The sequence below is a fragment of the Crocodylus porosus genome, unplaced genomic scaffold (assembly GCF_001723895.1).
Source record: "Crocodylus porosus isolate Cpor-Errol unplaced genomic scaffold, CroPor_comp1, whole genome shotgun sequence".
Lineage (NCBI taxonomy): Eukaryota > Metazoa > Chordata > Crocodylia > Crocodylidae > Crocodylus > Crocodylus porosus.
The window spans coordinates 47,288,750-47,354,098 of record NW_017728931.1 but is presented as its reverse complement, the minus strand read 5'-3'; the positions used below and the strand labels follow the sequence as shown (position 1 = coordinate 47,354,098).

Genomic DNA, 65,349 nt, shown 5'->3' with positions numbered 1-65,349 from the left:
AAGTCGTCTACTTGTGCCAACTCGGCGAACCTCGAGGGCGGCTATAAAGCTACCTCCAATCCCGCCCCACAAGCCGCGTGCTCGCGCAGCTCCGCAAAGCCCGCGGCTCCCCTAAGCGGTGCTGGAGCCGCTAGCCCGGCGTTCTGCCACAACTTCCACTGAAGTCATGGAATGACTGTGCCATTACCATCACCCAACACAAGCATAAGTATATATATATAGTAGAACTCAGTCTTGGTAAATACATATACAGACTGCCAATTTGAACATCCTCTAACAACCCATCTAGGGACCGCGTTTAGACTTTAAGCAAGAGAAAAAAAGCAAGCACTAGGGACTATAAACTATTGTAAAATCCCAAGAAAATCTTTCTTTGTTAATAAATACTGTTGTCATCTTCATCTGTGCTTTACAACAGTCTTCTGATATGACTGCCCCAATACCAAATGAGATCACTGATATGGATAGGTAGGCAGTTCCTACAGTGTGAGAACACACAAATGATTCCAGTCTAAACAGTGGGGAATAACCACACAGCAATGCCTTTATATGGAAGGAAGGTTTCATCTTCATTCCTTGATTTAATCCTAATGTTTCTGCATGTGCAACAGACTGGGACCAGGCTGGGAATGCAGGGCTCATGAGAAGCCCTCTGTCTTGAAGGAGGAGGTAGCCATAGCACTTATCTGAATTTCTGAGATGGCTTGAGCAATCAGTGGCCTAGAGCAATAACACCTGTTATATTTTTTGTTACATGTTAATAAATGCCAGTTTGTTATAGATTAGACCAGTTGTTTCTCAAGGCAACGATCATCCTATTAACTGTATGTTCATATGTCACTCATCACAGTTGGTGTTGTTCCTGACTCAGACTTCCAGGCCCTGCCATACTGTACATAATAACTCAGAAGTGAAACTCCTGGCGGGAAAAAAGTTTTAACAATCTATGAGATGTACTTTGATACTTGTTAGTAGTAGACAGGGTTGACAGGGGATGGGGGACAGGATAGTACCATGGGGAAGAGGACACGTCAAACCCATTCCAGAGGGAGGACTGAACTATCATTTTAATTACAGCCCATGAGACAGAGCTATAAAGTCAGGGCCTTGTAGGTTTGCAAATGCACCAAAAACCTACCACTGGGAGTTTGGAGCTGACTGGGGCAAGGCTACAAGACAGCTCTTATGTACCAGTACAGATTTTATGGCCAGAAAAGTGCTGAACACTTATAATCATTGACTAAATAGACATGAGTCCTGCTTTGAGTATGGGGTTGGACTAGATGACCTCCTGGTGTCCTTTCCAACCCTAATTTTCTATGATTCTCTGGGGGTGGCCAGTAAAACTCAGGATCAGGCTCTTCATAAACTTCAGTTATGGTCACCCAGTAGGGATGACCCAGTAGCATCACCCAGTAGGGGGAAAAAAAGTTATGCACAACATAGTTGGGGATGCTACAGTTCTTTCCTACCTACCTATCTCAGTGGCATATATCAAAAGATTCAGTAGCCCTCTTTTGTAGTGAAGTCCCTGCTCCCTATTGACTGACTTTAATATTACCATCTGTCCGTACCCATTATTAGACTCTCCTTGTTCTCACCTCTTTGCCTTTCTGTACCGTTTTTGGTCACTATCCTGAGGTATGCCACTACCTGAAGTAGTACAGTAAGGAGCTCAGACTCTTAGAGCCTGCCAGTACCTCAAAGTGATACTCTTCTCTGAGTTTCATCTCTTCCCTGCCTCAGCACAGGCAGTCTCCCTTAAGGAGAGTAACCAGCAGATGCTTCTGCAGTCTCTCTGCTGCAACTCTTTCTTAACAGTATATATATGCTTCTGAAGACAGCATTGCATCCCAGCACATTCAGGAGGTTTTCTTTTCATACCTGAAAAGCTAGGCGCTGCACTAAAACCTTAGTTGCACAGGATTGTATCTTGTCTAGGGAGTCAAATTAACATATAGCACAGGCCACAGCTTGAGAGATCCAGTAGCGAGGTAGGAAGAACCATCAAAAATGGGAAAAAAGCTACAGGAACAAAGAGACCTGCCTGGGTGATCTCAAATGTCGGGGCCTACCAGCATGCAGCAGATTTCATATGAAGCGCAATCTTGCCATGTAAAGTGAAAGGGAAAACATAAGTGAGGAGCTGTGATATTGCAGTAGTAGGAAGTCCAACCTGCGATCCTCGTGAGAATGTTTAATTTTTCTTTTTGGGGGGGGAGGCGGGGGGGGAGATTGTTTGTTTTAAACAAATGGTGCTGCAGCTGGAAATCAGGTCTTCTCAGTCTCTTTCGCTGCCACTGGAAACAGCGTCCAGTGGTATCTGAAGACTGCACAATTCTGTTGCATGTTGAAAAATAAACTTCCAAGTAGGAAAATAAGTAGTTGTGTTGTTCCAGCTAGCCAGAACCAGAGCACAGAAGCCCAGTGCCAAGCAGCTTATAACGAAGTCTCTTGCGTCAATATTGTTTGTTACAATAGCCTCCCTGGTCCTCCCAAAACAATCATTTTAGAGTTGGTCGAATGCACTCAGAGAAGTCTTGATTCTACTCGTTTTCCTTAGTCAAAACTGCTTGGCATTTGGTGCAGGAAGTCCTGCTGTAGCACTTACTGGTCTTCAAACTCAAGTTGCTGCGGTTCTATGGAAATAAACTAAGGCAATTGCTGCTACTGCCATATGAAAGCAGGTCTCAGCTAATGCCAAGCTACCTTCAGATAGTCACTAATGAAGCTAGCAACCTGTTGCTCCTGAGGGACAGACAGTGTATTCTCTAGGTGTCTGTTAAACACCGAATAATGGAAACTGGAAAAAAGTAGCTCCTGAAAGAAATCTCCTCTTGGAACCTAGAGCAAAAGGGTGGAGTTGGGTCCTGTAGTGGACAGAAATTCTATCATATTTCTGCATGTGGCACTTAGGTATTATTAGTGCATTATAGAGGCAGAAATGTGTTTTCCCTTTGGGTATTGTCTTTTTTTCAAATCTGGCAAGTAATGGCTGGGTACCCTTGTTGCCAGGTGGCTTGCACTCCATTTGTTCTGGTGCAGAACAAGGGGGTAGCCAGTTTCACAATTCAGAATTGCACAGATGGGCATAACCATCACTTTGGTAAGGGCTGCTCAGCTTATAAAATTAATTTAGGGCTTGGTGTCCTTAGTCCCCCTTAAAGAGAAAGGGCAGGGCCTTCTGTCCCTGAAGAGAGGAAGAGAGAGAAACAAACTTTTCAGGACTGTCAGTATTTTCATCTTTTAAGAGCCACAACACTGAGAAGAAGTCCTCAGGTAGCTTATCTCTGAGATTCTGTTATTTTCTCCATTCTAGCCAAAATCTTTCAGGGAAGGGAGGCACGTGTACAAACTAGGTGCTCATCTGCTGTTCAGGTAGTGCATAAAAGTTTCAGCCTAAACTTCTTTACCTTATGTAACCAATGTCAAACTGAAGGAAACTCAAGGCCCTTTAGCTTTTTAACAAGCCACACTTGGAGAAGCAGTTGCTAGAATCGTTCCGCTACGTTTTTTCTGAAGATGGACATGTGAGATAGTAGTATGCATGCAGTTAAGTTCTATGAATGATCTCTTGAGCAAAATGCTGAAAACACATTGGACTAGGACAAATGGTAGGTATTATCATTCACAAACAGACACTAAAAGACAAATCAGCAAGAGAGAGAGAACAGGTAGGGAAAAGGGCAAAATACAAACTCCTACAAACTTTACTACACAAGCAGGTCCAGGGAAGTGATCAGTCCCCTCTATGCAGCACTGGTCAGGCCATAGCTGTAGTAAGGCATCCAGTTCTGGGCGCTGCACTTCAGGAGGGATGTGGACAGCATGGAGAGGGTCCAGAGGAGGGCCACTCACATGATCAGGGGGCAGCAGGGCAGGCCTTACAAAGATAGACTAAAGGTCTTGAATCTGTTCAGCTTCCACAAGAGAAGACTGAGAGGGGAACTGGTGGCTGTCTATAAACAGGGGGGCCAGCGGAAAATAGGTGAGGCTCTGTTACCCTGGGTACCACCTGGGATAACAAGGAACAACAGCTACAAATTGAGTGAGAGAAGATTCAGGCTTGATATCAGGAGGCATTACTTTATGGTTAGGGCTGCCAGGCTCTGGAATGGGCTCCCAAAGGAGGTAGTGCTCTCCCCTACCTTGGGGGTCTTCAAGGAGATTGGATAGATATCTGGCTGGGATATTATGATCCCAGCACTCGTTCCTGCCCAGGGAGGGGGTTGGACTTGATGATCTGTTCAGGTCCCTTCCAACCCTAGAAACTATGAAACTATTTACAATTATTTACTTTTAAAAACAAAGCTACAGCATTGAAGAGGCAATGGCTGAGAATGACACTTTCCTCTCCAACTGCCATGGCCGAAGGTCAACTTAAGAGAAAATGCTCTATTTCTTGAGCTGACTTCCCTTCAATGGACACATCTATTATTTTTCAATCAGTGGGCCCCAATTCATGAAAGTACATCACTGTACCCTTCAGTCCATAGCTATTACAGCAAGAACTAAGCAAGTGCTTGAGTGCTGTTCTGAATAGGGATGTTTTCCTCAACTAAGACCAGTTAATCTTACTGGACTTATATTTATGTGGCTCTGATCCAGGAAAACTGCAAGGTGCAACTTATTTCTTAAGGTAGACTTAGCAGTAATCACTGACTGACAGAACAGCAACATTTTAAACAGACTGCTTAACCACAAAGATGGATGGTAAGAAACAATTTAGCGAAGGTCATATTTAGAAAAAGTGGCTGTATAAATCAGTGAGTTTTTCACTAGGTCCCTCATGATTTCCAAGATTTAGTTATTAGGCATAAAGGATGGTCTTTCATTCTTCTAACTTTCTTGAAATTGCATGTCAGGGAAGGGATGTAGGTAAAACAGTACAAACCCAAGAGGAGGGTAAAACGTATGGACACTGGAAAAGAAAAGAAGACTCCAATAGATTTCAATACATATGTTTACATTTTTACTTTGTTTTGCATTGCAGGCTCTCAATATCCCACTGAAATACAGTTAGCTTTAAATTAATAAACAGGTCATTTGTTCCTATATAAATAGCTGTCATAAAAATGCAGAGATTACATCACAGGATCCATCATTTAAATCTGTCAATAACAAAACTATTAGAGTGAGAGTACTGGTTTCTGTGAGGGTAGAGTGTTTACATAAAAGGTCTCATGTCTAAGGAAAGCTGCTGATTAAAGGAGATATTGGTAGGGATGCAGGTGATGCTTCAGTCAGATTCTGAACTCTCTGGCTCATTGATCTGGTACTGACTGACTGTCTCCGCCAAAGGAGCCATTGAGCCATCGGGTCGTACTCCCATTGGTTTTATAAACTCATCTCTGCAAGAGATTAAAAAAATCTTTATTAGCATAAGTACACATATAACAATCCACACTGCTATAATACACACACATGCAATCACACACAGCTATGTCCTTTTATAAAGAGAGTCTTTAAGAGGAAATTTGTACTGAAGCTCTCCATTTGAACAAGAAAGGGGAACAAAAAATTACCCAAGATGGGATGGGGGAAAAGGGGGAAAATAAAGACATTTATGTAGGCCAAACCTACAAAGCCAAATGAAAGCTACATGAGAAGTCAATGCTTAAACAATGAATCTGCTCCTTGTTTGAAATATACACACTAGCTTTTTTCCCTAAGAATTCTTTAAGAAATGGTCAATACAGTTTCACCTGCCATTCTAGGCAACCCAAATAATTAAAATAAATTATTTGATACATATTCATCTCATTCAGGGAAACAAATCAGTCAGAACACATCCTGCCAACCCAGACTCTAGTGGTACTTAAGTACTTGTTGAATCATTTCGAGTCAGCTGGCTTTTTTTTTAAACTATTGCTTTTGTTTGTGGTCATTTAATTACAGGATTGACAGCCATTTTAATCTCTTCAAAGCTCCAAAGGCCTTTCCACTGCTAATCCAATTATATCTACTCCACAAGCTACAGACCCATCGAAAAGATGATTAATTATTGATTAAGTCAATCAAAAAGTATTAGCAAAGATTTATTTAATCCTTACTTTTCATCACCTCATTTATTATATGTGGATTATGGCAAAGGCTGTGAGGTCAGAAAAGAACATTTTGGGTTTTCTTTACGGGGGGAAAATATTTTTCATTTTCAAGAGGTGCTTTTAAGCAGTGTGCAGGCCTGACCCTAATTTGCCACGTTTGAGAGGGAAAATGTTATGAAATTTGCCCCTTGTGCTCACAGAGAGTCATAAACTGGACCAGGAGAACATAGATACAGCAAAAAAAAAAAAAAGATATATTTCACTAACTCTCTGCCAGATCCAGATTATCTCCTTAGTCAGGGAGAAACAGAAGTACACTAGACATAGAAAACAAACCTCACTTTCTGCTGATAGCTGCTATGATAGCAGCTGCAAAAGCAATACCTGACTTCCACGGTATGAATGGTGAGCTAGATGTACAGGTCAGCAATGGTTAAACACCAGTCTCAAAAGAAAAATCAGGAACTGTTTCATTCTTGTGAGACAGATGAGAACAGTAATATTCAGGGAATAAAGGCTTCCAAGTATCACAGGAAAAAGCAGTATTTTCTATGCAGTGTGGTTTAGGAGACCCCAAACCTGATAAAGTCAGTGCATTTTGTTAAGTAGGACTAAGATGGATGGGGAGAGCTTGGTACTCATGTAAAGGCTGCAACCCCTGAATGCTGATGAGGATAGCCCCTATGCGTCTTCCTTGTAGTCCATTATCCAGGGTGATTTAGTATGAGATTTGAATTGCTTCTCTTGAAGGGGAGGGACTTGGCCACGTGTTCTTCTTCAGTACTGACTCCTCCTCCTTTTCTCATGCTGGTAATACAGTTTCTAAGATTTTCTCTTCGCCAAGTGACAGTGAATTTTATTCAGAAAGTTCTCTTGAGACCACATGTACCTAGAAGAACCCTGGAGGCTGGGAGTGTTGGAGAACGGCATGAAAAGAACTTTCAAAACCTAATTCTGTAGCGCAGGGGTGGCCAACCCGTGGCGCCGGAGCCACATGCAGCTCTTCAGAAGTTAATATGCATCTCCTTGAATCTTTGCACAAGCCCACGGTGACCAGCTTCCATAGCCGTTGCATCACATCACGTGATGTAACTGCTTGCAGCGAGCACATTACTCAGTTTGGACTCAGAAGTTTGGATTCCAGAGCTGCAGGTTGGCCACCCCGGTGTAGACCCAAACTACAATGAGGATCCACAAAGCTAGTGTCTTGAGATGACCCACACTGTTCTTGCTGAGATGGAAGCTCCCCACAAAGCAAGTGGTGAAACGTTTTGGAATCTTTTCAAAACCTGAAGGTCTTTGCTCTGAAAGGATGTAATAAAGAAGTTAGAAGCCTCACGGTTTAGAAGCCTAACGCTCAATAGTAGGCGACAAAATTCTCTGACCCCCTAATTCAGTTAGTCTTAAAAGCTGCATTTCAGCTACATAACTGTCTCTCACTCATGTTTAAATCTCCAGCCCTTGTAGAAAACTTGGTCATTGGACAGCCAACAGTCATGGATGCAGAACAGAATCACGGTGATTTATATTTTTTTAAACCAACGTGTGGAATGTGAACTGCCGAAACAAGACTGGGAACAAAGACTGGAACCCAGAATCCAAGCCCCCTTCACCATCCCACTCCCTGGGGAGCTCCCACTGCAATGGGTTAGTCAGATTCCCTCTTGTTGCTTCTCCTTCTGGCATCATACATCTTGTGCTCTTTTCTATCTAGTGACTTGGCTTCAACAGGTAAGGGTAAAGAGTGACTTGCATGCAACCTATGCTACAGCCTAGTGGTTAGAGCACTGTGCACATCCAGTTCTGCACTTCATACTGACATTCATGCTGATGGTGTCACTCAGGCATTGGGAGTGCTCTGTAAATGCCTAAAAGATCAGGGATTTGGACAGAGTATTGGTGAATTTCAGTGGTGCTTAGGTGGAAATCAAGCACTACATACTAGCTAGGTATGGATTACTTCTGAGCGCATGCACAAGCCTCAGCTGAGATGTCCAAGAACTTTTCAGCCCAAAATAGAGGTCCCTAATGATTCTACGCACCTACACAGTTTCCTGGCTGCCAAGAGGACTGATTAGGACCATACACTTTGTGAACTGGGCACCTAAATTCCACTGAAGCACCTCTGGGAAGGATGTACATCTAATCCCAGGTATATGAGCACTGTGAAAATTTAGAAGCAATCCTGAGACATACTGAAAAAACACCAAATAAATAAAACCAGGGGTGAACAAGGAAGAAGAAAAGGAGACAAAAAATGAACAGATCTGACCACCATAGGAGGACGTTAACAGAGATGGAGTCCCACAGAGACGGTACAACTAAACTCCATGAAAGTTATGTCACCAGTTTCAGTCAAGACCACAATTCACCCTTTGCCTCTAAAAGAAGTTCCTACTCCTATTCTTGTCCATACAGGCCCATGGAATGAAAAACTAAGAGCAATTAAACCAACCACAGCAACTGCTGAGGTGATGTAAAGGGCAAGGATGGTTGCTCACATATCTCAGGCCAATTGTAGTTTACTGAAGGTTCTATGCAGCAAACAGAAGTTTGGACTGCATATATTTTAGCCATCAACAGCTTCCAAGACAATCCATGAGGAGAGACAATTGAAAATGAATCTCAGAGCCATCTTAGAGGCAGAGCTTGGCAACTAAAACTGTTTATTCATATACCAGCACCTAATTCTCCCCAGGCTTAAAGATCTTACAGACGGGCATAGTCTGGAAATCTTCAAAACTCATCACGTCATCATCACCTTCCAATTTAGGCAGAAAGAAAAACCCTTCCTACAAAGCCTGAATAGATTATTTCTTTGTTAAGCAGTCTAAATGCCCTCAAAAAGTAACAACATCTGGAAGTGCCTCCAAATTTTCAGGATTGGAGATCCCCTATTTGAACTCTTTTTTTCCAATTGACATTCGGAATTCATTTTAAGATTGCAGAAGGAGGAGGAAGGAACTGGACATGCAGATCAAACACATCAGATGCTGGCTGCATAGATACAGTGTCCTAAGTCATTTCTGAGAACTAGGGGAAAGTCAAACAGCAAGAATGAATAAGCATGGAACACATCAAAGAAATACCATGATTTCTTTTCTCACCATAACTCCTTATAAAACTCAGTGCCACTCTGCAAAACTCATGTTGCAGGCCATTAGTTGGTCAAGCCAATTGTTTGACTCATCCTTCTAAACAAAATGTAACAGAAGGAAAGTAAATCTGGTTTCCTAGCTCATTGATACAATTTATGTTTTATTTTCCATGAGGATATTCAGAATTATCAAGTGTAATTTCACAAGACCATTTTAGTCTGTGATACGTCAAAAATAAGGTCAGCAATTTTCTTTTAGATCTGAATTTTCTATAATTTCTATGTATGGAATAGAAATAGAGGTTCATATACTTGATATTAACTTATTCTTACTAAAGTAAACCATTTGCAGAGTACAGAATAGCATTATAAATACAAATCAAAGTGCGACACAAGCAACATGTACTTCTCTCTAAAGGTTAAAATACACTCAAGAGTTTTGTACTGACAGCAATTACAACATGAGAAACTGACTTGCCCCCTCAAATGTACCATATACATGTATATGGTAATGGTGATCTCCTGTATTCCTCAACACTGTACATCAGTGTTTTGAACTACCACATATTCTGTCCTGCCCTCTCAAGTGCCACTATGATGCCTATCCCCAGAGGCAACCCTAGCACGGGCTAGGCAACCCCCTGGTTGCCATCTTGGAACCAGAAGTCCCGCCCTCTAACCCCAACCTTTGGTATCCGGACTGGCCTTGCTGGTGAGTCCTGCCAGCTTCCCCTGGGTCCTACTGCCTCGGCTCCTGTCATCTTTGACAGGCAGCCAGGAGCAGATAAATGTTAATTTTTAAATTTTTTAGGGGCCCCTGGGCTGGATAGTAAGGTTTGGTGGACTATATTTGGCCTGCGAGCTGTATTTCGCCCGCCCCTGCCTTACTGGCATAAACTGTCATAGCTCCACTCACTGTTGTGAGTTACTGGTTTAGCACTGGTTCCTTAAAGACCTCAACAAAGTTCTGGCATTTCAACACCAGCTGGTGACCTCTCTTGTTTAAAGGTGCAAGCTGGTATGTGGTACCCAGGTAGACACGGCCAAACCTACATGTAAGAAACCAACTTTTACATGTACGCTAGGCCCAGCTATACAATGTAAACTCTGTTGTCACGGTACAGGAAAGAGGTATTACTTCCCCCGCCACTAAGGGGAGGTGCATTGTGAGTTTTGCTGCATCTAGTAAATATATTTAAATGCAAATATATAAACATGCATATTTATGCATATTTAAACTGATTTTATAAAAATCCTCGCATGACCCTTACTATGATCAAATACCCTTTTCAGCGACACATGTTTTTCTATTACAAACAAGGCATTCTATTCAAGTATACTTATTAGAAAATGCACCATAATTAAGCAGTTGGTAAAATGCATTCTTTTCCACCACTTGCAGATCTCCCAAGAGTCCCTTCAAATTTACCTATACAAGTTCGAGCTTCCTGCTTGCCATTTAGCTTGATAACGACTCAAAAATCATTCCCTTGTTTTCAAGGGTCCTTCTTTCTTGTCTGCTCTGTGTACTGCAGGGCAGTATTGACACATGGAATTAATGACAGTGTCTGTAATGAAACAACCGTCATGCAAACACCAGTCTGCTCCTTTGATAAAATGGCATGTTGGGGACCTATTCACCTCCTTATAATTAAGCACTACATAATAGTTCCGATCCTTTCATGTAACATTATTTTGTTCTATGATTAGAAAAGAAGAAAAAAAAAATCTGTGTAGCGTTGCCTTCTTCATTCATGCCATGATTAATTCTGCGTTTTTAATGAGTGTGGTTGCTATTTAGGCAGGTTCTGTTACTTACTTGTTTTGTTGACTTCTGTTCAATGTACAACAAAACCCAAGCTGTGGTAATTGGGGACCATTTCATAAGCAAAAGGATTCCTGCTATTAATACAAGGTTGGCTTGGAAAAAGCACTCTGACATTTTAAATTAGTCAATTAATATATAATTCCGCCCATCATTTATAATGGTAGAAAAACCCTTCATATATTTATCAGACATTTTAATTAATATGGAATGTTTGTAATAACATTGGATACAAACAGACAGAAAAAGTGCACAAAAGTGATTTAATGTAGCTAAATTGAGCATTTTGAAAATGTGAAAGGTTGTGTTAAATCTTTTTGAAACGAGTGAGCAAGTTTTTGGAAGCTCAAATACATGCCTTATGACTAGATTTACAGTCACTCTCTCTCACTGCTACAACAAGATGATATACTCTATTTGTTGCAAAGAAAATCCTGATTATAAAATAAATAAATTTGAAGAAAATTCCAGGTGCTAAAACTCTGCCCAAGTAGTTTCTAATTTTCCCCAGTACAATGAAAAAGTCAAAAGCCTTCTTCCCTTATATTTAAAAATATTGGTACAAAAACAACTTTGCCAGGCCAAATCTGGGCAAAAAAGTTTAGTTCTTGTGAATGGAACAAAAAGCTCTTACAAAACCTAAGGATAATATATAAAACCCAACTATTTTAATTTCAAATTAGGAGTGTCAAGCTTTTTGTTCACTTTTTCTTTTTAAATGCTTCATTCTTTTATTTCCCTTGCGTGTATCCTGACACAAGGTATAAGTTCTCTCACATACTGGATGCCATCTTCATGAATTACAAAGCTTCAAGTCATTTCATGTCACAACTGCAATTTAAATCATAACAACTTTATGGTTAAACTGCAGAAGCATTTATTGAAAAAAACATACCCCACACATTCAGAACTATTTTCCTGCTACCTGTGTATGAGAAAAGGCTGAAACATCCCAGTCACACTGAAACGCAAACCCCTCTTCATGGAAATTATGTTCGGATTTAAAAAAACAAAACAAAACTGGATGAATTAATATTCATCAAAACAATGAGTTCTCTCACCAAGAAGCAATCTTGCTCTATTGTTTAGTGTGGAAAAATTCATTTATGCACAATTTCCACATTGAAAATAATGAGCAACTGAAAAAAGTAGCAATGCCAATATAAACTGAACTTTAAACTAGTCGTTCTCAACCTTTTTAGATTCAAGGAACCCTTTATTAGACTTAAGGCAGCTCTCTATAACTTCTGTAAATTGAGCTGTACCCCATTTCAAAAACTAATTTAATTATTACAGTGTTTACCCTCCTTGCAGAGAGGCCAGAAAGTAGAGGTGGGGGAGCAGCCAGGTAGACAGAGCCGAGTCAGCCCTTATCTGTTTATCTTCTCACACTTCCTGTGGTGCCCTTCAAAGGATCTCATGGCACTCCAGGGTGCCCTGGTTGAGAATCACTGCTTTAGACTAATGCCATCTGCTTTTTCCTTGTCTACTAGAGTGCAACTACCTTTAAAACTGCCAATAAATGCCTGCATTACAAACCCATGACCTTCCTCCATCTCAAATCATAGTTTTTGTTATTTAGAGGTGCCAACTAAAAAAAAAAAAAAGACTTCAAAAGTTTCCCTGTTGCATACAATTAAGCCATCATTACTAGGTATTGTTAAATAATATTAAAGTGTAATACAAAATGCTAATGTAATCAAAAGGTGATGATTCTCAGCACATTACAACTGTACACAAAGAGTCTGTGGCTGCTTATGAAAGGTTATTATTTTTGGCCACAATTATGCCCTGTGAACAAGGGGGTTTTTTTGCGAGAAATTCAATCTATCATTAGATAACCACTTTAAAAAACAGAGCTGGGGTGGCCTGTAGTCAGATGGGTTGAATTTCCCACATTAAGTCTGCAAAGGAAAACAATTTTGCCTTAAATTTTCTCATGCTTCACAGCTTTTATGAATGTTAGCCCTAAATGGATTATTTTTTCCATAAATCAAGGCACATTCTATACACAGGTTTTGCCATACTACGAGGTTGGCCCATTCTAATCGCCTCCTTAAGTGGACCCCAATTAGTATGTGCAACCTGTGGGAAGGAAAGAGAAAGAGAAAGAACAGGTCTTTCTTCCTCCCTTTTGTCTTCAATTTCCCCTCCCGCGCCCCACAAAAGGCACCTCAAAACCTAAAATGCTTCCATTATTGGATTCTTGATGTGTTACTTCCTAGTACCAACAGGTGAAGAACGACTATAAAAAAAGAAAACAGACTCGCCAGTGGTCTGCTTTAACTCTATAAGCTTCAAAGCAAAGAATACTTAAAATGTCCTAAAGCCTGACGCTATAGTCCCAGAAGTATAATTCTACTGTAGGGGAAAAAGAAAAAGAAAACTTGACTTCATAAAATTAATTTAATTTTCAAGTGTCCTCCATGTTAATTTGTAAATTACCAACCTAAAAACAATGCCTGGCTTGTAGACTTAATGTTAGAACAAATGCACAAATTCAATTGTTCAAAGAAACCAAGAAAGTCCAACTACCATAAACATATCACTTACTCTAAACAGGACAGAAGACTGCCAGCTTCCCATTTTATTTAACATTTATATAAAAGTGAAAAATAGCACTCTATTACATTTTGTTAAAAAATTCCATTCTCCTGAAAGAAGTCTTATTTTCTATTTTTTTCTTTTTGTTACTCTATTCTACATCAGAAATATTCAGTACATGAAAAAAATGGGAAGACCTTTCAAATGCTTCTGGTAGGACCTATGAGTTCAAACCATGATTCAGAGATACTCCCATAATAATTACTGTATGAATACACAACACAAAGACATGCCATGCCCTGAAGAGCCTGCAATCTAAGTATTAAATAGACAGCAGGTGGACATAATTGAAAGACAGTGGAAGCACAAGGCAAGAGTAAGGGGATATTGGTCAGCAGAATAAGTAGGTGACAGAGCACACCAGCTGCTGGACTATTGTCAGGTTTTTTTATTTGTAGACCCCATGGCAGGTGTCTTCTACCCTTTGCTTTGAGAAGGTTTGTGGTTAGATAAAATCCAAGAGGAACTGCTGTAAAACTTATTTCTAATCATCTATAACGATGGCAAAAACTCAATTCACTCTATTTCTTGGCTCTTATCAGAAGCTTTTCCTTTTCTATTATCAGGTAATACATAGATAGCTTTATTATGATACTGTGAAGTTAACTTTAATACTCTGCCCTCTCCACTAATTTCCTCACTTTTCAACATTTTAGTTCTATTAAGATTAGGTATATGCTTAACTATTGCCTTCAGTAAATCTCTGATTGCTTTGATGATATTAGTATATCATATTAGTATATACATATTAAATTATACAAATTATTGTACTAGTATTTTCAAGCCAAATGCATCTAGATTTTCCCTGCCTAAACTTCTGATCCAATTAAATCTTTATTGCTTAATGCAAAATCCAAGTTTGCCCACATCTTGCTCACTGCATTCTTAATCTTTTAAACAAGTTTAATAAGCACATTTATAAAGAACTTGAGTTGCTGAATTCATCTTCCAGTAAACATCCTGGGAATTTAAGTTACCCAAGAATACTATATCATGTGTTTTTATGACTTCTGTGTAAAATGAATCCTATTGGCAGAACTGGACCCAGAAGGACAGCCCATGGACTTCAATGAAAATCACATACATAAGTGTGCCAGTAGGATTGGGGCTTGTATGTGTTTGAAGAATCACCTCAAATTTCCAGATTAAACTCTTCCAAATCAGGCCATTGACTATGATCTTAATTAGTATTAGACTGGGTATGAAAAACTGGTCCTTGCGCATGTGTAGGCCATAATGAAGAAAGAAACTGTTCCTGATCCATTCAAAGCATACTGCATCAGTTTCTAGATATTAAATCAAGGAAAGAGATAGCTAGCGCCACAAGGCTAAAGCTGCTCTCTCTCAGTGAATAATAGGACCGACATGTTAAATCAAAACATAATTCTCTGCTGTTAATTGATATTTTAATACCATTCTCTTTTACATGATTTATCTTATACACATTACAAAAATTAAATGAAATTACAAGTGCACTCCACATTTAGGCTATAACGAGTGGATGTGGTTACACTACCTGGAAAGTTTATCAAGCATGTTGACAAGTTTCATAGCTTCATATTCTTTCTGTTCTTCTGTCATTTCATCCATAGGGTTAGGCATTGGCTCTTCGACATGACCCGTGATAAGGTTAATACTGGGGAGATAAAAAATTTTTAAAAAAGGAGGGTGGATCATTTATACACATGTAGGGCTAACTTTTGTGTGGGGTGGGAATGAAAGGGTGAAGGACAGTAAACAATTTTAACTTACTCTTTCCTAATATCAATGTAAAGTTGTTTAACTCCTTTTGGCAGGATTGTAACTAGCTTTTATCTGTCTTGGTTTATATTCATTTTGTAGGCATTCAAGTGATTATTGTATTATCTCATTAAATACTCAAACATTTAAGCCCCACTAGCTCTTGTTAAGCATATGAATCAAGACGCAAGAGAAGATTTCCATTCAGGGGTGGCATACGCAGTGAAAGTTCTGGAGCTATTACTTCTGAAACATACTGACCACTTCTGACGGTGCCTTTTATCCTCTAATAAAAAAACACATTTGCTGAGATACTTTAAAAGTTGCCTTTTCACTTTTTCATTTTCTTCTCGCATTGTTTTTTTACTGAATCCACTTTAATCAAGATCAAATATCAAACCCACAATTGTGACAGTTTACGTGTTCACTGTGAGCCAACTGGATAAGAAGGTTAGATGCAAAGGAATCCACAATTCAGTTGTTAAGAATACAACTTTTCAGAGCTGATTCACATTTCAAATGATTAAATAATGAGCAATAATGATATTCATTAAAGATAGTTGAGGAAGATCACACTTGAGAGCCCTTTTCACATGACCAGGGTGGAACATTAATCTTAGATTAATCAAATATTGACACCTTACAGTTAAATTCTATTTATAGACAATTAAATTAGGCAGAGAGAAAGCAAGTCAACTTCTTCAAAAAGAGGAAGAGGAACATGACAAAAAAGGCTTCAAAAACATGCGATGGAAATCTTCCACCTTTCTTCCTCTTAGTGGTAAAATGTGAACGTTTTGCTGCTGTAACCTTGTGAACTCAAGATAATGTTACAAAAAGTTCAGAAGAGGCTGAATCTACACATTCTTCAACACATGTAAGTCTGGACCCCCTCCCCCTCCCCCAAATAATTCTGCACATATTTATGCTTTTTAGCCATCAAGAAAATTAAGGGAATGGTGTTATGGCACAAGGTAATGGCATAGAGATACCTGAGCTAGATCTGTGCAGCAATTCTCACTAGGCCTAATTATCCCACAGCAGCACCACATTGCTGTTATGTAGTGTTAGCCAGTAGCCAAGCTAGCTTACGTGGCACGTGGCACTGCACTGTGTTATGTAGACACTTCCTTAATATCTTCAAGCAAAGCTAGAATACAAGTGAACCCTGGTCAAATTCTGCTGTGGGCACTTGCAGTGCTTCGAAGTCCACTGAAATGCACCCCACCACACATCTAACACTGGCTAATCAGAAACAGCCCAGCCTGGAACAGGTAATTCCTCAACCACTTATCAAATTAGTTGCAATCAAGATCATGGAGGCAGCTTCCAAAAAAAAAAAAAAAAAAAAAAAAAAAATACATTTGAATGCAACAAAACCTTTTTCACAATGATAAACCCTCATAGCAACTATGGAAAACAATATGCTAGTTGAGCACATACACAACTCCAAAGCTAAAAGTTATGATACAGATCCTCAACAAAAGGCAAAAAGGAGGCAAGCTACTGAAAAACAAGTAGTACTATACTTTGGTTTTGCAGATTTGTACTCTTCAGTGTCTGTATCTTCATCATCCGAGTACCAGTGATCCCCTCTTCCTCCAGCTAAAAGGCCTCTTGCTGCCAGCAGTCCTGCTGCATTACCATATCCCGTATACTTTAATAGGCTGTCAACTGCAAAGAGAGACACAGATATTCGCTCAGCAAGAATTTCCTGAAATCATAAGGTTCAATGTTTGTGTTATATTTGAGCCAAGCTTTTAAAAAAGTGATTTATATGGTGATGAGTCTACTCTACATAATATCTGAACATTTGTTTAAAGCTAGAAGTGGAATTTATTTATTCACTTTGATCAAACCTTCCAGTTTTGATTATTTTGTTTTTAATAAGTCATAAAAGATAGCACATTCAGGTTGTCTGTCAATATGGTGCTGTCAGTGGTAAAATATGTACTCTTAGAGTGTAGACCTACAATCAAATTACAATAAGTTAATGGGCTTACCACCAAAAGCTGATGCACCCATAACTAGGGGGTCACAAAATTAAACTAATAGGCAGTAAGTGTAAAACTAACAAAAATAAGTTCTTTTTCTAATTAGAGTGCGGAACTCATTGCCACCAGATGTTGTGGAAGCTGAAAGTTTAGCCATATTCAAAAAGGGATTGGACACCTCCTGGGCAGAAAGCTGTATCAATAGCTATTGAGCGCAAGAGTTAGAGGTACAGCTTCTGAATCAGAACTTCCTAGACCTTAGATGCTGAAAGCTGAAAGCGAGAGAGGAACAGTGGAAGAAATCCTGGTCCTACCCAGGTCACTCTCCCTTTCAGCATCCACCCTGCCACTGTGTGACATAGGATACTGAGAAAGATGGACCTATGGTTTGACCCAGCAAATAGTAGTTCTGATGTTCATACAGCTAAGCCCTGGTTGGCGAAAGCTAAAATAGTGTAACTTATCCATGCTGTTTCAATCATTGTGGGCACATGAACAGTTACTGCAGTTAGCTGTTCCATTGCAAGACCTCCCTATCCAACTTACTTAATTTGATTACCTATCCATACCTTAACCCTGGAGACATCCATATCCTAACCCTGGAGAGGAAGGTACAGTCCAGCAGAAAAGCAAGGAAGCCAGGAATCCAAAAATTCAAAATGCTGGTTCTGACACTGACACCCCTCTGTGGTGTGGTAAGGCTAAGCTTAACTGTTTTATCTTTGGTTACCAGGAGGTATAGACACATGAACAGTTGCCACACATCAGCTATCCGATGGTTATGTATTTAGGTTTCCTCATCAATAGAAATAAGAGAACAATTTGCTTTCTAACTGGGCCCTGATGGTTAGATTAACACTGGTAAAAGGACTTCCAAGATTAAAATGCCGCATACAAACTGATGAAGGATGAAGGTTAGAATTTTTAAAGGTGCCTAAAAGTTGGGAATGAACCTCCCACTGAAAGTCAAACAAGGTTTGTTTGCTGAACTTCCTTTGGCTCCATTTGGAAACTGTAGCCACAGCTGCTCAAGTATTGTTAGTGCAGCTTTTACTGTTGGGCCTTTTAAATTTCGTCCCACATGCACACTCCAAAGGATCAAAACAGCTTTCCAACATCTATTGGTCAAAGATTAGAACCACTGACAAAAACTGTGAGAGTTCATCAAATCATTTCATATTTGGTCAGTTTGCCACTCTTTTCCAGTCACTGAATAGCTACTCATTCAGTGAGCTGCTTCAATTCTATTCAACCTAAACATTATCAAAGCCAGAGGCATTATTTTAGCAGTTTTTAAACTAATGGTCACATCAGCAACTGTAACAGTTGCAGAGACAGGGACTATCTTTCTAAGGACTTCCTGGGATAAAAGGAAAAGGGAAAAAATAAAGCACTCTGGATTTATACCTCTCTCTTTACAAAGGACAAAAAGAAATTCTGCTGCTAGTTGCTTTACTCCAAGGTCGACATGTGTCATAAGGCGCACAAGTTTGTTTCTTACTGTAGTGCCAACTTCAGGACGATTTGTTACATCTCTTAATGGAGGCAATACCTAGAAAGATGAAAAGGAGAAAATGACACAGCAATTCATTCTTGACAGCAACTAGCAAAGTGAACAGGAAGGAAAGGTTATTAGTTATTTCCCAAGACAGCAAGTACAATCAGCTTAAATCTCAACCCAGAAAAGCAGCGATTAGATAAGTAGGCTGGCTACAATATAAAGCAGAACTTCCAAAGGTAAAAAGAGCACAGCCAGCTGCACTGACTTCCTTCAATCCTCCATAAAGTTCCCATGAACTCCAGCCAGGATATACCTTGGATCCTGTTCTCTGATCTTTATCCTTGACTGTCTTTTAGGCTATCTTCTCTTTTTTCTAATGCAAATAATAGATACTCCAGATATCTATTGATTAATAACCTGCACCAAGAGCATTATCATCTATCTTCCTGCTTCAGTTGGCATAAACATAAAAGAAAATTGAACTCAAGTAAGCTACTACATCATTAGAGTGGTCAGTTGGTTATACAGAAGACTTAATACACTTTGAAAAATTCAAACCCAAACCAGAATTTTAGTCAACAGCTTTGCTATCAGATATATCTCAAAATGAATTTCTGCAAATTTGAAAAAAAAACCTCCTTAAAAGGAGTTGCCTGGTAAACAGATACATTTAAGTTCCTCTGAAATACTTTACAGATAATTCTACTTATCTCCAATAAACATACTGCTTGTTTGTACTATTTTCTCAAATTTTATTCTCAGTGATACACATGCATAAAGATGGAGTCTTTATTTTCGAGATATCATTTGGCTCTGCTCTTATTCCTCACTTGAAGTTTCAGATGGGACATACAGATGACAGTGAAAGTCTATGGAAATTTGCACTTCTTAATCATGGATTTTTAAAAGTACCTCTTTGACTTATTATAGTTGACAATGATGATGCATTTGTTTGTTTGTTTTTTTAAATTAAGGCTGCTCTCAACTTCCCATTATAACATTCTTTTAAAACGGCTTATATTATTGGCAAACTTCAACCATTTGGGGTTGAGAGGTTACGTGTTGACTGTCTGCATCAAGCTGATATTCCCCCCCCCCACAAAATGTTCTGCCAAATCATTTAACCCTTTGCAGCTCAATTTAAAGCCTTGGAAAATTCAGTTTCTGCACACGCAATAAAGTACTTTGTAAATTTCACCAGCTAAAATCTGAGAGTTCTGGCCACACTGGACTTGTCTACACATGCACTTGATCCGGGATCAGTTTACTCCTGAGTAAATGCTCCCAGGCAGGCATCTACATATGCAGAGAAGTGGGAGTAGATTTGCTGCTAATGGCTGCAAACTGCTCCCACTTCCTGGGGCCTTGCAATGGGCCCCTGCTGCCACCAGGAGGAGCTCTAGGCTCCCACTGGGTGCTATGCCAGGGCCTGGCAGGGAGCAGTGGGCTAGGAGACAGCCATCTCCTGGCTGCAGCTGGGACATTACATCCTACCCTTAAGGGCTGCTTGCCAGTGCTGGGGTGGGGACAATGTCCCCCTGTCCCAGCAGCAAGGAGCTCCTGTCCCTGGCTCCTTGATCAAGGGCAGGAGACTTGGAAAGAGCTGCAGGGGAGGGGCAGGTCCCAACACCCTGCCCCAATCCACTGGTTGGGCAGCTAGCAGTTAGCTCATTGCTAGCTGCCCTGCTGGCAGAATGGGGCAGGGGGCTGGGACCTACCCCACCCCTGCAGCTCTTTCCAAGTCTTGTGCCTTGGTCACCCAATCACAGCACAGGGCTGGGACCTGCCCTCAACCAGGACAGTTCTCAGCCCCCACCTTACACGTGGGGCAGAAACTGGGGAGCCTGTTCCCTGCTCAGCTCTATGAGCACAGAGCTGGGTGGGAAACAGGTTAGGGAGCTCGTTCCCCATTAAGTTCTGCCAGTGCAGACCTGGGTGGGGAGCAGGCTGGGGTGCTTCTTCTCCCAGCCTGAACTCATAGGGCTCAGATTGGGAGACCTTATCTCCCAGTGACAGCTCCATAGTCACGGGGCCAGTGCTGGGAGATCCTTATCTCTCAGCGCCAGCTCCGTGACCATAGGGCCAGTGCCAAGAGTTCCTTATCTCCCAGCACTGGTCCTGCAACTGCAGAGTGGGATCTCCCATCCCCTCAATCATGTTCTCGGAGTGGAGGGACTTGGAGCTTCCTGCTACTGGGGCACAGGGACATAGTCCCTGGTGGATGGCTGACTGAGAATGGATTTGCTCCCAGTCAGGTGTCTACATGAGTGTTACGGTGCAATTACTAATCGAATGTAAATTTGCAGATAGCAAATTGACTCATGATTAGCAAGGTTTACTGTGTAGTAAACAGGTGCATGTGTACACGTACATGTTTACTTTGCAGTAAACTATGCTATTGTGCAGTTAAGGATCTCATGTAAATGCACCCACTGAGCACTTGGGTCTCTCTCAGCATCTTGTATGACTGGACCGTACGTGCATCAGCCCATGATCCAATCAGCCCAAGGCCACAGACGCAAAGCTGGACTTTCTTATAATAGCTATTTTGGACCAGTACAAACAGCTGGGAACTTGTCTCTTATATGTTCTCAGTGATACCTACCCACAACATGGAAGAGGGAAGCATCAGCTTAGAATGCAGAGGAGAGAAAAGCAAGACTGATTAGGGACAAAAGGGAGGAAATTAGGACCAAGTCTCAGGAAACTAGAATTAAGGAAGCTGTGGGGAGACAGAAACCAGGAATGGCTGGCAACAGGGAGCCAGGGCAACTTAATAGAACAAGATTAAACAAGGCACCTGGGGCAAAGGCTAGGATTGAGGGGCAGACTGGATGAGCAGCTCAGACAAAGAAACCAACCAGCTTGGCAAGGAGACTGGATGTAGAAGAGTGCAACTCTTAGCAGCGCTTATTGGTATGCTCACAGCAAATACATTAACGCAGCTAATCCTGCTTCCAGTTCAGGAGCTACCAAACATGGCATGGATATAGTGTTCAACATAGTCCTACCTTGCATCATAGGGATGTACCCTAGTTTTCCCATAGGATCCCTACCTCTTAGACTGCACAGGGTGGATTGTTTAGGGACAAATCAAGGTTGTATAGTGACTGTTTGCAAGTCCTCAGCCTGTCCAATCAAGTTTGGCCTTAAAGGTCTACCTGAATTCTAGCACTCCAAGTTTTAGGGCCTGACTCAAACTTGAGTAACACTCTTTTAATGTGGGTGCCAGAGAGAGAGAGAGCAAGAACAGCAGAATAAGTGATAAATCACAAATTAACATAGGTTTGAATTGGACAAAAGCAGCCAGAAAAAGCATCTTAAAATAAGACCTCCTTTTCATTTAAATGTTCCCAAAATAAAGAATTTGTGTGTATATGGGGGAAGGAAGTGGGGAGGGGGGAATACAATATTAAAGTATCAGAACCACAGAGCTGAACAAGCCTGAAAGATTTTGCCACTAGCTTTATATTACGATTTCTAAATCAATATCTTACCTGAGCTTTAAGGAACTTCCTGATGTTCCTGTGAACTCGGCAACACTCTGTTAATAAACTGAGAACTGGGGTGAGACTCTCCCTGTAACTGGTTCCCTAAAATGGAATCAAATAAAAAATAACCAAAACGTGAATAAAACATCAGATTTCATAATTCATAGATAAGAATAAATATTTTCCTTTTATAATATAACAACCCTTTCAATCAAATCCCATACTTAACCACCAAAATAGGAACAACAACAATCTTCTTCATTACATATAGGGGAAAAAACAAAGAACAAGATTTTCAATGCTAGACACCTACAATTGCATATACAGGTGATTATGCCAGGAATATAGCAGGTGCATGGCCAATACTGAAAGATGTCCTTCAGCCTATAATAAGCAGAATGTTAACTTTTCTTGCTAGTAAGCAAGAATCTAGTTAGTCAGTTTGCTCATCCTTTCAACATAGCCAACTCTTGGGAGAAAGGCAACAGCTTTTAAGCAACCTCAAGAAATACTATGCATCAATTCATAATACATCATGAATAACATAATATCAAACAGAAATATCCAGGAAATTCAGACTCAAACTCCTTAGCCAGAAGCCTGGTAGAAATTAGAAGCCAGTCTGCCTAGCATTATAGAAAACAGATTCAACTTTCAGTGGCATGCAAATTAAGACAATTTTGGCAAGGCAGTTTGTTTGAAAAAATAAGTTGTTACAGCCCTAGGGTACCTGTACATGAGCGTGGAGGCTGCTCCGACATGCTGTAATTACAGCGCCTTGGAGCAGATTCGATTAATTGAGTTTGCTGGATCATGACAATTACCGCACACCAGCAGCCTCCTGTGTCTTGTGTATCAGCATCCCTGCACTTCAAAACAGTGTGGGGGGCGGTGGAACCAAAGCTCGTTCAAGCGCCCTATCACCATTTTGAAACGCAGGGGCACTGATACATGAGATGCTGCAGTGTTTTAATTAGAGCAACTCTTGGCGCCGCTCTAACTAAAGCACTGCCTCTTCACCCTCAGAGCACATGCAAAAGTGCCCCTAATGACTCCTTGTCCTCTTCCAGTGCACATCTTGTTGGAACACTAACTTAAAAGTGATTTAAAACAAAGCTGGTTCTTCTCAGAAATGATCTTCTTTCATACATCATACAGTATACATCTTTTAATTTTTGCTTCTCCTCCTCCCCCAAACAATACGGGGACAAAAAAAGCCTCATCTTAGATTTGAGTACTGGCCAGGGCAGGTAGCAGCTCAGCTCTGGCTTCAGCCTCAAGTGCAGAACCAAAGCTGGTGCTGAGCTGCCAACTGTGCCTGGGGTGGCTTGTGCAGCACCAGGGAGGCTCTCTGCCAGGGGAGCATGGGAGAGACTGCACCATGGGAAAGGAGGGGAAGGCTTCTGAAACATGGTGAGAAGGGAGGGGAGACCCACTTTTACAGCAAAGGGGGAGACCATAGAGCCTGCATCCATACCCAGTGCCTGCACCAACCACCCCTTCTTACCTTCTGCTGTGGCTCCAGCCCCAACCCAGCTGGGCTGACATACTACTGCTCCTTCTGCCTGGCCAGGCTGAGGCTGGAACCACTGTTTGCCCTGGAGCAGACAGCAAAGGGTAAGCAGTGTCTGGGAGGGAGGAGGTGGAAGGAGTGGGGAGCAGGTAGATAAGCAGCAAGGGAGAGTAGGGGGTGGAGAATAAGGAGTGGAGGGTAGGCACAGGCACAGTGGGGAAAGGAGGCCAAGGGGCATGTGGTGGGGGGCAAGTGGCAAGACGGCAGGCAGGGAGTACAAAGGGTAGGGGGCAAGAAGCAAGGGTCTGGTCCTTCTCCTACTGCTGCTTTCCCTGCCACAGCTGTGGGGGAGAGACTTTTAAGATGACCTTCCAATAATTAGATTTTATACACAGAAAATTTGTAACAAACTTATAATTTTCCATGTGTAGAATCTAATTATTGGGAGTTGCCTTAAATTCAAAGTAGTCTTGGATATGGATGAATAAGATAGAAATTGTAGATAATAGGGAAGGAAAAGACCTCACAAGGTCATCTAGAACAATCTGTTGCAGAAACTTCCCCGTCTAAAGCATAAAAACCAACTCTTCGTCTGACTTACACTCAAAAACTTCTAATGACAGGAATTCTACAACCTTTGTAGGTGATACTTGCTTTGGTATATAGTCTCAGTTTCCTTCAAACATTATAACAATTAATTTGTAGGGCTAATTTAACATATAACCTTCAAGTAGAAAAGCACAATTACCCTTATGAGTACAATAACGGGAATAAATTTCCATCTCAGTATATTCCAGCTGTTTCAATTTAATCAATATATACCTGAAGCTAGTCTATTCAGTCACTGCTGTGTTCTTCCATTACAGTCTTCTTTCAGGAGGAGAACAAAGTGATCAGGAAAAACCAACATGAACTTATCAAAAGCAAGCCATGCCTGACTAACCTGATTTCCTTCTACAACAAAGTGATAGGTTCTAAGGATGGCGGGGGAAACAGTGATATACCTTGACTTCAGGAAGGCAGCTGAAACTGGTCCCCAACAACATTCTTATTAATAAGCCAAAGGAAATACAGTCTGGATGAAAGTACTGTAAGGTGGACACAACTAGTTGAATCATCATGCTCAAAGAGCAGTTCTCAATTATTCAAAGTCTAATTGGGATGAAGTATTGAGGAGGGGATTCTCCATTGTTCTTTTTCATACCTTCATTAATGATTTGGAGAATATGATTAAGTGCATGCTTAACAAATATGCAGCTGACAAGTTGGATGGAGTTGCAAAAACTCTGGAGGGAAGGGCTACGATTCAGCAAGACTATGATAAACTGGAGAAATGGTTCCAAACCAATCAAATTAAATTCAATAAGAACAAGTACAAAGTCCTCTATTTGGAATGGAACAATCACATGTGAATACAGAGAGGGGAATGACTGGCCAGACAGCAATAGTGCAGAAAAGGAACCATGGGTTATAATGGACCGTCAGGTAAATATAAGCTAACAACAGGCTCTTGTTGCAAACAAAAAAGTCAAGCCAAGGGAAGTGATTCTGCTCTGTTCAATGCTAGCAAGGTCTCATCTGAAGCAACGTGTCCAGTTTTGGGCTCCACACTTCAAGAGATATAGACAAATTAGAAAGAGTCCAGTCACGTGACAAAAATGGATTACTGGTCTGGGAAACAAGACTGAAAGAACTGAGATTATTTAGTTTGAAGAAAAGAAGACTGAGAGGGGATCTGATAACAGTCTTCAGATGCCTGAAGAATAGTAATAAAAGAGATAGACCAGGGCTGTCCAACTTCTTAGCAGCTGGAGGGCCAACCCAGCAGCGTCCGCAGCCCCTCCTCACTTCCTCAGCAGCAAGTTCTGCCAGTACTACATGGGTGGGTATCTCCCCTCAACCCTCCTGCAACAGGCAGGCAGGCAGCTTCCCCTCCACTGCCTTGGTTGTGGGCTCTCTTGCTGGACTGTGCTGCAGGCTCCACAGCACTGCAGGCTGTGCTGAAGCATAACACCTTGTCCTGCCCCACCCGCTGAGGTAGGGGCAGGAAGTGAAAGCCACAGACAGCAAAGGGAGCCTGTAGGAGCAGCCAGAGCAAGGAGGGGAGCAGTGCCCATGGGGAGCTCAGGTGCCACAGTTTAACTCTTCATGGCGCACATGAGCCCATGGGCTGCCAGCCGGACAGCCTTGGTGAGAAACTATTCTCTGTGACTGCAGAGGACAGGAAAAGGAGCAGTGGCTTTACATTGCAGCCAGGGAAATTTATGTTGGATATTAGGAAGAACTTTCATATTATGAGGACAGTTCATTACTGGAAAAGGCTGCCTCGAGAGGCTGTAGACTCTCTATCTCTAGAAGTTCCTAAGAACAGCTTAGGCAAATGCTTAGTATGCTTTAGACAGAGATAATCCTGCCTTGGAGCAGAGAGTTAGACTACATGACCTCCTGAATTCCCTTCCAGCCCTACTGTTTTATTATTCTATTCTACGATTGAATTTCTTTGACTTCAATGAACACTGAATCAAGACTGTAAGTATAGAATTGAGTTCACTGAAAAAAGTCCCTGACCAACAGTTTGTTCAGCTTGGTTTTTCACACACAGGCAGACCCTCTCAGAGTTTTAACAAAAATAAAAACTTTGTTAATAAAATTTAATAAAATAGTGGTTGGGAACGAGAGACATGAACTGTATTAATGGAACCTTGGTTCAACATAATAAGAAAAAATAGTTGGAAATCAGTCAGTTCCATAGTTTGTAAAACTGTTGAAATAACAAAGAAGAGTTACTCCCACCTTAAAAGTGTAGTTTGTCTTAATTAAATAATTAGTTATATATAGGTTTTATTTCTGAATAGCAGTTTCTCTTAACTGACATTTCTAATAAAATGTATTAGCATAGCATTCCAAATGCATGAATAAAGTTAAATAAGCTACAGTTATAGGATCTTTTCAAACTCCAGGATGAAACTGAGCTGCCAGATTTCTTCATTTTGCATCATCCTTTTTCATGAAGGCTTAAGATTTTGGAGGAGGGAGAAGTGTACAGATCTAGCATTTTGACTCAGTCTCTACTTCTAAATGAATGAGAGGTCTTTTTTCTCAAGAATCGTTAAGTTTCATCCATACCTTGTCTATTCTCTTCTCCATGAAATCCAGTAAAACTTGAATGGCATCCATATTCATACCATTGTATTTTAAATTTGTTTCTTCTTCAGATGATGGACTAATAAGAACATCCAAGCAAGAAACTGGAACATTGCTCAAAAGGTTGACCGCATTGCTGCAAAAGATTTTTAAAAACTTGTTACTCTCATTCAATGACTTCTCTTAAAATGAAGCCTGGAATTCTTAAAAACAAATATTTAAATAATACCAATTTTTTCACTCCACAGAATGTGGCATACCCAACATGCATTGTCCTTCAAATTAGCATTTGGTACATAATCTTTTGAATTCTTTAAGAACAGGTATACAAGTTATGATTAGGTAGTTAATATTACTACAATACTAACAGCATTTCTGATGCTGTACTAACACCCATGGAAATCGTAGCATATATGTTTATAGCACACTACTAACATGGCTCAGATGTGTAAGGAACAAAAATATAAACAGAGCCCTTTAAGTTGCTCATACAACCACAGGTTTTTAAAATAACTTTAATTCTTTGCCATTTCATACAAGATTACATGTTCTTGCCCAACAGGTGATTTTCACCTGTGTTTCTAAGAACAAGAAAGGCCACCATACAGGTTTCTTGATCTGGCTGCATTAATATCATATGTCAGCAGGTATGAGCTCAGCGTGTGTTTCAGCAACTAAGGCTGCAGACCAGCAGGGGGAACTCTCACATTGACTGCATTGCCCATAGACTTTTCTTTTTTACCCCTCTTTTCAAATACTTAAGTTTTAATTTTATATTGCTTGCATGCTACACAGGCACGGTGGCAGAATAGTTTAAATGCATAGTGTTGCTTCCTCCTAAATATATGCAGCATCTTGAGTACTTCTACTTATAATGAATGGTCCATTTTGAAGGAGGGGTTTGTTTTTTATTTAAAAAAAATAATAATAAAACAAGTAATAACTCCTGAATTTTAAATACACAGTTTTAGAATAGCTGCAGAAAACCTTAGGGCTCAACTCCAATTAACAGTGAGCAATGACTTACTCTACCCATAGCCTTGCTGTCTTTGAGCAAACAACTCATTGGGGAAGGTTGTTTTAAACATGAGTAAAGTCCATACAATGGAGCTTTAAAGCAGATCCTCAGTGGGGTCTCACGTACTAGCCTGTTTTACATTTTTTAAATACATGTCAATTAAGGGAAATTAAAAGTTGTTCAATTCAAAATTAAATGACACTTCTAGGTCTTTTTGTAATGCAGCTGGCGCTTCACAAGGTTTGGGTTTAACGTGCGAATAAAAACTGTTGCCATCAGTGAGTACCATTCTCATCACAGAACGACAAAAAGTTCAACTGGCTTTATGCTTCCCTAATATGATACTATATGTCATGCAGGGGTTAAATAACTGCATTCCCCCTATAGTTGTCAGCTGATGCCTTGCTAGAGTTTATCAATGTTGTAAGTGATTTATCAAGAACAGAGTTGATGAATTGCAGAATACTGCAGGTTGCACACGTACACTTTGAAGAGACTTCCAACAACTTTATTACTCACTAGAATATTAGTATTTGCAAACCTCAGGCAAAGATTGTCACCAAGTTTTTAGAGGTTCCTCTCTAATGTTAAAATGAACAAAATATTTCTCTAGCGATGGACAAACATCACTGCAGTTCAGAACAGCAGCAGAGCGTCCCTAAGCCTGAAGAAGGGTCACTTGTGCCCCAAAGCTCGCAAAGCACTTTTCCCCAACTATTTAGTTGGTCTAATAAAAGATATCACATCTACTCAAAGAGTCTTGCCTGTAGTTCTTATGTCACTTAATATTATGGTTCTAATATGGTCCTAGTGAAACAAGGGTGTTTGCTTTCCATTCTATTAAGATAAGTTAACCACACAATACTGTTATGAATTTACACTAGAAATTGTATATTTGTTGCAAACTGTGTGTGTATGTAAACAATTGTGTATTTGTTGCAATCCTTTGTTCATTTTCTAAGCAACCAATCAGTAAAAACTGTGTTTGGTTCTGAAGCTTTTCTCCTTCCTTTCAAATGCATCTCTTTTTAAGTTATTTGAAGTATCCAGTTCCTAATAACTCACAAATAGTGAAAAACAAAACAGATTTAAATTCAACAAATATTTGGCGCCTTCAGCCTTTTCATAGAAAGTCCTATTTTTACTAGTTTCTTATTAAACAACCAAGTTCCCAAACACCTACAAAATTAATTTTATGGATCACTGTGCCTGAGCTATTCTTTTCAATAAACGAAGCCCGGGTTTCTGATCTTTGTCACTTCACTGACAGTTTTATTTGTGGTAAAGGAGTGTATGAAATTCTCTAGCTACCAGGAAGTCAGTGACTATGCACAGATCTGCACAATGGTGTTTGCATTCCTACTCCAGGGGGTAGAAATACTGCGTATATTACTCTCGTCTTTTCGGCTTCCTAGAGATCATTAATCACTGGGACGTGACATCCACCCACTCATGCTCCCAGCCCCCTCCTGATATGCAAATTCAAAAGCAAAGGACTATTTAGAGCTGCTCAATGCCTTGATTAAAACCTTGTTAGTGGGCAAAAATGGCACTCGCTCCAATATGCACTGATTTAAGCTGTTCATATTCAAATGTTAAACAATGACATGACAGAACCACAATAGTAACAACAACGAAGGCACTAAATTAGTTTAAAATATTTTCTATTGACAACTTTTGCTTATTTATTAAAAGAAAAAAAATTTAATTTTGGTTACTGTGACAGCTGCGGAGCAAACCCAATTTCAGGGTCCAATCCAATATTTGATCCTAGCATAAAATACATCTATTTTATTTTGAATATTCACAGTCTGCATCTTCTCATACAGGACTAATCTAAGAATCCAGATATGGGGGATATGGATTAACTTTTTGGAGCACCCACTGTTGAAAACTGGATCTGCATTTTAAAATGTTACAGTTTAATCTTCTGAATAGCAATTCCAAGGAACATATTTATGCCACCATGAGGCCATACGGTGTTAGCTCCACTTTTCACTTCAAAAATAATTTTTATTTTATTTTGGGTATTGCCACCCTCTACAGGCTCCACTTGGAACCTGCCCCCACCTCCAAAAAAACAGAATAAAAGAAAATAAATGATCTATATCTCTATGTATATCTATGAACAGAGCTTTATATATGTGTGTGTATATACATATATGTCTACAATACACATACACTATATCTACATCTATCTATCTCTGTTCTCTCTGGTTCACACTTCACCTCTAGCAATTAAAAAAACATTACAGTGAGAGTCTACTGAAGGTAAATGCTGTTGATGATGCACAAACCAGGAAATAATCCAGCTCATTCTTTTTACAGCTTTACTGGTTAAGCAGCGCTAATAGAAGCTAGAGAAATTTTATTTGGTTTTTACTGAAAACCCAGATCTGGAATGTAACAGTTGCATTTACTGCTTATGTTAGAAGAGAGTTGCTAAGTACAGACATTCAAAAAGCCCCTGGAAGAGGTGCTCAAACTTACCATGCTTTTCACAAAGTGCAATAAAGTAGAGCAGGAGCCAACTGAACAGATGTTCACTGTTGCTTGTAGCCTGCCTGCATTGACCACTGTGGGCACTTCCAGAAGGCTGCCAGAGCAGCCCTCTCCCCAGCCATGCCCCCCCGCCCCCAGCCTTCAACTGTCAGCAGTGGCTGAGGGGGAAAAGTGGGGGAAAATGGTGCAAGGACTGCAAGGGCCCCCCCACAATTTACTGGTTGGGTCGGGGGGGAGGCAGGCTAGGACCCTTTCACTGTAGCAGCCCCAACCAGGCAGGTGTGGGGGGGGGGCAGAGACCCTTCCCCTGCAGCCCCCCTCCTCTGGCCAAGCAGCAGCACACTGCAGCCTAGTTGGAGTGGCTGCTGGGAGTAAGACACTGGACTTCTTCCCTGCAGCAACCTCCCCCTCCCCACTTCTGGGCTGTGGTGTACTACAGGGCCAGCGTGGCCACCCCAACCCTCCCTCCCCGCACCAGGGTGCATGCAGGGTTGGGATCAGAGGCTGTCACTGACTCAGGTCAAAGGCGGAAGGGGGTGGCCTGGCAGTCGCTCGGGCAGAGCACAGGATCTCTGCCCAAAGCTAGAGCACAGCCCTGTGTCATGCTGCCTGGAATGGTGGCGATCATGTTCTAAGTTAACCCTTCATGTGACCTGGCACAGACATTCAATAAAGCACTCTACCAGAAAGCGCTTTAGGTTAGTACACATCCATCCAGAGTTAAACTTAGAGCGGGATCCACCGTTTTTAATGTGCTTTATGTTCCACGAACATCTGTTCTGCTATGGCTGCAAGGCACTTTCTGTGCGCTTGAAAGCACATTAAGTGTAACATCTGTACCCACCCAGTAATAAGACATTCAGGTCCTTTGGGTCTTATGAGGTGCATCCCTCTGGACCAGAGCCTTCTCATTTTGGCATTGTCCTACAATCCATATTACACATGAAAAACAGTATGTTAAAAAATATTCTGTAGACTGTATGGTCAAAGACACAAAAATAAGGAAAGTCCAGATTTACAGTTATCTGTGTAACCTTAATATTGTCCCCTCTTGTGTTCATTTTCTGAGGCAGGCATCCAGAGGAAAAATAGTAGGCAACTGTATTATTAAACACCTTTGTCATCATACACATGAAACAGATGGAAAGAATTAAGGTTCTTCAGGAAACCTCAACTATGACATTTCTCAACTTTCAATTGCCTGACTTCGCAACCTACATCATGTTTTTGGGGGTTTATTTTAAACAACACACTGTGCGCATAATTTCCTGGGTTGTTTTTTTTTAAAGGTAAAGACCAGTTAATTACATACAGTTGTAACCAATCACTCCTCTCTCATCATTATCATTAGAACCCTAAACCTGCAGCATTTACAGCACAGAAAAAAAATCTTATACAACAGAGTCCTAACAAGATCAAAAGTAACATTCTGGCATGGAATGGGAAGAACTGAACACAAAGGGTGCATCCAGATAAGTGTGCATGCGTGGTTTGCGGTGCCTCAAAGTTCTCTGAAGCACTGCAAACCATACGCAGTGCATGTACACTCATTCGCCACACTGCTAATTAGCACCAAAATTTGAGACCAGGAGATCCTGATGTGAAAAAAAAAAAATCATCACTGCTGAATAAAGTGGCATGGTACACACACCACCAGAAACTGAGCTTGGCAGTGTAAAGTCATGCTCTAGCTGCTGGCCAGGCTCTGTGTGGCCAGATCAGCAGTGCTGCTGGCCCAGGAGGCACAGGTGCTGGCCCCAGCCTCCCCTACCCCAGTATAATTTGCCCTACATCTGACTGCACATGCAGAGGCATGTCCTGGGGCAAAAACTAGGACACAAATATGTGCCTCTGCTATTTATGCCATGGGAAATGTGTGTCCCTGCACATGCACATTTGTCTGGACATACCCAAAGGCAGTTTAAAGATGGTAATAGTAGGTACGTAGGTGTGCACTACAAATTAACAAGCCAATATAAAGTTTTAATTACTTAAACAGATTTCAGACTATTTCAAATAGGTAACTGCAAACAGTGACGCAGCTAGAATTCCTAGTAACAATTTCAACCTCAATACATGGGTGTTTCCATTTTAGCATATTCCAGTTTACTACTGCTATTTTAATGTAACAATGGTTATAGAGCTCACTTATTGTGTTTTGAACTATTTTCGAACAATGGGCATGTTAAAGCAACATGTCAGACAGACAATCTGCTTGAGTTACCAGGTGTTCTTCAAATCTAAAAAACGCTAATCAAAAATAATATATTCATTACGTAATAATATTCATTTTGGTATTCCAATTTGCTAATAATTAAGACATATTTAGTTCAAAATAAAAGCAGTCATCCTTGAAACAAATATTGGTTCTTTAATTCTACCAACCTGTGCAACTCTTCCGTTTTATCTTCAGTAGGACCCATGATTAACAAGCAGTGGCGAAGGATGGCAGCCATATAACGAAACTGATGAGATTCATTCTATATAAATATAAATTATGAAGATATTTTTCATATTGAAGATTGCAAATGAGGGTTCAGGTCACTAGAACAGTAGAAATTAAAGATGGAATATACCTATTAGATCGTGTAATCAATTTCCTAACAACAAAGGAGTGTTCTTTATGTGCTTGTTTGAGGGCTTGGTTCATTCTAATTTCAGATTATCCCACCAAGCGGGCATCCATTATTTACTCAGATTATCTCCTATTACTCCTAGAGCATGGACAAATGTACCTTTTAACTGTTTTAAAAAGGGGAGGGGGAACTGTTTTCAGGAACACACACCAGCTATTATGTTGTCACTGTTGTATCTGCATGATCCTGTAGTGATGTGAGTGAGCTGAAGTACCCTAAAATTAACCTTGAATGAAACAGAGTTAAAGTTTCAGCAGTTCTTGCTACATCTGCATTGCTACCGAATTGTGCAGATGTAAGTTACATTGCAACAGCTTATACCTAGGGACCTACCTAAATCAGTTTCATGAAAACTGCAAAAAACAGCATTGTCTATGATTGCTGGGAAATCTGGCATTGGCCACAATTTCCTGTGAAATCAAGCAAAAAATGAAAAAACAAAAATTGCAGTAGGGACATACATTGAGTGAAGGCACCCACTCTCCGCCAATCAGTGGTGAGGGGCAGAGGCTGCCATGAAATGCCTGTGAAATTAGCTCTGCATGCCACTAGTGGGGCTGTGAAAAGCCCTTTTTCTCGCCGCAACTTAGGTAGATCCCTTCTTCTTTCAGTATCCTTTTATATCAAAGCAGTTGTTTCTGTGTCTGCCCCTCGTTACATCACTGTTAACCTTTCATCTTCCTTGGCATTCACACCCATCATATTCAGTATAGTTTATATCAGCCCTTCTTAGCCCTCCCCATTTCAGGATGTGTGACTTTCCTGTGAACTATCTGTGGGCTATTCAGAATCACATTGGCATCACACTGCAAAATAAGTGGGCCCTTGGTGTCCTTCTCCCAGAAGCCTACTTAGCTGGTAGAGGGGATTGCAGAGGCAAAGCTCCCAGAAACAAAACCAGTCACTGGAGGTACTAGCTTTTCCCCTGAGATAATCCAGGGTAGAGAACAGCATTCCATTCTGGCTCCAGTGTACAGGGATGCCACTAGGCCCAAAACTTCCTACATCCCTCAATATGATTAGGGAAAGCAGCCATTCTCTCCATCATAAGCCTTTTCGGGGTCAGCAGCCTCACTCACCAGTCCCCATGTCCTTTTCTATTTCTTCCTCTTTCCTTACTCTGTTTTCAACTTCAACCTTTTACCCACTCCCTTCTTCACTAAATTCTCGCTCATCATTCCCACTCACTCCCTCTAATTTTTTGTTTATAAGACTGTTTGCCTCCTAGTCTCCTGCAAACGTCACCTGCATAACAAAGTGTGCTTAATAAAACTTATCCTGATCATTTAACTTTATGCATTTTCCCTACCACACTTCTATTTTTTTGGATAGTTCACTCTTCTTGGCAAGAACTCTCTCTTCTTAAGCATTTGCACAGCACCTAAATGAAAAGTGAGCCTTAATCTTATTGGGACCATATGGGGACAACTCTAATACATGCTAACAACACCCAGTTTGCCTATTGGAATCACATGGATTTATTTTTCAATTGTTTCTTTGAAATTTTCACCTGCCATTCAATAGCAGATAGTTTAGTTTTTCTCTTCCTTCCAGGCTGAACCTCGCTTCACTTCCTACCAATACAGGTTTCCCTCGATTTATGCTGTAGATGCGTTCCCGGAGAACAGCACATAAATCAAGTTTGCATAAAGCGAACCCACTTTAAAATGTAACAAATAGGGAAAGGTTCCCATGGTGGTGAGGGATGGAGGGAGGGAGTGACGCTGGGACTAGGGAAGGGGCGGGGGGAGGCGTGCCACCTCCGGGGCTGCACAAGGCAGCAAAGGGAACAGAGCCACACTCACCCCAGCCCTGGCTGCAGTGGCCCCAGAAGCGGTCAGTGCCAGTTGTCTGCAGCTACTGGGCTGCATCATGTTCCACCTGCCCCCACTCCCCTCTGCTCCTGGGCTGCTCTGTGCCCTGGTGGAGGCAGCTGGTGTCGGCCACTCCCAGGACTGCTGCAGCCAGGGCTAGAGTGAGTGCTGCACCCTGTGCTGCCCAGGGCTCTGCTTGTCCACACTCACCCCAGCCCATGCTGGAGCAGCCCCAGGAGCAGCCGACATCAGCTGCCTGTACCACAGCCTGAGTGCAGGCAGCTGGGGTGAGTCCAGATGTGGGGAGACAGGTGGAGTACAGTGCAGCCCAGTGGCTGCAGACAGTTGGTATCAGCTGCTACCAGGGCTGCTGCAGCCGGGGCTGGGGTGAATGGGGTCACTGCCCTTTCCGCTCCCCACACCAGACTTACCTGCTGGGGGGGGCAGGAGGGAGGCATCTATGCTGATTGCATAAGAGCGAATTTATCCTGCATATAACGAATTATGGGTCTAAATATACTTATCACATAAGAGCAAATTTGCATATAAAAAACCCGCATAAATCAAGGGAAACCTATACATCCAATTTTTCTGGATCCCCTTTATTTTTCTATCCTGGCTGATGTTTGCAACACCTTCCAGTGCTATATCTTCAGCACACTTAATTAATGTGTTGTTTACCTCTTCTTCTAGATCATTAGAAAGGATGTTAAACAAAACTTTGCTTAATAAGGATTCCTGTGGGATGATAAAGTAGAGAACTAGGGGCACTCCTTTTTACATAAGTATTGCTTGGCTTTGCAAAGCCTTTGTAACAAATTCAGCCTTTAACTCATTATATACAAGATAAAATTCTCTAATCCCAAGAGAGTCCTAAACTTGCAAGTAAATGCGAAAGGGAGTTTCACAAGAGGAATTCTGTTTTCCTTTCCTAATAATCCTCCCTCAGCCCAAATGTTTTCTTCAGTTCAAACTTGGCTTGTCTGAAGGGAAAGTCTGGTGGGATGAAACCTCCCTAATTCTAACAGATACTCACGCTGTTAGGGAATTTCACAAGTAAGCCTGTTTGCCACGTCTCAGGCATGAAACCCCTTCACTTTTCAGGTTGCGGTGCATGGAAGTGTTAGGGAAGAGCAGGGTAGATATTCCAGATAGTCACAAATGAGCAAAAATCCAGGTGCACTCCCCTGCCCTGTCTTAACAATGCTATACTCGGCCTTCCATTTTTGGACAGTTCAGCTGCAGTATGAACAGGTCTTCGATGAAACCAAAATATCAGAATATGCTGGCTTTAGATATTTCCATTTAAGCAGCAGAGGTCCACAAGAGGAGGCTTTTTCCACAACCATATGTCTCCCTGCAGTCCATGGGTTAAGAGACAAAACTGCTTTCAAACGTTACTGGAAACCCACAGAGGCAGATAAGTACAGTTTAACTGCTTAAAGCTCAGGTTCTTGGAAGAGCAACTTCCCAGAGTTTAACACAGATTATTTTCCTCAAAGAATTACCTTGTCATAAAATACAAAAAATTTAAACAGGAAAAAAAAAACTCAATGTAATTTCCTTTTGTCTGCTTTTGAAAAATGTGTATATTTTAGAGAGCAGCTTATGTGACTGTGGAATCACATTTTCTACTCATGAGCATACACAAGTGCGGCTGTTTGTCTAGGCAGATATAAAGCACATCTCCCACTATGAAGACAGAAATATTTTTTATATGGAAATCACAAGTCAGAAGAAGAAATAAAGAGAAAAGACTAACATACAAACAAGTCTGTTTCCTCATAAAAACAAAAATGACCGGCTCCTAAAATCCAACAGGTGATCTATTTACATTGCGATCTGAGAAAAGGAAAACACAAGGTAAATTCTTTGTTCTCAATTAATTCATTTCATAGTCCTAACCATTATTGCCTATACTTCAGATACTCATCAGAACAATGTACACTAAATTTAAGATTAGCCTGCTCTGCTGTTTCTCTGAAATAACCAGGAAGCAGCTATGGTTTTTGTAGACAAAATAAACCCAATTCAAAAGGATTTCATTTCAGAACGTACCTTGCTGTGGACATTCCAACTGTCGAGCGTTACGTTAAAGAGCGCCTTTAGTGCCTCAATAGCACAATCTGTCTCCTGCAGAGATAAAGGAGACCTGTCATGATCTTCAGCAGCTTTGTACTCATCTGTCCATATTATGTTCAGAGAATTTTCCAAAGCTTGAGTCAAAACCTGCGCCCCTTGAAGTTCATGACGCAGTTGTGACCTAATATCTGTGTGCAAAAGTGACAAGAGAAAGAGAAGACGCAGATCAAAACATTTAATGTCATCAACAAACTTCTGGTCCTTGCATTTTTTCAGGAGATTGCAAAGCTTAGCTGCAAGGTTCAGTTCCAAACTGAGCTTCTGTGCAACAGCACTATTAAAAACTATGTTACAGAGGCATTTTAAAGCTTCCACTATAACAGGGTATTCGGAAACCTCCTCCAAGGGATCTTCTGTAGCATCAAGCTTCGCTAGCTTCAACAGGATCTTCATGTTGCTCTTTGTTGTTACAGGCACTAAAACCTTCTTATCTCTTGATAGAATTCGTAGAGCTTCCAGGCAGGCAATTTGACATGAAGTTTTTGTGTCGTTTTCAAGGATGTTTAAAATTCCTTCACATAGTTTCTGTGTATACACACACAAAAAGAAAAGCACAGTTTTGTCATCATGATTTGGACCACACAGTATAAAAGCTAATTCACAACTGCCACTGCTCCCATCATAAAACTTCAATTGACTTTTTTATTAAAATATTTTTGGTGTATTATTTTATTAGCAGCACCAGATAAAATAAACTTAGGTTTATGAAAGCTTGTGCTATGCTAACACCTATCTATCTGAAATCTTGAATAAGGGAGGTGTCAGTTTTAGCATAAATGATTTGCCTAACACATGCAACCCATATAAACTGATATAGATGAAGGCAGAAAGCTAAAAATAGCAGCACGGCTCTTTGTCACATAGAAGCTGTGAATTTATCTAAGATCAGGTTTTTGTTTTAATTCAGCTGTGTCACAGCAACACTCCAATTAGTTTACTGGAAGAAAGAGTGTCCTTTTAATAAATTACAATATTTGTTAAGTCAGAGGTCACACTGTTATACATTAGTCCTAAACATTTGTAAGAAATCAAATAGCACCTTCTTCTACTTGGCCTACAGCTAAATGATTCTCCAGATATACACACATCCCTTATTTAAGACTGCATGACTACTGAGCCTGGTATTTTGTGGGCTATTATCTGACAGAAAGTTAACATTTACAGAACTAGGCAATGAAATGCACTTTTTTATCTTAAGATGAAGTCTAGGATAGTTTCAATAATGTGTATAAAGCCTATAGTCACAAGCCATCTCTATCAAAGCCGGCCTAGCACCATAAGGCAGAACACTATGGGTACATCCACATGCAATGCTTTAATATTCATTAGCCTAAGTTATCCCTTAGGCTTACTGACTTTGGCTTAGTCAACCATGTTGGTTAGGGGTGTGAAGATGTGTGATCCCTGGCAGAACGCTACATTACAATTACAGTTATGCTAGCAAAATGCCTGCAGTTGTCTCTTATCTTTCCGAGTCAGAATGGTTTATACTATGCCAGTGCAAAGCAGAGCTTTTGGGGTGCAGCTGTGCTTACGCTAGAGGCACCTGGTACAGAATATCAATACTCCCCACAAGCAAATCATTCCTTACATAGACACAGCTTTAGAAAATACAGTGAAGGTCTAAGAACCCAAAGGTCAGGAAAAAACTCAACACCATATTCTGATTACTTTCTACAAAATGAAGACAGCCACTCAATCACCAAGGAAGAGGAAAGACAAGACAGAAGGGACTGCTTGATGGGACAGGGTCCACAAAGCTTTTATTGCCACAAACTCAGGATGACAGCCTTACTCAGGGGTGGCAAAGCCACGAGTCCAGTTATGAAGAACTTGCCGGAGAAGTGGCAATAAAAACTTTATAACGCCACATAGCACATAGCTCTTTTACTTTTTGTCCTTTAAGTTTCCCCTTGTTTCTTGACCCCAGAGGGACATTAATTACTATGGAAACAGGGAAGCCATTGATCTGGGCAGTTCCTAGTGGAATCCACAGGTGCTAAATGAATCTGTTTATGACCTGAAATGCATGCCACAGTTTGAGGTACAAACAACACACAAGAATGCATTGCATTTGAAAGCTTGCAAGTCTATTCCAGCTATACAGTAGGTTCAATAAAAGATATCACCCCCCAAATCCTTGCCTCTTGCACATTCACCCACCTTTCTACCTAGAATTTTTATGAATACTGAAGTAGCATAACAACTTCTCACTTAAAAAAAACTTTCAGGATTTTTCCCCCCTAACATTAGGGAAAAAAATGCCTGTTACCAAAATTCAAAACTTAGAATAAATTCTAGTGGAAGCATTAGACGGAGTTTTGTTACAGCAATAATTAAGAGGAGAAGAGCCCTGCTGAAATAATAAAGTAGGCTGGTCACACTGTGGTATTATCCTGGATGATGAGCCACATTATCCAACAAAGTACAGCACCAACAAACTGCAGTCAAAATGTTAGAATTTCACAGACAGTTACTCAGTCCACTTGGACTATTTTACTTTAGAGATCTATTATTCTGCTGCATATTCTGCTGCAGCCTACTCAAAATAAGTAAATAAATTAATGAATATCTGACAGTCATTTTGTATCAGCACAGTTGGGATTGCACTACATCACGCATGCCAAAACAGAGCATTACTTACATAAGCACAGAGCACTTGTCTCTCTATGTCAGAGATTCAGAATGCTTACAGTATAGCAAGGCAAAAAAAAGGAAGTGGAGCTTCTCAAAACTATTCAGATTAGTTTAACCCTGCTTCTCCTGCAGTCAGTGGTAAAACTTTCTTTGACTTCCATGTTAAGACTAATGCCAAACACTTCTGAAGCGTTTTGAAGTGAACACCTTGAAACCCTCAAGGTTTTCAAAACAAAAAACGACCATAAGTCTATAGTAATTTTCCAAGTCTTGTCAACAACTCCTCAGACTTTTAACAAGCATTTTAATTCTATAGCAACAACCCCCCACAAAATAAACCCCAAAAACTTTCTTGTATAAATATCTTTGCTTAAAAGGCTAAAAAAATAGTTACTGGATCTGCTAGATTTTGATAAGTAATCCAGACAATTAAGCAAATGGTTCTGGCAACTGCAGATAGAAACCTGCTCTTGTAGGGAACAGAATCAATTGCCCCTTTTTCTGCTAGACTATTTAAACCCGAGTTATTTGGACACAGCAAGACTCCCAGATTACTAACAGGTGCTAGAAACGCCCACCACAACTGAAAATGCTCTGTAATAGTTTTCCCATCCTCAGTAGCTGTTTCCACTCGGCTGCTCAGACTCTTTACAAGCCAGGCTGAGGGGCTGCCTTAAGTATGCAAGAAGTCATGTTACTAACCCTTCCCCAAACCAAAGTTTTGGACAAGAAAATTACCAATGGAAGCAAAAAAATAAATTAGAATACAAAAGAGGAGATAAAAATGCACACTAGGCCTATTATAATCAATATTCATTGTCACTTGATTGTTGACTAGACTTTCTAAAAAAAAAAAAAAAAAAGAAAGTGTTGATTTAATTCTTGTCCACACTGGACAAGGAACCACTGCATGAAAGACTGGTCCTGATGAAATCTAGGGGAGCACTTCCATAGGTTCTATTATGTTTTAGATCAGGGCATGAAGCCATTATTGCCATTAGACTCCTCACTCACCATCCCAACAGACAGGCAAGATTAATCTTCTTAAATAATAATCTTCTTAAAAGCCACAAACTATGGTTGGCCCAAGTTCCCAAAGCTTGGAAACCTAACTCTTATCAATACATTTGAAAATTCATCTGAAGATTCAGTTAAATGTTTAAATGCCCATCATTTTATTGCTCTGAATCCTGGTGAACTGCAGTAAAACTGAAGTGATGCACTGGCAAACACATAGCTAGGGGGGTGGGGGGGCAGGGAACATGACTGGGGCAGCAGCCTTAGGTGTTACCTTTGGAGGGTGTGGACTGAGTGTAAATGGTCCTGGCACCATCAGTATTGTGGCAGCTGGTGCTTCCCTATGCGCTGCAGCTGCCCTGTTACATCTCTGCACACTGCTGAAAACCAAAAGGTACAGAGACAACCCACAAGTAGGGGTACACTGATAGAGATTTGGGGGGCCGATACTGATAGCAAATACTGATTCTGATTTCCCATACAGCTGTCTCCAGCTGGTAAGTCTGGTGTGGTGAAAGGGGAAGGGGTTGGCAAGGGGCATGGGGGGTGGGGCAGATCAATGCCCCTTGCAGTGAGGGAGGGGGCAGGGGCAGGCACTGCCCAGACGGTGAGTGGGGGGGCAGACAGAGCCACAGCTCAGGGGGGTGAGGCTCCTAGTGGCATTTGCATCCTGGGAGGGGATAGCAGGGGGCATATGCCCTCCTGGAACTGCGCAGGGTGGGGTGGACTGCTGCCGGGGCTGTGGGGGTTCTTCATGGTGGGGGCTGGGCTCGGAGTGGGCACCAGTAGTGCTGGAAGGATGCTGCATCCACCCCAAATTTCACCGCCACTCTGCTCCCACCACCACCGTCACCAGCCGCCTGCATGCGTCTAAGCTGGAGCTATAGCTCTATCCTGCAGTGGAGTTTTTTTACTCCATAACACTGATATGGCTGGCTGGGACATGAGGGTGAGGGTACTTCAGTGCAGGGGCTGCCTGCTAGGTAGCTCTGCACTGGAGCAACCTCGTGCCCCAGTCAGTCCCTCCACAGCACGCTGAGGTGGGTCAGAGCAGCCCAGGCTGGTAGGCTAACCCCCCAGACTCCTTGGCAGCCAGGATTGTTCTGCCCTGGTTCAATGTGCTGCAGCCCCAGATGAACATGGAAACGGTACGGTCAGGAACAATAAATTCCAGCACAAACTACACTGGAGTTTATTGCTTTACATTAAGCACACGTGTAGGTGTGCCCAGCTACAGAAAAAGATTGCTAGCTGATCTAAACTACCTCAGTGTTATAGCTGAGGAGAAAGGGTCATCTTCAAGACAATAACTAGATTCCAAACCACTGATTATATAGTCAAAACTTCATTATAAAGAATCTTTATAATGGGAAGGTACTTAGGTTGAGGAGGACTCCAGCCTGCTAGGCAAATGACTGTTAAAGACCAAAGGCCCTTATTTAACCCATCACCTTTTCTCTTTAAAGCTGGCTGCTGAGATGATACAGATGGAGAGAGGCAGAAAAGCAACACCATTCTCATGATCTTCCCTAACTGATGCTCCTTGCAGACCTTTCCCTGACTCTCTTTTCCTTCTTTGTCACTAAGCTGGCTGGTAGTTTGGGCGTTTCATAAAACAAAGGAAAACAGCTAAAAAGGATTTTAGTCCAATCTTCATTCAAAGTAGGATCATCCCATCTAATAAAATCTCACATAAAGTTTGTTTAATGTGCACTTCAAGGTTTCCAGTGATGGAGATTCCACAGTCCCTTTAGGTAGTCTGTTAAAACTATCCTCATGGATAGAAAGTTTTCCCTAACATCCAACCTCAAACTCCCTTGCTGCAATTTGAGTCCATTATTTTTTGATCCAGCCTAAGTGGACATATAGCACAACAGATGGCCACCTCCTTTTTAAACAACTCTTTCTGTATCCAAAGACATAGCAAAAGGATCTTATCTATAAACTAAATAACCCCATTTCTTCCCATTTTTCCCTGCCTGGTATACTTCTCTAGGCCACTAATAATATTTGTTGCTCTCCTCTGGACTCTCTGTAATTAGTCTATAACTTTTTACAAGTGTTATGCCCCAAACTGGACACAGAACTCCAAATGAAGTCTCACCAGTGCGCAGAGTGGAATAATTATGTTCCATGTCGTAGATATGAAACATCTATGACTACGTCCCACTACTCTACTCACCTTTTGGGAAATAATATTCAGCTTTTGATCCTCTCTAGCCCCTAGAGCCTTTTCCACACTACTCCTGCCTAGCCAGTGATTCACCATATTGTATGTAAGTGACTATTTTTTCCTAAGTAGGTGGAATGTTCTGCACTTGTTCTTAAAAAAAAAAAAAAAAATCATTCTACTTTAGAATATTTTTTCCAATTTATCATTTTGAATATAAAATTTATCTTCCAAGTTGCCTGCAAACCTATCCAGGTTGGTGTAATCTATAAAGGTACTAAGTGTTCAAACAATTCTATCCTCCAAACTATTAATGAAGGCATTGGCCAGTACTGGAACAAGGACAGACCCTGTTGGGGAACTCACTTGATATCTGCTTCCAGTTTCACATCAAGTAATTAATAGCTGTCCTTTAGGTATAGTTCTCCAACAAGTTATGCACCCACCCCCTAGCAGTTTTATCTAGGCTATCAAAAATATATATTTTAGGTGCTTTAAAGAGGTGAGAAAGCACTATTAAGATATAAATTACATCTGCATGATCCTACACACACAGCCACAGAGAGAGAGAAAGGAATTCCTATTTCCACAGAATCTTAAAGCAGTCTTCGCACCATTTTAAAAATTATTTAAATTATTAAAATAGAGCAGAATTTCCAGTTTCATGTAAACTAGACAAAATCATTTAAGACTTTGCCTGTAAGAAAACAGCTCTGTAAGAAAACTGAGATTTTGTAATACTCAAAGTGCTTCTGTTCCCATTAGCAGTAGCTACAAGGGAAAACAAACCTTTCCAAGTGACTGCATTGACTTTTGAAATGCCAACATTTTTAGGACCTTTTAAGTGTGAAATATGGATGAGCCAATTTTGTATTTTTGTCATATTATTGGCTTTTGCAGCAATTTATTTTTACTTTGGGTTTTCACATATTTTACTTTATACTTTCATTTACTTAGGGTTTATTTTTGTGTTTTACTTCAGGTTTTTGTATTTTTTTAAGAATCACAACAGCATTAACACAATAAATGTAATGCACCAAAATGCCTGAGCTGTCCAATCACTAGTAATCAAAGGCATTAACACCATTTTAACTTCCCTTTACCCCTGAGCACAGATGTGCATTTTATGTTGAAGAAACAGCATAATGTAATGCAGTGATTCCTGACCAGTGTGCTATGAGATCCTTTTAAGAGTGATGTGGAATGCTGTGCAATATTAGCGCTGTAGGTATACAAACATATATACATGGTTCATAAGATAAACCCAGAGGTTTCAAATAGGTATCCAGTGTTAAAGCCATTCTGACCTGTTGCAATCCGTTTGAATTATTTGCAACAGAAGAGATGTTTTATTATTTTTTTTATATAGTCAAAAAATGTGTTAAATCTAAGAGCTGGCATTTTCTGAGGAGTACCCTGAGTCCAAGAAGATGGACAGCCAACTGATCTAATGGACAGTACACTGTCCTGGGATGCAGTTCAGTCACTGACCCATTATGCAGTGCTACGTAAGTCAGCTCATTTCTTTGCTGCTGTTCCCTCTCCTAGCCTTTGTCTACAATTTAAACACATAAAAACTGTGCAAGATAGGAACTCTTATTTATTACCACATTTACCTGAATCCAAGACAAGGTTCTCCTTCCACCTCTCCAGTCACCACAGTGGGGGGGAAGCCTCATCTTAAATTCAAGTACTGGCCCACGACAAGCAACAGGTCAGCTCCAATTCAGCCCAGAGTTTAAGGTTAAAGCTGGAGCTGAGCTGCCACTTACCCCAGTGGGGAGGCTTGCAGCAGGGCAGGGAGCAGGGGTAACTGCACAGTTAGGGATTACAAACAGAGGAGACTTGGGGAGGAGCACTTCTATAAATCAAAAGAAGATTAAAGAAAATAATTTGCTTCTACAGTTGAAGTCTGTGCTTATCCCATTTTTCTGTACCAGGAGACCACATCATTAACAAAAAGGCTGGAAAATCCAGTAAAAAGCAGTCATAGCAGAAGGTTACTATACAGAAAACAATGTATTTTTAAATAATCATTACTTAACTTGCCTCTTATAACTAACATACTTTGGGCCTCATTCTAAACTGTTTGTACACCTTTGATGCCACTGCTTTCAGTACTGTTCAGGCAGCCAAGAAATTGAGATGGAGGTTTTAGGTGCTGCGTAGGGAAACTATAAAACTCAAGTTTACCTTTACACCCGTGTTTAATCTCTAATTTGGATAGTGAAATCTGAAATGTCAGGTCTGCTTAAGAGGTAAATATATATGTTGCCTGAAGCTGGAACAACTGTGAGGCTCATTTGTTTTATAATGTCCATTCAAAGACCGTATTTTGGAGAAAGGGGCTACAGGGGCAAGAAAGCAGGAAATCAGAGTGCATGTTTTCAAAATTTCATAGCCCTCATGGTCTGGGAGCACAGGCAGGCATCAGGAACTATATGCCAGAGAACATGATGTTCCCATTCTCATGAGTACATGATAATTGGAACCATGTCATTATGCCTGCTCTTGGACCAGCTTAAGCCTCTGTAGGTCATTATGTTGCCTGACCCAAGTTTTCCATAGTTTTAAAATTCTCAGTTGATTTTAATTAAACTCTCCATAGGGGGTTCATGAGATGGGCAAGTCTTTAATTTATTTTATACAGCCTACTTCTGCAGGCATTCAGTGGACAGAACAGTTAATGAAGTCAATGGGAGCAACAGGCATAAAGCAGATGCAGAATTGGGTCCATAAATAAGTCATTTTCTTTTCTCCAAAGCTCACACAGCTCCAGTGTGAGCCGACAGTCTCTGTATTACTACTCTTCCTCTTAACCCTAGCTTTATCTGTTCCATCTATTTTACCACAAACAAAAAGATACACTCAAAGTCGAAATCTTAATCTCAATTATAAAATACATACGGCAACATATAAATCTCTGACAAGTGGCACTTACATTTTCCTGCAAGATCTCTGGCTTCCGTTATTCTGGTGTGCCAAAGCTAAATTTAAAATATAAAGTCCTCTTTTCAATATTGCACTCAGTACAGGAGACCTCATTTTGTATACAGACCATATTTTCACAGGCTATGTACAATGGGACTGTAGCTATTGTCAGTGGAGGAAACCAAAGGTTTGTTGCACCCAAACAGATGGATAGCTAGAGATATCAGCAAGAATGGTATCTCGATAAGCAATTTAGCTGATTATACCTGCTAAAATGACTGGCAGTAAAAGAATGAAGAATGCTGTACTTTATACTGTCACTAGGTTTCAGAGGGAAGCATCTACTACAAGTGGGACACTTCACACCCCTCCACGATGAATGTCTTCTCAGGAAGTCACTACTGTATTAGGTTATATACAACATCTCTTTCCAAAGTTATTTTTATAATTAGTACATGGAAAATAACTTAAACATCCTGGAAAGCCCACGTTCATAGCAAATTCTGAGACTCCCAAGCCTTAGAAGACAGTGGGCCCCAAGTATTACTATTTGAAAATTTATAGCTGTAGTTATAAATAGCTACTCCTAATTAATGTATAATAATTCATTTTATATAACTTATCATTAATGCTTTTATAATTAATATTATTTTGCTATATGCAATTCTTCAAAGCATTATGGTTTTATCTGTGGGGCAGCTGCTCATTAGTTTTGATAGATTTATGAAAAGAACCCTATGCTAAGTGCTTCTTTTGCACATTTCCTCATTTTTTCATATTTGTAAGTTCTCATTGTAGCATGTACAAAAAGAAAGCAAGACTACAGCAGAATAATTTATAAGAATCCCGCCTAAACTCCAAGTAGTTCTAAAATGAAAGATATTGCATGGAAGCATTTTTATAAATGATTAATTATAAGCATATGAGCTGGCTCAGCCAAGTTCAGAAACAGTGACCATGCGTAAAATCAATAGAAAATACTTAGGTTTTACCACTTTGAATGTTACACTGAGCAATACTCAAGAATTTTGTTGTCATAAATCCTGTGCCTCAAATTCCAAGCAGGCCATTTTTCCTGTTTCTTTGTATTAGAAAGGGATTTCTAGCTGTTCAAACTTCTTCAGAGGAGGAGAAGAGAAAAGATGCTTATTAGGAATCAAGATTTTTGCTCTTCCCACCCTTCCAGAAATTGGGCATTGTTTTCCTTTTTGAATTAAGTTTACTTGGGAAAACACCAGTTAAGCTACAAAATAGTTTGGTTTCTGATGATACAACAGGTTCATCTTGTAAGAATATAAGCAAACTAACTGGGGGGAAAGTATGCTTTAGGGTAGGGCTGTCAACTGGGGGTATGCGTACCCCTAGGGGGACTTAGTAAGGTAACGGGACACACGTGGGCAGGTGGGGACAAGGGCAGCAGTGCCCCTCTGCAGATGGACAGGGGGCAGGGAGGCTCGCATGCGGCACCTGCCACCGCCACCACCCCATGCCATCCTCACCTAGGAGCAAGGCTACGGGGGGCGGGCGGCGTGAGGGCAGCAGTGCTCCTCTGCAGGCTGCACAGGTGCCATTCGGGGGCTCCACGAGCTGCTGATGGGCAGTGAGCGATTGGCTGGGCGCAAGGCCCTTCAGTAGCCTCCGGAGCTGCACGTGCAACTGGCCACGGGAAAGCAGATGTGGTGGCAGCGGTGGTGCGGGGTAGTGAGTGGCAGCAGTGGCCTCTGCATGAGGGCCCTCAGCCCCTGAGTTTGGCTGCCACCAGCAGAAGGGGTACACTTGTTAAAAATGGTTGAAACCCCCTGCTTTAGGGTTTAAAGGCCTTTCCTCTTTACCACCACCAGGTCTAGTAGCAGAGCAGTTACAGCACATATTCTCTCCAAAAGGTCTGGGTTTGAAGTCTGCCCCCCAGTCAAGACAATTGAAAATGGGTATCTTGTCATTCAGGCCATGGAATCAAAAGCAGCTAGATGTGACAAGCATCTAGCCACATCACTCTCGCCTGCCACTGGCTACAGAAACTGATGCAACTGACCACACTAGACCTTCAACACCTTTTTCTTTTTGGACTCTCAACCACACAAACTACATACATTTTCCAACACTCTTAAATGTCTGCTTTTCCTTGAAATGTTCTGCAGACAACCAGTAGGTCATGAAGGCAGTAAATGCAACTAGTTTAATCCCAGAGTTGGAAACAGCTACAGTGCTCAGGTGTACATCCTTGTGGTATTGCAAGGTCACACAAGGTTAGATGTGTCCATGGCAGCACACAGGATTATCACCCTCTTCAACTCAGCTCAGATTCCTATTTAAGAAAGGGGAGTGGGTACCTACTTGCAATCACAGAGGGCATATCTACACATTCATTAATGTGCTTTAATGTGTATTAAATCTAGTGCCTTCATTGTGAGGTACTAGAAAATGCACATTAGCTTATTTTAATGTGCATTAGCTAAAGAGCATGATTTTTTGTGATGCTTTAATGCACATTAAAATAGGCTAATGCGCATTAAAGCGCATGTGTAGATGTGCCCTGAGGTTTAGGGATAGGGCATAAACAACGGCGCAGGCATATAAACAAGCTCCTGAGGGGAAAACTAAAGTCAGGATTTACTGCTGGTGTGAATGGTCTAATCCTATAGTAATGCTATAAACCCTCAGTGACAGACAACAAAGCTGCTGCTGGTTAGCTTTCATTTACCACAAGGTTAAAACATGCACATAGGCACGCAGCTAATGTGCTGTAAATCCCTGCTTTTAGTTACCTCATGGCAAACTTATCTGCATGCCCACACCCCTAAAGTTAAAAGAGCATCTTTAGCAACTTTATGGACTTATACACTGATCTGAAGCTTTTGCACACAAACACTACCAAAGCCCCCAGAAAATTCCTGACCAACTCTAGCTGAGATGCATACAGTAACTTCTATATTTTAAAGGGCTAACTGAAATCCTTAGGTAAGAAACAGACCCAAGCCCTGCAGTAGCTGGGACTATTATGAAATTGTTTTCCATCTTGAAATTCCTATATTGTCTAGGCACAATGCTAGATGCAGGATTTCAGGGGTGCATTTTAATTGTAGCCTACAAAAATTAAAATAAAAGAGGTGTGACACTGACTTGCTTTAGGATCTGACTGTCCTTTGAGCAAGTTTTAGGTATACTTTCTTTTAGCAGTTTTAGTCTCCAGAGTGCATCAATGTTGATATCACAGATGTAAGCATCCCTAGTTTGTAGAACATGAGTAATACAGGACTAGAAGCTGACATGGACTACAGCAGGGGTGGGCAAAATGGCGGATCCAGCCACAGCCAGACTCCATTTCCAAGCAGCTCCCGTCCATGTGGAGGCTCCCAGCCAGTCTTTATGGAGACCATGGGATCACAGGGCTGTGAGAGCATGGGGCCACAGAACCAGGGCTCTACCCCTGCCCCAGCCTTGTGCTGTCACGGGGTCTCTGTGCAGACCAGCTGGGAGCTGCACGGGCAGGGCACACGGCTGAACAGGGAGCTGCTCTGGGGCTGGGGCCAGGATCTTGGGGGTAATGACAGCACAGGGCCTGGGCTGGGGCAGAGCTAAGATCCATTCTCTGCACACCCCTGCCCTCAGAACCCGCGCTCGTTGCAAGGGCATGCAGGCAGTGGATCGTGGCTCTGCCCTGGCCTTGGCCCCAACCCTATGCTGTTACCTATCTGAGATCCCGGGGTCTCTCCGGCCCCACCCATCCATCTTGCTCCTGGCTGCAGCCCCATCCCAATTGCCTGGCCACATACCCATCCCATGCGGGTCCCATCCCTACCGCTGGGTGTGGGGTGGCTGGGCTGGGGTGCCTAGGCAGCAGGGCTGACTCTGGGAGTTGGAGCCAGAAGGAGTCACCACCGCAGAGGCCGCTGGGAAATGGAGTCTGCCATGGGCCAGATCCAGCCTGCAGGCTGGATTTGGCTCACTTCTGGACTACCGTGTGAAAGGTAAAGTCAAGTGCCTCTAGTTGCTAGGAAAGAACCTATTAGCATAGCAATATACAGAATGCAGTAACAATTAGATTTTGAAGATTTAACAAAACAAAGAACTTAAGCCTTATTTTAAAGAACTGTACATAAATCTTTTAGATTTTTAAAACATAATGTTTCTTAAAAACGGTGTGCAAGAAGAGCTCAGTCTGTTTTATACAATCCTTAATTGATCTTCCAGGTTTGAGAGAGAGAGAGAGAGAGAGAGAGAGAGAGAGAGAGAGATTTTTTCATTTTTGTCAGTATTCTCTTGGATACCAATGCAGGAAAATGTGGCCATATGCATCTCAGCTGATTATTCTGACCTGTTACCTCACAGCTACATGATGATATTAGAGGTCCCAAAATGGAATTTCCTTCTTGTCAACAGATGTGCACTGCAACCACAGCAACAGAGCTAAGGGAAGAACAGTTCTTACCTTACCCAAATTCATCTTTTAACTCTGTATACAGCAGAAAGAAAATATTTGCAAATGAGGGGTCCAAACCTGCCAAACTTCTTGCAAGTAATAATTTAATTAAAGGACACTCCTGAGGCTTTGTAGGACCAGATCCAAAGATGGCAAATACTGTATTAAAAAAAATTAATTATGATTTGTTCATCTATTAACAACTCAGTGGCTTCTGACCAGAGATTAAAATGTAGTTCATTGTCCTAAACCTTCAAATCCATCAAATCTCTGGTCTAGAAGCCTGTTTCACACTCTCCTCTGGGTAAGCAGATTCATGAGGACAACAAGAAATTCTTAAGAAAGATATCAGTACACTTCGATGTGAAGGTTTAGTCTTGGATTTGTTGTATAATGATCCCAGTCAAACATTGCTGGGGGCCTGTTTGTCATACTGAAGGTAAAGACATTATTTAAACATTGCATTCCACCAAATAAGTTTTGAGAACTTTGTTTGAATCTGACTCATCATGCTAGGAAAACTCAAGCATACTCCTGGCTGATGCCCATATAGCTGAAACATGATGAAGTAGCAAGGAGAATAGACTGCAAAGCAGCAATCTCGAAGCATATAGCATGAAACCAATGCACCAACAACTACTTGTAGGGCATCCACTTCCAAGAAACGCATACTAAGGCCCCTGGCACACATTCATTTAATGGCACAATGGAATCTGATCCCAGGTCCCAAGTCACAATGTGGAATATCTTTGTCACTAACTTAATATATTAACATGTCATAAATCAGTTTTGATGAGTGGCCAGATTACATTTAAGATGCAATTAAAGCGCTAATCGCACCATAAATAGTAATGTGTGCCAGAGCCTAACTGCACACACACAACATTGGAATAAGAGGTGATTCAGTTAGACACTTCTTACATGGAGCAGCAGTTATTTCACTGTTTAGCTGGATCTGGATTATTACTCAAACACAAACACTCATGTTCATTTGAATGCATTGTCACTTGAGGAGTAACAATCCTTGCCATAGGCAGTGGTTCACAATCCTTTTAGACTTCAGGTTCCCCTCCGTAGACTCGAGACCATACTTGGAAAATGCCAGCTCTTAGTTTTCACTTTTTGACTACAGAAAAATAATACAGAGTAAGTTTTCTTGCAAAGAACTCAAAAAAGCCACAACTGTGGGTTTCTATCTGAAATCTTGGGGTTTGTCTTGTGAATTATGTTTGCAAACCTAACAGTGCTAACAGTGAGTGGCACCCTGTAGCACCCTTGAAAGGCATCCTGGTTGAGAAGCATTGCCATGGTGCAGCACAGCTTCATGTTGCATCTGCAACACTGTCTAAATCCTTCAGTTAAAAAAACCTGAAGTCATCAGAAAGACTTTACAAAAAGTTTACGTGAATGCTATTATATGAGATCATGAGCAAAGAGCTATCCCAGAAAGTGGCTAAGTCTACAAGAAAGTAATAAGGAACTGCCATATCTGAAAGGATCTGCACATTACAAGTTCTCAATCTTATTATATACAAGCATGGAAAGGCAGCATACCCCAGTACCTCCACACAACTTAAATGTTTTCATTATAAATATACCATGCTGAAATAGACCTAAATTCCTGCTCACAAATATATATCTTACCCATCTTGATGTTGTTTTATTTTCATTTGGTATGGAAATGTAATTTAAGACTCTGGTGCATATTAACACCAATATTTATGAATCCTTTGAGTTTACAGTAGTTTACTATCCAATGTATTTTTTTCTAATAAAAAAGAAATGTCTGAAGATAACTGCTGCTAGATAACTCAAATGCATGGTGTAAATTCACATATTGCCTTGGAAACTACCAATCTGCAGACAAATTATCTTGATAAGTATGCTAAATTCCCTTAAAATTTCAGGTTAATAATTAATTTCAGAAACTGGGCCTAAAACATAAGTTCCTCCCTAATGATCCTTCTGCCGATAAAATCCTCTTCTCAGCCTGAAGTCAATTTAGAAGGAAAAAGCAAGGGTCTTGTCATAATGTATTTACTACACCATTCAATTTAAAGAACAGAGGCACTCTTAGAAGCTTTCTTGCTAGATTCTGGTAGGTCTCATGGGAGCAGTTAAAACTCACCCAACCTGCGCAGCACCACACTGTAAAATGCAAACATTTCCTGTCTTTGACACCTAAACGCATGGCATGCATTTTGTGGATTATAGCTTTTGAACTATGAAGCAACTGCCTTATTTTGCAGTTTTATCCCCTTCCCCCAATAATTTCATTTCAGATGATCTTAAGATGCTTTCCAACAACTTGCCTTTCTTTCTAGACTGGAGTCCACAACCTTTCAGCACCAGCATACCAAATTAACAGTCGGGTCCTAACGTGGGCTGCTGCTATCAATTGCCATTGATTCTCCCCACCACTGCTGCCACTTTGGCTTGTCAGACTGGATAAAAATCTCTTCGTTGGTAGGTTGTAGTTTGCCAACTCCTGTCCTAAACTATTTATATACCTGCACCAGCAGCTACAAACATAAAACAGACTGGTTTCATCATAATCCTATGAAAGGGGTTTTTCAGTCTTGAACACATCAGTTTTCCCTTCTCTGTTTCAGGAGATGGACGTTACCATCTATCTGGATTAGAAGAGGTAGGGTCCCCTTGTTTGGCATTAAAACTCCCAGTAATATTACTTCACTCTCTTTTTGTTTTTATTCCCTTGTTCCCCCTCCCCACAACAGGTCTTTTTGAAACTCTAATTTCCTTTTGCTGGAAGTACAGCAAGGAAAAAAAAGATTGAATGCGTTAAATGCCCACATAAATTATGTCTGTTTGCACCACCTCAGAGAAGTTAATTAACTAAAGACATATGGCTAAGGAAAGATTGCCAGAAAAGAATAAGCACTGAATGAATAGGTTGGAGTTGCTTACCTTCCTTTTCTCTTCGTCTGCTGGATCAAATTTGAAAATAGCCTTGTTCTGGAGAAAGAAAGAAGTTTTAATTTGTAGCACATCAACGTTTGTTTCCAGTTAAATGTAAAGTGCCGTTCTAATTAGAACTAATTTTTAACAGTTATCATGGTCCAAAGGAATCTCATAGATCATATAGTCTTACTGTTGGATGCAGCAGATAAACTATGGTAAATATGCATAGTATTTAACTATGGTAAATATGCCTTTCATATGCATCTTGCCATTGTTTCTCTATAGCTGCAAAAGCAGCCTAGAGCCACATGCTACCTGTTCTTACACTGCCTCCCTCTGTGGCCTTAGCTATCTAACTTAGGACCTGTCTTATCTTGTTGAAATCCGTGATCACTGTATGGAAGCTGAATTCACATCATGACAAGATCTTTTGATTTCCCTAGATTTAACATGGGAATATTAACTTGTCACCTCACCAGTATGAGAAAAATTAGTTGAATCTGTAAAGCCCCAGACTATCAAGTTGGTCATGCTTTTTCTCCAGATGGCATTCTTGTTTATGTGCTGGGAAGCCCTCTTTAAACTGACTGCCCTAGTTTTAGGTTATTTTAAACTCATACAGCACTTCAAACCAAAACGAGCAGAAAACCTACTGACATTTCTCCAGTTTCAAGTTTTTACTCACTGTCTAAACGCATTACTGGTTTTTTGTTTTTAGGGGAGAAGAATGGCAGGGGGAAAGGGGTTATAATTACATGCCAGGTGTATGGCCCTAAGAACACTTTAGCTGAAGAACCTGAGCCAGCAACAGGAGTTGATTTCTATTTTAGAATATTCTATACTGTATTCATAAGGCAGTGCTCAAGTGGCACAACTCTTTATTCTGCAAGTCGAAATTAAATATTTTAATAGCGCTTTGTCTTTAGAAATACAAAGAGAGATGAAAAGTAATAGCATACAAGCCTCCTGCTAGATGGGTACAAACTCTATATTAGCCCTCTCCTTAATGAGATTTGCTACTACCTTTCATAAATGGAGGACCTCTCTCTGGACCATCTACTTGTATAACATAGACCATAATGTCCAAGCTGGCAAAAACTGCCTAAGTAACATGTGACCAACAGTTACCAGTGTCCATCTATACAGGTAAGGACAGATCAAATAAAGCCACGCTGTTCACCATGATGGCTCTTTTTACTCCCTTCGCTCTAGAGCTCCACAGAAGTGTCCCTCAAAAAGCATCACTTGCACAGCTGCAGTAGCTGTTTGTAACTACACTTAATACTCATGAAGCTTCTGGAGGTGATAGAACAGAATTTAGTACAGTATAACCTCATAAATCTGGCATGCTCAGGACTGCGCATCTGCAGAAATTTGAAAATTCTGGATTTTTGAAACTGGAGCAGTGGCCAGTCCTGGAGCAAGGGCTGCACACGGAGCAGCAGCACGCGGTGGTGGATGGCAGTGGCAGCTGCCGCATGCAAGCTTCTCCCTTTGCTGCTCTGGGACCGGCCGCTGCTACTCCTCAATGTGATGTATTTTTAAGAAGCGCTGGATTTTCAAGAATTACAGATTTCTGATATCCAGATTTATGAGATTATACTGTATGCAGATCTGGTTCACTATTAAAAGGGGAACCTCTGTTAAGAGTAAGGAAATCTTTGAATAGAAGCCAAAGGAAAGATTTTATGGATACCCAAAGGGAAGGGAAGCTGACAGGGATGGAGGGGGGAGAAAGAAGGGGTCCCTAGACATAGGTGCATCTTTTAACTGACATACGTATATTGCTGGCAGATAAAGGGAGAGTAAGGAAACATTTACTGGGGATAAGGTTTGACATTCACTGAAATAACCTCTTTGTAGTCATGCTGCAATCACTTAGGGGGGTCCACAGGGCACTGTGCTGCACCGTGCAGAGGTGCCCACAGAAGTTCTGCATGCATCCACTTCATTATCAGAAACAGTATGACCTCCCCTGTGAGGTATTTTATGCAGACTAATTAGTCCTGCCTTGTGCTTGTAGACAAACCCATAATACTCAGAGTTTAAAAAACAGAACTCATTCTGTTTTGTTATGAAACAAGGGGTTATCTGGTGGTTTTAGAGTTTGGATTTTTCACATTTTATTTTAGCATTTGTTAAGTAGTCTAGGATAAGAGATGCTTATATATTTTATATATATTTTATATTTTTTATACTAGATTTGTAAATCTGTCAGTTTGTAATGGCACCAAGATGCCATGCTGTTTTCTGCTTATGGTTTATCATGCCACAGAAATGAAATTCAGGAAACACTACAGACAAGATTTTTTCCCAGAGACCACAAAAGGTAGAGACTGTGCCTGACTGAGAAAATATTACAAAAAAAAAAAAAAAGTCATTCTTCACCCAGTTGGTAACCTAAAGCACTGCTAGACCACAGATTAGTCAGCTCCAAAGCTGAAGGTGCACCCCCTCCACCACCCAGAAAATGGCCTGCAATTATCCCAACCCACAGACTTAAATGCATTAAGAGGTGAGCAAGAAGGTTTGAAAGAACTCTCTTCAAGCATCACTGGTATCCCCAAGTAGCTGGAAGCCTCTCCAAACCAATCAGCAGTGGAAGGATCCTCATCATCATCAGATTTCAGATTTAATTCCCCTCAAAGAAACCACACTGAAACATTTCTAGCAACTCTCAAAATTAGGAAGATACTCAGGCACCAGTTCTTATTCATAATATTTTCCTCCAGGTTACAGGATTTGCAGAGTTAGTTAATAGTCCCTGTAAGGTCATCAGAAGAGCTCTTGTATGGATACATGCCAATACCAGTTGAGACTGAATCCTGACCTTAATCCGAGTTGAACTGCTGCAACAGTACTAATGGGAAGAGGTGGCATTTTAAAGAAGCAGCACTCAAATCTAATAAGAGTGTTACAGTTATGCCTTTTATTAAAACCAAACCCAGGTAACCCATTAAGAGACGCTGCTTATTTTGAAGGACATGTGTAACAGCATTTCTGTACCTGACACAAGGCACTGGGCTACTTTCTAGGTCAAGTGATCTTCCCAAGGCTACAACCACATAATCTGCATGACACAGTCTACACTGGACAGAAAATGTATGCAATCATCTGGCCCATGAGATGAAAATCTGACCTTACAGCTCCAGGGAACACAAAAACATTCCCAAAATTGATGATTAGATATAGATTCACAGATGTTAGGGTCGGAAGGGACCTCAATAGATCATCAAGTCCAACCCCCTGCATAGGCAGGAAAGTGTGCTGGGTTCAGATGACCCCAGCCGGATTGCCCATCCAACCTCCTCTTGAGGACCCCCAGGGTAGGGGAGAGCACCACCTCCCTTGGGAGCCCATTCCAGATTTTGGCCACTCTAACTGTGAAGAAGTTCTTCCTAATGTCCAGTCTAAATCTGCTCTCTGCTAGCTTATGGCCATTATTTCTTGTGTCCCCCAGGGGCACCTTGGTGAGTAGAGCCTCACCAATTCCCTTCTGTGCTCCCACGATGAATTTATAGGCAGCCACAAGGTCGCCTCTCAACCTTCTCCTGCAGAGGCTGAAGAGGCCCAGGTGCCCTAGTCTCTCCTCGTAGGGCGTGGCCTGCAAGCCCTTAACCATATGAGTGGCTCTTCTCTGGACCCTCTCTAGGTTATCCACATCCCTCTTGAAGTGTGGTGCCCAAAACTGGACGCAGTACTCCAACTGCAGTCTGACCAGCACCCGATAGAGGGGAAGTATCACCTCCTTGGTTCTGTTTGTCATGCATCTGCTGATGCATGATAAAGTGCAGATAGCTTTTCTGATGACTTCATCACACTGATGACTCATGTTCATCTTGGGAGTCCACTAGGACTCCAAGATCCCGTTCCACTTCCATGCTGCCGAGCAGGGCATTTCCTAGGCAGTAGGTGTGCTGGACATTTTTCCTCCCTAGGTGCAGCACTTTGCATTTCTTCTTGTTAAATCGCATTCTATTGTTTTTTGCCTATTTGTCCAACCTGTCCAGTCTGCCTGTAGTTGTTCCCTGCCCTCCGGCGTGTCCACTTCTCCCCACAGTTTTGTATCATCCGCAAACTTGGACAGAGTACACTTCACTCCCTTGTCCATGTCACTGATGAAGACATTGAAGAGTATCAGTCCAAGGACCGAGCCCTGCAGGACCCCACTGCCCATGCCCTTCCAGGTCAATACCAACCCATCCACTACCACGCTCTGGTTATGACCCTCTAGCTAATTTGCCACCCACCGGACTGTGTAATCATCCAAGTTACAGCCTCTTAATTTGTTCACCAGTATGGGGTGGGATACCATATCAAAGGCCTTCCTGAAGTCTACGTAAACAATATCTACCCCTACTCCTGCGTCCAGGTGTTTTGTAACCTGGTCATAAAAAGAAACTAGATTAGTCAGACATGATCTACCTGCTACGAACCCATGCTGGTTCCCCCTCAGCATAATCTTTCCTACTGGGCTCTCACATATATGAGCCTTAATAACCTTTTCAAAGACTTTACCAAGGATGGAGGTGAGACTCACTGGCCTGTAGCTGCTTGGATCCTCCTTCCTCCCCTTCTTGAAAATACAAACCACAATAGCCCTTTTCCAGTCCTCCGGGACCTGGCCCATGCGCCACAAGTGCTCAGATATTCTTCCCAGTGGCTGTGCAATGACATCAGCCAGTGCCTCCAGTACCCTGGGATGGAGCTCATCCAGTCCTTCAAGTGACTCTGCACCATCTCAGAGTCAACGCTTAGTGGTCTGGTGCCCTGCTGTTGTCTCTCTACGATCCCATTGTGAGATCTGTCTTGCCCCTTGTTTAGGAACACTGAGGCAAAGAACTCACTGAGGAGTTCAGCCTTGTCCCCCATCTGTCACCGATTGCTTTTGCCCATTCAGTAGTGGTCCTATACCGCACTGGGCCTTCCTTTTACTCCCTATGTATCTGAAAAACTTTTTTTGTTTGTTTTGGGCATACCTGAGTTATAACAGGGACTCATATCTCCCTCTGCCACAACCACGCAAGGCAACACCACTCAGCATCCTAAGTTTCTGCTAGGTTTCTCTCACTGAAACTCCAATCCTGGCTGGACACATAAGAAAACTGAGTAATCTCTATAACACCTGTATGCGAATAGTCACGGGACTAATGATTTTAGGAGTCCTTCAGTGGCCTCTTGCACACAGGCCAAGCCAGGATGGTGACAGAACAGCATGCTTTGCAGGAAGCATCCCAAGGGGAACGTAGAATAAGCAATCACCCACTATCACCATGTTTGAGGCCAGGCAGAAATTTTACTCCATGGTCTAACTGGCCTGGACTATAGGGATTTTGCCTTCCCCTGTGGCAGGGGGGTGTGGCCCTCTACCCAGGATCTCTTGAGCTTATACTGACATCCTTTTACAGAAGCAGGGTGTTGGCTACCCTGGTTTCTCTGCTCTACCTCTGGCTGGTGAGGGTGTGAAGTCTGTGTTGTGTTTGACAACCATTTTACGTACAGGCTAGATTAGGGATTGGATAGCATGGTTTGGAGAGGGATGGTTCTGCCTCAGGTTGGGGGTGGGACTAGATGACCTGTGGTCACTTCTCTAGGACTTGATGATCATCACCAGAAATGAAGGAAAGGACCACTGACATGTAACCCCAGCCAGCACCCCCATCTTCTCCCCATCACCTAGGATCTGTAGTCAACAAAAACGGAGTCACTTCCACCACCAAGTGACAGCAGAGCTGAACAATACCCCAGCTGGCATCTTGATTCCCAAGCAGCGCAGCTACTCTGTAAGCAAAATTTCCAGGAAGGTCGATATTATTTACAGAGCATCAGTGCAGCGCCATGGGCCTTTGCAAGGTGGAGGTGGGCACACCTCCAGGAAGAAATGCCTGGCAGCGGCAGGGGCTCTACTTGTGCTATTAGCTGAGGGGGCCCGACAAGCCAGGCAGGTCTGCGACTCCCAAGGTGGGGTGCATGTTTCCTAGGCAGGCGGCACAGCTGGTGCATCTTTTCGTGCCACCACACGCGGCTTCAGCGCAGGGATCTGCGCAGGACCCAGCAAGGGCCGCACGCCCGGTTGGGAGTGGCTCCCGGGCGAGGCAGCCGGGGCTGTTTCAGGGAGGTACGGGCAGGAGGGAGCTTAGGAAGTGCAGGGGCACCCGCCAGCGTAGGCAAAGGCTCAGGCGTAGCTGCAGCAAGGGGCAGGGGCCCCAGCAAGCGCGCGGGGGGGGGGTGCCGGGGTGACCGCGAGGGGGTCCCGCCAGCGGCCCGTTACCTCCTCGACGTAGCGGGCCAGCACCTGCTCAACACCCTCGTTGCCACCACCCCGGCCCGCCGCCGCCCGCAGCGCCGCCTCCAGCTCCATGGCCGCGGCCACCCGCGCCGCCAGCCACCGCCCAGCTGCTGCCTGCTGACCTCTCACCCTTCCCCTCCGGTGACGCCACGGTCACCCTGGAAACCGAGGCACCACCCCCCGCTTCGCCGGGGCTGTGCGGACAGCTCGTTGGCCATTGGCTGGAGAGGGGCTGAGGAGGCGGGCTCTCCCCCTTGGGACAGATTCTACTGGCCCCGCTCTATTTACCACAGCAGCTTGATGCCGCCGGCGGCGGTCCGGACTGCATTTCCCAGCATGCCACGGGCCCAAGCCCTGCGGCGCACGGTGGGATCTGTGGTGCCGCGTTGCATGCTGGGGGCTGTAGTCTTGGCTCGCGCCCTGCTAGCCCTCCCAGGCGCCACCCCCTTTCCCCCCCCGTGTGTCCATTTCACCTCCATCAAATCCCCTTGAGAAGGAGACTACCCGCTGCTTCCCTTCATGCCAAGAGGCCCAATAGTCCCAGGACAGCAGCCATGTGGTCTGCCCAAGGCTGCAGCCATGGTGCTGGGCTCGACATGATGTTGGTGCCCACGCTGGCGCTGCTGCCCCAGCTGTGTGCCCTTTCCTCAGCGTCTGGCCTCGCTCCTCTCCTGTGGAGCTCCCACGCTCTGCCAGCGAGTGTCAGGCAGGGAGCTACTGTGGGGGACGGGGAGGACACTCTGTGTACACCCTGAAAGTAGTGACCACTCATCCCTAACTGGGCAGGACAGTCCTGAAACTTAAAGATCAATCCTGGTCCCAGGCTGAACGACTCTGGGGCAGCGTTTGTCCTGGATTCACATGATCGTGCAGGGATCTGGGTTTTCCATTCACCGCGGAAGGCCACAGGAAACGTTGGGTTTCCCCTTATCCGCGGGCAGAGTTCCTACCTGCAAGGGGCTTCATGAGGCAGGAGAAGCAGGGTGTAGGGGGTGCCACGTGCACGTGGCCAGCAACACAGCCCCAGGCTATGGTGGAGAGCAGCTCTCCCAGGCTGCCTGCAGGTAAGGCAGAAGGGGGCAAGATTGAGGCCCCCACAGTGAGAGTGCCCCAACAACATACAAATAGGGCATATTCCCCACAGAAGTCCTCCCCCACCCCAGAAAGCATTTCCACTACAGCGGGACAGCCCTACTAAGGGGTCCTGTCCCCCCCATGCAGAAAAGCTGTCTCAAGAAGTTGTCCCACCTGTAAGAAAATTGTAGGTCTACCATTGCAACTCTGCAGTAAGGAGGTGGGGGGGAAGCCTTGCCACCATCAGTGGCAGTGGTGGTGGTGGTATGTTTTATGACAGACACTCCCCCCAACAAATTCCTTTGCAGTGTGCTTAATGATGTGCCAGGTGTGAATGTTAGTACACTTTGCAGTAGTGTCTGGAAAGGGAGCATATCACAAACCGTTCCCTTGCTCCACTCCAATGCCCAATAGCCCTTGTGCTACACTAAGAAAGAGGCATAGCAGTCTCATATCAACAGGAGTGTAGCATGAGCACAGAATGCAGAGAGCCCCTCAGAACGTAAGTGCAGGCAGAAACCTGGTCTTACACACTGATAAAACACTATACACACTTATAGGAGGTTAACACAATAACAACCACTTAAAATGTACATGCTATTTTACAGGATAGAGCACACTGTAAGCAAAGCACACTGTCCAGGTTGGAGAAAATGACCTATCTATAGGGTAATAATCATAGTAGTAGTAATGGTTGCATCAGAGGTATTGCCAACAGAGACTGCTTAATTTTTTCAAGTATTTGACTGCAGGTTTTAATATAGTCTAAGCTCAGGGCACATGCAACTTATAAACGGATGTCTGTTTTTAAAATTGCTGGCTATTAAACACACACACACACACACACACACACAGAGTCTTTGGGACATCTACATTCTAGAGTGACTTAAAAACCCCCCAGCTACCCTCCCCCCAACCACCACCATACAACGAACAAAAATGTATTTGGCGTTTGTTTTAAACTGTAAAGTCTTCCCTAGACTTATCGCTTTACAAATTGTTCACAGACCTTTGCTAATAGAGCTTTAAAATAGAGTCTAGAAAATGATTGCTGGCACTTTAAAGGCAAGTACTTTCTCATTCATCATCTGTGAATTTTAGTTTCCACCTTAGGTAGCATATGAAGGATTAGGATTTCAATGAAAGCGGAGGACACAATAAATTGCATCCTCCACCAAAGAACTGCCAGCCCTTTTCAGATGGGTGCATACCGTGAGCCCTTCCCATGTTAGTCAGCTTTATCTAAACCTTCCAAAGCAGTGTCTGCTCCTGAATTTCATGGGTTTCAGGGTCAGTCACAACAGAATTGTGGGGTTGGCGAGGTCAGAGGCCATTTTTGTCAAAGGGTAGTGACCCTAGCAGCAAGAGGTAGCCTGACAAAAAATTGGATTCATTCTAGTGAATGTAGTTCTCACTGCTCTTCCCCCGCTGAGTCTTTTTTCTACCTGGTAATGAAAATCCTGCAGAATTGCAGTGGAGATTTTATGTATGTATATATAAATCCTTTGGTCCTTGTCTCATTCTGTAATAACAGAATGGCATTATTAACATCATATTTGTTTATCAGGATTGGCTGCAAATCCAAAAAAACAGAAGAGACAGATGACAGCTAAAATCTGACATTATATATTATATGGAATGCAGACTTCCCAGGGAGATCTGCAAAGCTGTACTTCTACTCGGCTACTTAGTCACAACAGCCGTTTCAGTCACTGTGGTCCAGGACAAAAATTAATTAGTGGTTGAAGCATCTGACCTGTAAGGTAGCAATAGGTTTCCTTGAATTACAGGTTAAACATCCTGGAAGCCTCAGTTCTTCTCTTCATCCTTCTAATAAAATGGATGTGTGGAGGTCTTTTGGGAGAGAGCCTCAAAACCAAGGTCCTGTCTAATCTGGGCAGGCACTGAAGATCCTGTGACTCTTTTTATAAAGGGCAGGGTTTTGTTGAATGTCCTTAGCCAAATTCCATCTTTCCAGCACTGTTGTGCTCAGGCTGTTTGCCTGCAGTCCTCTACCTGAGAGGTGATTGCATTTTATCTATCTACTTCCCTATGTTTTTATAGGGCTTCTATCACCATGGCCTTTGAGCTTGTTTGCAAAATGGTAAAGGGCACATAGTCTACAAAGGGATATTTTTCTTTCTCTCCCTTCTAGCCAGAAAGGACTGATATACCTGATATTTTAGAATGTATGTTGTCTAGCCCACAGATTCATTACTTTTGATTAGCAAAGCATCAATTGTTTCTTGCAAGTTTTACCCCAGTCCTGCTATCGTTGTATAGCCCAAACTGCCATCCACCAAAAGAAGATTCGGGCATACAGAATATTGCCCTTTTATTTGCTGTTCTAAGAAGAAAATGGCCTCGCCATTTTCAACCATTTTTTCTAATCATCCTTGTTAAAAAGGCTTGAACTTTTTATAAAGAGGCAAATCCAGCTTGCCTTAGGAAATACAGTTACTTGAGTGAGCAAAGCCAACAGGATTTGGCCTGTAAACTACATGGACCCAATCTGGCAAAGGACTTTAGATATAGATATTTTTGATTAGGATGGTGGGGCATCCTGGGGTGTTGCCAGATCCTTTGAAGAGTGTCATGAGGTGAGGAGATAAGTGACTGTGTAAGGAGATAAGTAGATAAGATAAACAGATATGTCAGGCTCAGGCTTTTCCCTTCCTGGACAATACCCTACCCACACGGCCCAGCCCCTGTATAAGGAAGTAAGCACTGTAATATATAAATTATTTTTTGAAATTGTGCGTCACTCAATCCACAAAAGTTATTGAGAGGTGCCTTGAGTTGGGTGAGGCTGAGAATCACTGATATAAATATGGATATACACTACAAACATGCTGAAGTCCTCTGAACGCTGACTGTGCATGTATGCTGAAACATGAACACGCACACATAAGTGCTTTGCCAGCTATTTACATTTAAGATTAATCTTCAGAAGTCTCTGTGTTTAAACAAATTAAAATAGAATCTATTTAATTTCAAGGCCTTTTTTATTTGAGTGTGAAAATCCTTCATATATCTTGCACAACTGTACAAATAACACTTATTTCCATTTTAGCCATAAACATGGTTATCATCACACTGGGTGCTATCAAAGATTTTATTTACAAAACAATTACTAAAATGCCTGATGTCATATTTCCATTTATTTATTTCTTACCCATAGGGTAATAGGTCCACCATAATTGCTTGGTGCATTTTATAATACAGAAGGAAAACCTATGTTAATAAGTTCTAACAAAAACTTACAAATAGCTACAAAACTCACAGAAAATATCTACGGAAAATTCTCCCAAAAATACAATACATTTTTTCCACACATACACAGTACAGAATAAGTTCAAAGGCACAGCTTTGAATTTTGTTTCTTGTAGAAGTGTATAGAATTATCATTTTATAAAGGAATCGGAGGAACCCAGTTTTCATACCTGTCAATAGGTAATGAAATGAGTAATTTGTTTTGCATTGTCACTTTTACATAATTGCTTAGTATCATATTTAACATATGTGGCTCTGAGTCCAAAACCTCCCCAGTCTTAAAGTCCCTTCTTAATCTTGCTGTTACTGACCAGAGCAGTTGTATTTAACCAGATTGTGCAAACTTAAAACAAATACATATATAATAAGAACAACAGTCAACTTAAGGCAGTGAATAATTCAATGCTACACGTCTTCTTTTGTAAAGATAACACTGGATCAACAGAAAGGTGCATCAATATACAATGTTATGTGTAAACTGAAGCCTATAATAAATGCATACCATTTAAAGAGCTGAAAGGAGGAATTGTTAAGAACAAGTGATGACATGGCAGAATGTCTTTAAAGAATTCAGCAGCGGTTAAATGAAGAGCAGGTACCAGAGCTTTGCTTACAGTAAGCGTTTAGCCTTGATTCAAATTATAAATAGATTGCTCTCTGGCACTATTCTTTAAAGTCTTGTTAACATTTGTCAATGGGGGAGTAAATGGCTCATTGAAGCTGACACCACACAAAGAGTAAAACCACTGGACAGAAATTAAAAAAAAAGGCACAGCTTGGCCTGCATGATACTTTATAGTAACGATAAAATCTTGTTTGCTTACAGGAATACTGTCAAACTGGTCTGCCATAAGTCCAAGTCCAAGACATCCAGGATCTAGTCCATCTTCATGTCAATTAAAGAATGTCCAGTTGAAGTCTCATGTAATATAAAGTTTTTATGTTTTTATTAAATAGATGGGCCCATGCTATACCAGTCATTTTCATTTAGCCCATCCTGTAGTGGCTTCTCCATTGATGTAGGCAAAGCCAGGAAAGTGTTGCATGTGCTCGTATTCAGAATTTCTGCGAGTGGTCAAGGGCGTGTACATGTCACTGGAGTTTCCGTATCTTGTGGAGTGCATGGTTGGACTTGTGTAGCATGAGTTTGCTGATGGGACTTCTGGCCAGCGAGGAGTCACAGGGGTTGGATGCAGTCTTGGGGTACTGCTCATCAAACAGGGCTCCATCCTGGATGTTGGGCTATTGAAAGGATACTTAGAAATAAAAACAAATGGAAAATAATGTTAAATATACACATAAAAAAAGCAACACCAGGAATAGGATACTTATGCCTTTACTGTAAAGGTTAAGATCAATAAGTTAAAACACCTTCAGCAACACACTCCAGTAAATTCTCATGTAGCATTCTCAGCCATTAGTATCCTGAATTGTTTTAGACCAGTGCAGGCCAACCTTTTTTGGAAGGTCTGCCACAGATTAAGCCCCGCACCCTTGCTGAGTGCCACTCTGATCCCCTTTCTCTGCTCAATCTGCTGCTCTACTTTC

The 65,349-nt window shown here is 41.8% G+C and overlaps 2 protein-coding genes across 4 annotated transcripts in view; both read right to left on the bottom strand.

Moving 5' to 3' along the window:
• Nucleotides 1–4,948: 4,948 nt before the first annotated feature.
• On the bottom strand, nt 4,949–59,541 carry RIC8B (RIC8 guanine nucleotide exchange factor B). Of its 3 annotated transcripts, XM_019544788.1 has the most exons (10): nt 59,437–59,541; nt 53,172–53,219; nt 36,985–37,593; nt 32,862–32,956; nt 26,939–27,092; nt 22,306–22,401; nt 18,715–18,859; nt 16,843–16,987; nt 15,090–15,209; nt 4,949–5,351 (listed from the first exon to the last, which is right to left on the bottom strand). In XM_019544788.1, exons 1-10 carry the CDS (start codon nt 59,524–59,526, stop codon nt 5,240–5,242), a joined length of 1,614 nt encoding a protein of 537 aa, XP_019400333.1. In that variant the 5' UTR covers nt 59,527–59,541; the 3' UTR covers nt 4,949–5,239. The 3 variants fall into 3 exon arrangements, with proteins under 3 accessions (XP_019400333.1, XP_019400334.1, XP_019400335.1); XM_019544789.1 differs by lacking the exon at nt 15,090–15,209; XM_019544790.1 differs by lacking the exons at nt 53,172–53,219; nt 59,437–59,541 and adding an exon at nt 50,253–50,400 and having other exon boundaries at nt 5,238–5,351.
• A 3,994-nt stretch (nt 59,542–63,535) lies between these two features.
• Nucleotides 63,536–65,349, bottom strand: part of RFX4 (regulatory factor X4) — a 133,812-nt gene continuing 131,998 nt past the window's right edge. Inside the window, exon 19 of the mRNA XM_019544787.1 lies at nt 63,536–65,057. Within this exon, the coding sequence (XP_019400332.1) occupies nt 64,785–65,057 (273 nt within the window). The 3' untranslated portion in view covers nt 63,536–64,784. The remainder of the gene's footprint in view (nt 65,058–65,349) is intronic.

Bases quoted from the DNA above. Each gene is read 5' to 3' on its own strand.
- RIC8B (XM_019544788.1), bottom strand. From the start codon at position 59,526: ATGGAGCTGGAGGCGGCGCTGCGGGCGGCGGCGGGCCGGGGTGGTGGC. The intron at 37,594-53,171 runs GTAAGCAACTCC...GTGTATACACAG, and splicing joins CAGACGAAGAGAAAAGGAAG to AAACTATGTGAAGGAATTTT. The intron at 15,210-16,842 runs GTATAGTACTAC...TTATCTCCCCAG, and splicing joins TACAAATCTGCAAAACCAAA to TATTAACCTTATCACGGGTC.